This window comes from Lactuca serriola, chromosome 8, assembly GCF_051521515.1.
Source record: "Lactuca serriola cultivar US96UC23 chromosome 8, Lser_US96UC23_V15, whole genome shotgun sequence".
Classification (NCBI taxonomy): Eukaryota; Viridiplantae; Streptophyta; class Magnoliopsida; order Asterales; family Asteraceae; genus Lactuca; species Lactuca serriola.
The window spans coordinates 140,739,722-140,799,369 of record NC_136415.1 but is presented as its reverse complement, the minus strand read 5'-3'; the positions used below and the strand labels follow the sequence as shown (position 1 = coordinate 140,799,369).

General features: G+C 38.0%; 3 protein-coding genes and 1 pseudogene across 4 annotated transcripts; all 4 read left to right on the top strand.

Annotated features, from left to right (window-relative positions):
* The first annotated feature begins 8,419 nt into the window (after positions 1-8,419).
* Positions 8,420-9,689, top strand: LOC145069215 (remorin-like; annotated as a pseudogene). The gene is made up of 5 exons (XR_013689368.1): positions 8,420-8,645; positions 8,851-8,892; positions 8,975-9,061; positions 9,140-9,218; positions 9,302-9,689. The product of XR_013689368.1 is annotated as a remorin-like (transcript).
* Positions 9,690-12,236: 2,547 nt separating this feature from the next.
* Positions 12,237-14,159, top strand: LOC145071334 (uncharacterized). The gene is made up of 6 exons (XM_079018230.1): positions 12,237-12,377; positions 12,480-12,577; positions 13,177-13,277; positions 13,526-13,595; positions 13,808-13,851; positions 13,965-14,159. The coding sequence occupies exons 1-6, from the start codon at positions 12,365-12,367 to the stop codon at positions 14,065-14,067; spliced, it is 429 nt and encodes a 142-aa protein (XP_078874356.1). The 5' UTR covers positions 12,237-12,364; the 3' UTR covers positions 14,068-14,159.
* Positions 14,160-16,716: 2,557 nt separating this feature from the next.
* On the top strand, positions 16,717-19,316 carry LOC145070651 (protein root UVB sensitive 2, chloroplastic-like). The gene is made up of 9 exons (XM_079017605.1): positions 16,717-17,115; positions 17,288-17,376; positions 17,467-17,551; positions 17,639-17,698; positions 17,788-17,881; positions 17,962-18,059; positions 18,153-18,332; positions 18,410-18,532; positions 18,627-19,316. Exons 1-9 carry the CDS (start codon positions 16,996-16,998, stop codon positions 19,062-19,064), a joined length of 1,287 nt encoding a protein of 428 aa, XP_078873731.1. The 5' UTR covers positions 16,717-16,995; the 3' UTR covers positions 19,065-19,316.
* Positions 19,317-21,500: 2,184 nt separating this feature from the next.
* On the top strand, positions 21,501-45,902 carry LOC145067456 (uncharacterized). The gene is made up of 2 exons (XM_079014595.1): positions 21,501-22,384; positions 45,824-45,902. The coding sequence occupies exons 1-2, from the start codon at positions 21,501-21,503 to the stop codon at positions 45,900-45,902; spliced, it is 963 nt and encodes a 320-aa protein (XP_078870721.1).
* The last annotated feature ends 13,746 nt before the right edge of the window (positions 45,903-59,648 follow it).

Here is a 59,648-nt window from a genome sequence, read left to right as displayed (position 1 = left end):
GTTAAGATTTTAATTCTTGCTTGAAATGGAACTAAAGATATAAACTTTGAAGTAAAATAGGGAGTCCAACTAAACTCGATGCCTAGGTGATGAGAATACAAGGTTGGAAAGGAAAATAGTAAAATCCAAACACATCCTTTTGACACTTGTATTTCATGATTTACCTTTTTATATGGTAAAATCAAACTGATCTAACTGAACTAACATACCAAAACATACTAATATTTATTTTTTTAATAAAAAAAATTATTAAAAATACTCATTTATCCCCAAATAGTTCATGAAACAGTAGACAATTATGATCGTCTATAGTCAAACACAGTTTGATTACAGCCAGCGGAAATTTTTTTAAAGTTTGACTACTGTTTCAAGCAATTGACTACTCTTCCGTGACCCGTCTATTCTTTCAAGGCTCATCGACCCATAATATATAATAGTTTATTTTCCATATTAGGTTATTTACCTATTTTTTTTTCTTGGTTTTGACCTACTTTTTTCTCTCAATGGAACCTTCAAAAAACAACGATGTATGTGTTGTTTTTTGCCGAAATTTTACCGTATTTGATTATGAGTAGTTTTTATATGTATAGTTTCTTTTTGATTTTTTTTTCATAAAAACCGAAAAAAAAAATATGAAATCGTAGGCTTCATACGAAACCTATAATGTACAAATAGACAATGCACAAATTGTGCATTGTGCACTTGTACACCAACCGACTGAATACTGTAGGTAAAATAATACCTTCGGGTTTTAGTCCAAAAAATGATTTTTTTAGTAAAACCGAAACAGTAGACGAAAAGGCGAAACAATAGGCGAAAAAGCAAAACAGTAGACAAACCAAAAAGTCTACGGTTTCAGAGGCTATTTTGGGACAATTGCTAATTTTTGGTTAAAATATATAAGTAATTAGTATTTTTGGCTAGTTTAATAATTTTCTCACTAATAGCTATATCTTTTTAAATTAGAATAATCAATAAGCTTGCATATTTCTATTGCAGCCATATTTTTAATAATTGATCCACTTAGGTGTGTTTAGATAACAATAAAAAAAAAGAGGATGCTTATTGGTTATTGCTTATTCCAACCACAATAAGTAAGTTAAAGTGTTTTGACAAAATCCTTAAAAATCAGCTTATTGTGTTAAGAATAAGTTAAATAAGTTAATTTTAATAAGCATCTCCCTTATTACTTATTCTCACCACAAATAAGCTAATAAGCTGATCCAAACACCCCCTTAAAAATGGTGTGGCCAATTCGAAATAAATTTTTGCTCGTATTCAATATAGTTTTTTACATTTTGCAATCCTCACTTGAAGTATGTTCCTCACTTCAAGTATGGTGCAACCATGCAAATTGAGTGTTGATTAATCAAAACCGAGAACGAAGAATTGGATAATAACCAGTGGCGGACCTTCTAATACATCTGTATATGAATATTGCTAGAATGTCAAATTAGTCCCCACTTTCCAATCTTTTGTTCACGTACTACATTATCTAATTTATGTAATTAGTTAATAACTAAAACAATAAATAAACGACAAAGGTTTCGGAAAATCACATAGAATAACAAATCAAAACTAACTTTCTATTTTTTAGGAATCTGTAAATAGGGTAACTATATCCCCTATTAAAATCTATAAAAATCCAAAGCTTCAATTCAATTAATTTTACAACGATTTAACTTTGAAGTAAAGAAAATTATAAAATGTAAAGCCAAAATTTTATTCTGACCGCTTGTAGCTCACTGGAAGAACAACCTCATCCACTGCACTGATGCCACCTTCATACGATTTTCCGATCGTAAGATTGTTTGTCACCTCCGTTACTGTTTGCTCTATCTGACGTCTTCGCCTATCATCAGAGCCCTTCGCTTCCTTATTGAATTAAACAATTATTTTTTATTAATTACTTTATTGTATATAGTATAAATCAATTTTGGCGTTTGAAATATTTAGATGTTTAATACTTGTTAGCTGTTCACTTAGTTGTAAAATGTAAATAAGTATAGGAACACTAAAATAATCCCTAAGATTTGTACATGTATCTTATTAATATCAAATGGAAGTAAGTTAGTATGACTAAAAAATTAAGTAGTGGTCATTTTTTAATAGCATTAAGTATTAAACAAACACCTATATATTACTTTGTAAATTAGTCTTTCAGTCAAATAGCCATAGCAGATATGTAGGAATTTATATCTCCACTTTAGTTTAGCCATAGCAGATATGTAGGAGTTTATATCTCCACTTTAGTTATAATTTCCTATATGTGTATTTAAACTGATGTACCCCTCGTATCTCAAATACAGAAATTGAAGATATACAATTTCATTCAATATCTCTATTCTTTATGGTATCAGAGCTTATAATACTTTGATTTTTCTTCGCTATGACATCTGCATCTCCAAGCATTCTCAATCTGGCTACTACCACAGCCCCCACCTTGAATTTTCAAATACCACAAATCACTATGAAACTTGATCGCACCAACTACCCACTTTGGCGCACAAATATTATCGCAGCCCTTGAAGCCTTCGATCTGGAAGATTATGTTCTGAATCCTCAACCACCGACTGAAACAATAACTGTTCCTGCTGTTGCAGCCATTCCATTTACTGATTCTACTCCGGCGGTTGTTGCTGTTCCTACCACCACAACACCAAACCCCGATTATGTTGTCTGGAAGAAACGTGATAGGTTTGTTTTGTTATGGCTCAAATCCATAATGACGGATCAAGATCATGCTCTGGTTGCCCGCTCAAACTCTTCTTACACAGTGTGGCAAACTATTGAGACCTTGTATCAAGCTCAAACTAGGGCTTGTCGTATGCAAATAAGAAATCAACTTCATACTCTTACAAAAAGGTCAATGACCATGATGGAATACATTGAAAGGAAAATGTCATTGGCTGATTCTTTAGCAGAGAACTTACGCCCAGTCCATGAAGAAGACCTAATCAACTACATTCTTGCTGGCCTGGACTCATCTTATGGCAGTTTCATTACTGCTTTTATGATGAAATCTGAAATTCTAACAGTTGATGATCTCATAGGTCTTTTGTTACAGGAAGAAGCTAGACTTGAACAAGATCATGCTCGCCTTGCGTCCGTCTCACAAGCCCCCGCTGCTGCCCTAACTGTAAATCGATCAAATCATCGCTCATCTCACTCCTATGTTGGTCACGGATCAAGTACTCCATCAAATGCTGCTCAAAGGGCAAATTCTTCTAATGCAAATCGCAACTCTGACCAGAGGAGACGACGCCCAATTTGTCAAATATGTACTAAACCTGGTCACGAAGCTATTGACTGCTGGCAAAGGGGAAACCAAACAGATTTTCCATCTAGAAGGCCCAATCCTAAAGCAAACCAGCACCAAGCTTTTTTAGCCCATCAACACAGTCCATCATCTATTGATCCAGCTTGGTATTTTGATACCGGTGCTACTGATCATGTTTCTCCAGATATTACCAAGCTGAACATAGTTGATTCATACACAGGGGATGAAAAGCTTCAAGTAGGAAATGGTAATCACTTGTCTATTTCTCATGTTGGCTCATCTTCCATATCTCATCTAAAATTGCCAAATGTGTTAATTGTTCCTAACCTTACTAAAAATCTTCTTAGTGTTTCAAAATTGACAGAAGATAATGATGTTTGTATGGAATTTTGGCCTAAATCATGTTCTGTTAAGACATTTCAGGGACAAACAATCCTTCAAGGGGATAAACATGAAGGCCTTTATCGACTACCTCCCTCTCATACTCACAAAGCTTTTACTGGTAGTCGCACCTCACTTCATGGACGGCACAAGCGACTTGCACATCCACATGAACCGCTTCTTCGACGTTTAGTTTCTACATTTCATCTTCCCGTGTCTACAAATAAATTTCCTACTGTTTGTGAGTCGTGTCAACTAGAAAAAAGTCATAGACTTCATCTCCCTAGTTCTCATGTAACATCCGCAAAACCGTTTGAAATAGTTTATTCTGATGTTTGGGGACCTTCCCCCATTTTTTCTTTTAATGGAAGTCGCTATTTTGTCTTATTTATCGATGATTGCACTAAATTTGTATGGGTTTATTTCTTATCACAAAAATCTCAAGTTTTTGAAACTTTCTTACAGTTTCGAACAATGATAAAAACCCAATTTCAATGTGAAATCAAAAGTTTACAGACCGACTGGGGGGGAGAATATCGAAATGTTTCTCAGTTTCTTCATCAGCATGGTATTTCACATCGTCTCTCTTGTCCTCATACTCCTGAACAAAATGGAGCTGTCGAACGTCGAAATCGAGTTATTGTTGAAAAAGGTCTCACCCTTCTAGCTCAATCCTCACTTCCTCAAATTTTTTGGGAGCATGCTTTCAAAACTGCTACCTATCTACATAACCGAACCATCACTCCTAGTCTAGCTTATGAGTCACCATATCAACGTTTATATCACAAGATACCCGATTATGATTTTTTAAAAACCTTTGGTTGTCTTTGTTATCCATATTTGAGACCATATAATCCTCATAAATTTGACTTTCGTTCCAAACCTTGTATTTTTCTTGGCTATAGCGCCTCTCATAAAGGTTATATATGTCTTCATCCACACACCTCTCGTCTATATATTTCACGTCATGTCATATTCAATGAGGATTTCTTTCCTTATCAACATTTAAACAAACCTCAACAATCAAGTAATGATCCCAACACATCTGCTGATGCGTACAGTCGACTACAAAAGGCTGGTGATCCGTTTAGTGATCCAAAGCTATACAGGCAAGTAGTAGGGTCACTTCAGTATGCAACAATCACTAGACCTGACATTGCCTACTCAGTAAATCGTGTGTGTCAGTTTATGCATTCACCAACAAATCGACATTGGCAAGCTGTCAAACGTATTCTTAGATATCTCAAGGGAACGATTACTCATTGTTTACACTTCACACCTACTAAAGCCAAAGGATTACATGCCTTTTTTGATTCTGGGTGGATTTCCGACACTGATGACAGTCGATCACAATATGGTTTTGTCATTTTTCATGGTTCAAACCTCATTAGCTGGACTTGTAGAAAACAAAAAGTTGTTGCAAGATCTAGTACAGAAGCTGAGTATCGATCTCTAGCCTATACCACTGCTGAACTTATGTGGCTAAAACAGTTGATTATTGATCTTCAAGCTCCAATTCACACTCCACCACTATTACTTTGTGATAATGTAGGAGCCATTTTTATGTCCAAGAACCCTGTTATCAGTACTAGATCAAAGCACATTGCTTTAGATTTTCATTTTATTCGAGAGCAAGTAGAAGCTGGTGAGCTAAACATCTGTCATGTGTCATCTGTTGATCAATTGGCAGATTTATTCACCAAACCCTTAGGCAAAGATCGTGTTTCATTTCTTCGTTCCAAGCTTCAAGTTCTTCCCGCTCTTGAGCTTGCTGGGGGGGGGGGGTAATAGCATTAAGTATTAAACAAACACGTGTATATTACTTTGTAAATTAGTCTTTCAGTCAAATAGCCATAGCAGATATGTAGGAGTTTATATCTCCACTTTAGTTTAGCCATAGCAGATATGTAGGAGTTTATATCTCCACTTTAGTTATAATGTCCTATATGTGTATTTAAACTGATGTACCCCTCGTATCTCAAATACAGAAATTGAAGATATACAATTTCATTCAATATCTCTATTCTTTATTTTTAGAGATAAGATGCTTTAAAAAAAATGTTACAGAAAGAAAATGGAATATAAGTTCTTACTAACTCGTTTGTTTTGGACTTTGAAAGATCTTGTCATTTATATTTGTTTTCTTATTCAGATTTTTGATATGTCATAATTTTGAACACATAAAACTTGTTTATATAGTCTGAATTCGGTCCCTTAATTCTAGTGTTCGTGTTCCGCCCCTGATAATAACTAATAAGCAATGAGTAACATTTTTGCATTGGTCGCAATGATAAATGGTGTGGCCAATATGAAATTGTATTTTTGTTAGTATAAGATGTTATTTATCCGTTACAATGTCTTCTTTTATGTTCCGCAATCCCATCAAAATATGAGGATTGGGAACTAAGAAATAAATATGGTGAAATGAGGATCATATGTCGTTTTTATGTTTCAAAAACCCCACTGCAAAATAAGTGTTGAGTAGTAAGAAATTAGTATTGCAAAATGAAGTTGAGAATGAGGAGAGAACAACTATTACCGAGATATTTTATCCCATATATGATGTCATTTTTAGTATTTTGAGATTTTATCGTGTATGAAGTTATTTCTTTTTATTCTTTGCATTGTGAAACTGTTTATATAATTCATGAAAATAATGATTTTTATTAACAATATATTTTTTTTAATTGTAAAGATATTCAACGACCATTTTTATAGCACAAAGTAGCTTCATACTATTAAGAAAATAAAGTTCTTAAATTGAAAAGTACTTTTGTAAATGAAATAGTGTGAAAAAAACCCTTTAGAAAAGACCAATTTGGTAGTAAAGGTATTTCTAGGAGGCACATCCTAAAATATTGATAATAATGGGAAATTCATGAAATCTTTATTTTATTATTATTATTTTTTTGACATATGATCATTTTATACATTTAATGATGAGATGTTTAATGATTAAACAAGTATAGCTCTTTGTAAAAAGCACAAAACAAGTAAAACAAAATTTGAGCTCAAACTCCTTGAATATAAATGAGTTGAACTCGAATTAAGCACTCTCTTGATTTTTTAAATTCAAAGCATATGGTAACCTTTTAACTGTTCATCAACTTTTCAATTTAAAAAAAAATGAGTTATATCTAATTAAGCAAAAAAAATTTAAAAAATGTTCTAATTTTTTGGCTGGATGGAGTGGTGTCACCGAAACTGCACTTCTTTCATTGTCATATGTGCGTCACATCATTTTTTACCACACAAGTGTGGTTTCTTGCCACACCCAAGAAGTGGTGCCACACTTTTTTTTTTGATAATTTAATTAAATAAAACTTCATTTTTAATAAAAAAAATATAATTTTTCAATACTTCAAAATAAAAAAACATTACATTGTATTGCTTGGGTTTATTTTATTATTTTTTTAATGGATAAAATCTTTATTTTTTGAAAAAGATAATATTTCATTAATTAAAAATAAAAATGTCATACATTGCTTAACTTAAAAAAAAACCCTAAAAATTTAGAAAAGCAAATTAAAAAGATAAAACCTACAACTTAAAAAAAAACACTAAACGGTTAAAAAAAAACAGAGATTAGCTACGATTTGTACAACATATTTTGTAAAAAAAAATGGTAAGTATATAGAGGGTAAGCAAATAAAAATGTCATACATTGCTTAACTTTAAAAAAAAAAAAAAAAAAAAAAAAAAAAAAAAAAAAAAAACTAACTGAAATTTTAGAAAAGCAAATTAAAAAGATAAAACCTACAATTTATAAAATAAAAAAACACACATCAAACGGTTAAAAACTTGAAAAAAAACAAGAAATTAGTCATGATTTGCGCAACGTATTTTGTAAAAAATGGTAAGCATATATAGGGTAAGTTTATTTATTTTTTAAATAATAATAATAATTTCAGACGCAAGGACAGTTAAAGAGCACTAACCAATCAGAATTTACGACAGTTTTTAGCCACACTGCGGCCTAAACCGCAGTAGACCGCACCCAGGGGGTGGTGTTCCATGTCCGTATGGCAAAACCACAGTTTTAAACCGCGACCACTCCCTATAGCCTTAGACCTTTTTTTCTCGTTCTTTTTCTAATTTACACGATCGCCTCTCTTTACCTTTCCACTTTCTCCGGCCCCTTAAAAATAATGAATCTCTCAAAAATTTAGATTAAAGGCACGTTTGGTACAGCGAAAGAGAACTACACCGGAGAATATGAATGCAGAAAAAGAGAACTAAACTGGGGATAGAGAATTAATTTCATTGCTTGGTATAACTGAGAATCCACAAGAGAAATGTTTCTGATAATTATTTCTCTTGTTTGGTTCTATTAAATAATGAAATGGAAATGAATTTTTTTTAAACTTTTTTATTTATTTTCAAGCAACATTTTTTTTATAAAAATGCATTATCATGTACGTCTTAATTTGTCAGAATATACATCCTTTATGTTTATAATTTTTTATTTTAACATTACTTGTTAACGAATAGTTTATTGACAAAATTGCAAAAATAGTCCCTGTGGTATGCATTTTTTGGGGTTTTTAGTACAAACCATAACTTTTTTGGATTGGTGGTCCTTTTAAGCTAGTTTCGTCGCATTTTTGGTCTCTCAGTAAACTTAAATGACTGTAATGCCCTTCTAATATATTTTCTTTTGTTTTTTTTATTTAATTTAATATTTTATTAATTAAAAATATGGGACACCTCTCTCTCTCTCTCTCTCTCTCTCTCTCTCTCTCTCTCTCTCTCTCTCTCTCTCTCTCTCTCTCATCACCAATCCTCCATTTTTTTCATTTCTGCTTTCTTTAATCTCGACTCAATATGGCAACTGAAGAGGTTAAGAAGGTAGAGGTTGAACCTGAGTGCCCGGTGGAGCCATCACCTGTCGCCGAGGTGGAGGAGAAAGCTATCGTTCCAGTTGAAAATCCTGTTACAGAAGAAAAGCCCGTCGATGATACCAATTCCTTTGCCATCATTGAAAGTAATTCTTCTTCATACTTCTCACAAATTTCAACTGAATTAAGAAATTCCATACTTTTTGTTACAATTAAAAAGATTTTTGCCCTCTTTTTTTTATTTACACCGATTTCATGAACCAATTATAGTTAGAAAACGAAAACTCCTCGATTTTCAGTGAGTATGTTCATTAAGAAATATTGTAGTCTAACTGATTGTTAATTTGTCAGAGCCTATCGAGGATAAAACGGAAGAGGGTTCTGTCCATAGGGGTTGTATTAGCAATCTAAAAATCTGATTTTGGTTTTGATTTTGAAAAGTTCAAAGCGATTAATTAATCGATTACTTCTTCAGAAGTTGTTCTTGCGAGAGTTTCAATAGAGAAGAAAGACGCACAAATCAAGCATGGGAAGAAAGCGAGAAATCAAAAGCAGAGAACAAGTAAGAACACGACCACAAAAAAAAATACAAACTTTGATCTTAATTGATTTCATTTTCAACTTGTGATCTTGAACAGAGCTCAAAAAAAGCATCTTCGATTGGAGCATGGGAGAACAGCAAGAAAGCAGACTTAGAAGCTGAACAGAAGAAGATTAAGGTAACATTTACATCATATCATCCATCATCGATCAGGAAATATGTTGAAAGAAAATCATTTAACTGAAAAATAATGTTTTGCAGGAGAATTTGGAGAAGAAAAAGTCTTAGTATATTGAGAAGATGAAGAACCAGATAGCTCTTCTTCATAAAAACGCAGAGGAGAAAAGGGCGATGACGAAAGCCAAAGTGGAGAAGCTCTTTTGAAAGCAGAGGAGACGGTGAATAAGTGCAAAGCCACCGTAGAAACCCCAAAGAAAGGGTGGTTTTCGAGCTAGATGTTCATGTTTCTCATCGGAATTCAGGTATGTTGAAGAAGATGAACGAAGAGAAGTATTCTGGTGGCTGAGGTTTGAAGATGGGGATGTGGGTTTTGATAGATTTTTTCCAGGTTCATTTTGTGTTCTTCAATTTGTGTACATGATCACCTTCAACCTCCACCTTTATTAACCCAAAAACTATGTGCCCAAGTGATTCAACAACCTGCAAGGTTTTATTTGGTGTGTGGAGAGAGAGAGGGTCACATATTTTTAATTAATAAAACATTAAATTAAATAGAAAAACAAAAGAAAATATATAGAAGGGCATTACAGTCATTTTAGTTTACCGAGGGACCAAAAACGCAACCAAACTAGCTCAAAAAGACCAACAATCCAAAAAAGTCATGATTTTGACTAAAACCCCAAAATGCATATCACAGGGACTATTTTTGCAATTTTGTTTAGTTTATTTTATTATCAGGTAATATTATTTTATATACATCTTCTATTGGAAACATATTTCTAATATAAAAATAAGCTCAAATAGATCTAGACATAAAGAAATATGAAAATCATACTACTTAAAAATTATGCCCAAAAATGAATGTGCAATAAGTCAAATTTAGTATTCGTAACAACTAAAAAAGCAGAACTTAAAATAGTCTAATCATGCTATTGAGCCATCCGCAATTATTTTCACGTAACAACTCCGTCATCTTAAAAAATGATCGGGTGTGGAATTGATATTTGCTAAATATATCAATCGCCTTAACTTCAGCATTAGCAGTAATGCATCATTTAGTTGTATCCCAACCGAATCTACTCGTATTTTGCCCACTGTCTAAGTTAAGAACTTCAACTTCTGCACCAAAAAAATAAAAAAACAAAACACAAAAAACCGAATAGCTCTAACAAACCCTGTTTAGGACTACGTAAGTTCGTCAGTTCTTAACCAATTAAGATGTTTTTAATCATAAAATGAAGCCAAGATATAGGACTACAATCTGAGATAAATATCGGCTCGTTCCGAGGTCGTATGAGAAATTTATGGTTGTTTAAAGTTGGGCTAAAATTTTACAAAATGTTGATACAAAAAACAACTCTAACAGCCCATGTTTAGGGTTGTGTAAGTCAATCAATTCTTACCCAGTTAAGATGGTTTTTTAGCATAAAATAAAGTCAATACAGAGGACTACAATCCGGGAAAAAAGTCAGATATTTTGAGGTTGTATGAGGAATTTATGACTTTTCAAAGTTGGGCTAAATTTTACAAAATGCCGAACAAAAACTAACACCTCTAGCACCACCTGTTTATGGCTATGAGCGAATCAATTCTTAACCAATTAATCTGTTTTTTTATCCTATAATGAAGCCAATACAAATGACAACAATCTGGGAAAAAACTCAACTTATTCCAAGATCATATGAGGTTATGACTTCAAAGCAACGGCAAATAATTTACAAAATAATGAAACAAAAATCAATAATAATCCTTATTTTCTCCACAATATTAATACTTGGAAATCTAAAAAGTTAAATAGCAGATTCATATGTTCCTTACGGTTAGACTCTGATCAAAATACATTCACAAATCACTTTATTACAATTTCAATTTGAGAGGTTAAATGGGATGTTAAAATTCTTATTTTATTTATATATAAATCAACCAAATAATCAAAATAATAAATTGATTAAGAATCATACATCGTTTAAAGTAGAAATCCAATAATTACCTATGACTTGAATTAGTTTTGCAAAATCGAAACACAAAGAAATCGGGGATAAGGAGATCGACACCAAAGCCGTCGATATTTGTTGAAGCTAGAAATCGAGAAGTAGTATCGGATATTTGTTGAAGCTTGAAATCCGAACCAGAAGCTATGGAGAAATCGATTTCTTCGGTAGATGAAGATTATCATTGACCAAAAATAGAGAGTACAAGGAAGAGGTTCGAAGTCACGACGTCTTTTATTTCTCTGCCTTTTTATTTTGTTTTCTCGGTTGCTTTTTCTTACCATTTCTTTATAAAAAAAAGGAGAATTAATAGGATGTAAATGAAATTAAGGGTGTGTTTGGGATTGTTTTCTAGATATAAAAGGACTTTTTGTAAAATAATCTTTTTTTAAAAGATGGTGTTTAAAATGTGTTTGACTTGCTTTTTATGATTTTTAAGTGATAAAAGCTAGGCGTTACAAAAAGATAGAAATTCTTATATTTTCTCCTGCCAATTTTTCCTTCTTGACTAAAAGTTGATTTTAAAAGATCTTTTCAATTTGTCAAACAATTTTGCGTAATTTTTAACTTTTTGAAAAAATCTAAAGTCAAAAAAATGATTAAAAAAGAATCCCAAACACCCTCTTAATTTATTTCATTTTCTCTCCTTTTTTAACACTAACCAAACAAAAGAAGTGAAATACATTTTATTTTTGTACTCTAAATTCTCTATACCAAACACCCCTAAGGGAGGGAGGAAGGAGTGGTTTCCCTCCTCCCGCTGAAACCGCTAAACCCTAGGTAGAGGGTATCAAACCGTCCAACCCCAAAACCGCCGACTCCATCTTCTTCAACTTTTCTCTTTGATTTGTCTCTCAAGCGGGTTTTTCAAACCGCTAAATCCCTCTTTCTCTCTTGCTTTCATCCCTTTCCTCCTCCAACCCGCTAGGACTCCTTCCTCTCTAAGAGTCTATGCCAAACAACCATGAGTTTAAAAAAAATAAATAAATAAATCTTTTTGATGAGGCATTAACACGTTTGAACAATTTGAAGGGGGGAGAAAATGCAATTACTGTTTGTAACCTCTACCAACTTTGGGGACTCCGAAGAGAACCAAAAGGGTTTTCTACAAAAACAAACCCAAGATCTCACACTGTAAATCGCAGTAAAAAACATGGAATCTGAAGGTATTCTTCATTTTGGGGTCACTCTCCTCTTCTGCTTTTCATATTAAAAAATTTACAATTCCTATCCGATTTCTCTATTATAATATTCAATTTCGTGTTTAGGGCAACAACAAAACTCATCCAACCCATCAGCCGTGATCGCAGCTCTTCTATGCAAAAGAGCCAAACAACATGAAGAACTTCGAAGCATCGAAAAACAGGTTTCATTTCGGCCTAACGTTTCCTTGATCTTGTAATTTCATTAGTTTCTTGGTTTCCGTTAACAGTCGTCACAATCTGTTTCCTTAAATTCGTTTATTAGGTCTTTTGTTGTTTTTGATGGGTCCGTAGGTTTCTTCAGTATTTAAATTTGAGTTTCTGCTTTGGGTTTGAAGAAATTCACTGATAACAAAAGAGAGTTTCAAGATTTTCAATCAATTACCGATTTGCAAACAGTTCACATATATAATTGTGTTTTGGCATCCTCTAGAAAAGGAAAGTTTCAAGGTTCTTGGATCAATGGAGATAAAAGAAACAAAGATTCACAATTTCAGTTCTAGTGTGTGTTTTCAGTATCTTTCTAAATAACGAAAGTTTCAAAAAATTTCTAGGGTTACGAAAATCTTTAGGTTAAGAGACAGTAGTCTGGATGCCCTCCCTGCATTTCACAAGTAGGGTTCCCTTCCTGAAAGTTCGAACATCTAGAGAAGTCATGAATTCTCAATTCTCTACTATCTGTATCTGTATCTGATTGTGATGTTCTGTAAATTTCATGACAACTAAAAACCCAACTGTTTTTTTCTTTAATGTTTTGTTCAAGGTTTATGACATGGAAACTGCTTATCTACAAGATCCAAGCCAAAGTGGAAACGTATTAAAAGGCTACGAAGGGTTTCTATCAGCATCTAAGAGCACTGCATTGTAATTCCAAACACTACTCCCTTAACTTTCTTTAATCCATATCTTTATTCTTTACAATACACAATTAATATCCCATCGGCCCCATTAAAATTGCATCGAAAAACTGTTTGTTAAATGTCTAAATTACCCTTTGACAAATGCAAAATAAAGACATCTTGTGGACCCATGTCGATGCTATATATATATTTGATATTGGTAATGGGCAAATCGGTCATTTAATTGACTCAAGTTACTTGTTTCAATTTCAGCTACAAGCGGTCTAGGAAATTTCAGGTGGAAGATAGGCTTTTTTCACTATCTTCGGTCACCTCACAAGCGGTATTCTCCATTCTATATTGTTTGTTAATATTTTGGGTCCATCCAATCCGTTTTCACATGGTTTAGAATTTACCCTTTTGACCTTAACCCGTGTAGTGTGTTACGCCATTAAGAGAGAGTATATTGCCATGTGTGGGCAATTTGGTCTTTTCCAACTTGTGCATGACTAATCATAATCTTTTTTTTTTTTTTACTTTTATGTGGCTTCTCAGACCGAAGAACATGCTGCAATGGGAGCTGCATCTGCGATGGGACCGTAAGCACCTTCTTTTACCCTACTGACATATTGTGTTTGACATTCATTGGACTGAGACTAATATATCAGTGTTGGGACAAAATTGTAATTTTGGGAATGTTTTATTTGGTCAGGGGAAAGCCGAAAAAGGGGAGACCGGGACCTAGGGATGTGAGAAGAATCAGGCAGTACAGTGAACCTGACTTTGACTATGAGGATGATCCTGATTTGATTTGAGATTATTTGGTTTTATGGAGGCTTACAACTAGGTATGCTACAAGAGAAGGGATAAAGATATATAATAACAAAAGTTTGCTTTTTGACGTTAATGGTGGATGAAAGATTGTTGCTCTTATGTATATAATATATATGCATATAAACATTGGAAAAAAAAAACAAATGAGGCCCTTCGAAACATAAAAAAAAATTATTTAAGTTATTGGAATTTTAAAGGAAAAAAAAACACGGAAGCTGGACACCAAATGAAAATTAAAAAAATCATTAAAATCAACAAGCAAAACTTGTAAACATCCAAGATGTAGATGGCGTCATGGCACCCTATCTTTTTCAATCAGCAAAATTTATAGCAACATAAAAAAAAACTACTATATTATACGATATGAAATCCACCTCCATAACATCTAAATAAAGAATGACCATGGGAATCAACTTCTTTCATAGGGACAAAATCTCTACGGGCAAAATTGACCATCAAGTTATAACTTTGAATTGCATTGAAACCCGACACCAACCGATTATGTGATCTAAGCGTCAAAATCAAGGCTGAAAAGTCCTAGGTGTAAAGGGCAACACCAATTAATGTCAAATCAAGGGTTGAATCATCAAGACCAAAATCGACCAATTTAGTGCCAAAAATGAGAATACATTCTATTTCCACACAAAATCTTCCCATAGCATCTCCTTAGAATAGTTTCAATTTAACTACACAAATTGTCAAAACACAGTCAAGCAGATAGATTTTTTGAATTATTAGCTAAGACCTAAGACAATAGATAGATAAGATACAACTATACAAAGAAACAAACTTTTAGGAATATTTCAAAATATGAAGTTTAGCAAAATCATAAGGGTAAATAGTACAAAAAACACTTAATTTATACTAAAATTCTAATTTGACACCGTGTTTTTTTTTGTCTTAAATTTGACACCGTGTTTTCCAATTTGTTACAATTCTGACCACTTGACCGGTCAACTAGGTTACATGTTGACGTGACATGTTGACATGATATGCTGACGTGTCAAAATCAATTTTTTTTTCCACAAAAAACACTAAGTTTTTATTTTATTTTTTTGATTTTGACACTAAATTTAATTTTTTCTTTCAATTTTGACACTGTGTTCTTTTGTTCCAAATGGAATATCATTTATCAAATTTTGTTCAGTTTTCACCATTTTCCATTTGAAACCATATAAATATTTTTTTTTCTATTACATTTTAAACCGTATAAATATATTTTTTTCGTTTAAAAACCACATTCTTATTTAAATACAACATGGTTTATATATATATATATATATATATATATATATATATATATATATATATATATATATATTCAAAGCATAATGTATAAATATGCATTAGTTATATCATGAGAATCAAACTAACCATAAACTTCTAATAAGATGTAAAAATTTCACGGGTTGCAAACTTGACATCCGGATTTTGATCGACTACACGTCTCCAACCTCCAAACTCATTTTAAAGCTGCGTATTTAATATAAAATATGGTTTTATATAACTAATACATATTTATACATAAAATTATAGTTTGATCGTAAAAAAAAAACCTTGCATTTATATAAAACTATGGTTTTTAACTGAAAAAAATTATATTTATATGGTTTAAATGTATTAAAAAAATATTTATATGGTTTCAAATACAAAATTGTCAAACATTGAACAAAATTGGAAAAAATGATGTTCGATTTTGAATAAAAAAATATAGTGTCAAAATTGAAAAAAAAAATTAAACTTAGTGTCAAAATAAAAAAAAAAGTGAAAACTTAGTGCTTTTTGTAGAAAAATAATTCAATTTTGACATGTCAACATATCATGCCAGCATGCCACATCATCAAAACTGACACGTCATTATGTCACGTCAGCATGTAACCTGGTTGACCGGTCAAGTTGTCAGAATTGTAACAAATTGGAAAACGAAGTGTCAAATTTAAGAAAAAAAAAACACTGTGTCAAATTAGAATATTTATGTAAATGGAATGTCTTTTGTGCCATTTACCCAAATCATAAATTCATTCGGTTAACAAAGAAACTGAAGTTCAGAATAAAAAATCAAAAGAACAATTCATCTGGTGTAAGAAAGAATTCAACTTCAACAACTTTAAATTAATCTTTAATTTCATTTAAAAAAAATTGTATTCATATTACATTGTAAGAAAGAAATCGAATTGCATAATTAGATTCAGAAAGAATAAGGAATTTCAAAAACGTTTCAACTTACATGGTATTGAAGATGATCTAGAACTTCAGATTCATTGCAAATACACAAAATCAAAAGGGAAAAAATTATTTTTTAAAAGTGCTAGTATGATCTTGTTTTAGAATAAACCAATTTTTTATTATTCAATTATGTTTGCGATGAACCAAGAAGGCTTGATCAATTTGTATCATAATACGATGTCATTGTAGTCAAACATACATCAATTGCCTACTTCTTTAGTCGTTTGAAACTTAATTTTTCGTCTTTTTAGTTGTTTTGAAAAACACAAAACGACAAAAATCCCAAAAACCAAAAAAAAACCTTAAAACAGATCAGACAAACATGAAAATGGAAAATTCAATAGAAACAAATAAAAAAAATCAATTTTGAATGTTAAAAACTTTTTTTTTTTTCGTTTGGTTTAACTTTGGGCAAAAACCGAACATCAACCCTTGCAGCATAGCATAGGTATGTAGGTGGGGTATGCGTATGCAAAGCCTCGTGATTTGCTCCTCCCTTATTCGCCGGCGTGAAAGTCCGATCACATAGTTAGCTGCGGGGATACTCTTTGCTCTTCTTTCTCTCGCGTAGTCGCAAGAATTTGCTCCCTGTTGTTTTTCGATCAACCTGTTTCTTATGCCAATTCTTATTTCCTTTCTCTATACGTTGATTATTTGAACTTTGGGGGCTGGAAAAGATAAAAATGCAGAAGACCATGGCGCAAAATCCGTTGTCGGAAGACGTTGGTGCGTCTATATCTTGGATTGAGACCTCCGACACCGTCTCCCGCCACTTCTTCTTTCAACCAGACGGCCAATTCTCCGTAAGTATTCAGCATACGACAACGCTAATCAAACTTTTACAATTAGGGTATTCAGAGTGCCACAATTTACAGTTCTAATAAATGTATCGTCTGTTGTTTATCGCAGAATCTAAAAAATTTCATAACGCTTAACATCATGAAAATTGAATCTTGTGGGATTTTTGTATTTTAGGTGAAGGTGCTTGACGATTCAAGACCAGTTGTCCACAAAATGGCTGAATCCTTCGTCAACAAATTCTTCCCCTCTGGTTTTCCATATAGGTGAGTTGATGGAACTTAATTTCACATAAAATTTGTTGAAAAGTTTCATTCCTCATATCATGTAAATTCTACCATCTCTTCTTACTCCAGCGTCAACGAAGGATACCTTAGATACACACAATTTCGGGCATTACAACACTTCTCAAGTGCAGCACTATCCGTTTTATCAACTCAGGTCCTCTTCCAATACGCTCCGTTTCTTAAATTCCATTTTTACATGTATCATTCCATTGTAGCAATACATAATCTTACCCCTTTGCAGTCACTTCTATATGCTGCAGGCTTAAGACCTACCCCTGCACAAGCGACTGCAGTTAGTTGGGTGAGAATTGAGAAACAACTTTCATCTCAAGAATTTGATCATATACCAATACTAAAAAACCTTAACCTCACATTCTTGATGTCAACCAGGTACTAAAAGATGGAATGCAGCATATGGGAAAACTAATATGTAGCAATTTAGGTGCACTCATGGATGCAGAACCAAAACGATGGAGAATATTGGGTTTGTATCATTCTTTTTGTTCTTTGTTCTATATAACTATGAAAGATATATAACTTGAAGAAACTCTTTTTGATATGTAGCTGATGTGCTATACGACTTGGGCACTGGTCTCGAAATTGTTTCCCCATTATGCCCTCAACTGTTTCTTGAAACAGCTGGGCTTGGGAATTTTGCAAAGGTTAGTTGGTGGTGAATCAATATATCAATATTCAATAATATATAATAACCCAAATTAACCAATTTTAAAAAATTGGTTGTGATTATTGAACAGGGAATGGCTGTAGTAGCTGCAAGAGCAACAAGATTACCAATTTATTCTTCATTTGCAAAAGAAGGAAATCTTAGTGACTTATTTGCAAAAGGAGAAGCCATCTCAACTGTGTTTAATGTGCTTGGGTTAGGTGCTGGGATCCAGTTGGTTTCAACAGTTTGTTCATCTATGCAAGGAAAGGTATGGTTAAGTTTTTGTTGCCCCTTTACTATATATGGGAAACAAATCTAATATTAGTTCTTTTTGTTTTTGTGCAGATGATTGTTGGGTCTCTGCTTTCTGTAATACATGTATACAGTGTATCTGAAGAAATGCGAGCTGCTCCTGTTAACACATTAAATCCACAAAGAACTGCAATGATTATAGAAGATTTCATTAAGGTTGATAAACAAATGCTAAAAACTCTTTATCATTATTTCCATTTTTGTCCTGTCTAGTTTGATAATGTTTTATACATTTGTTATTAAAATTTAGACAGGAAAGGTGTCGAGCCCAGTAGACATGAGGTACAAAGAAGATCTGTTGTTTCCAGGGAAGTTAATAAAAGATGCTGGAAATGTGAAAGTGGGTGGTGATTTGCATAAGGCAATTAAGCCCTCAAGATTAAAGGAGCTTAAACAAATGTTTCCAAATGAGAAATTTCTATTAAGTTGTGGAGGTGGAAAAAGATGGACAGATATGGTGTTGGAGCATAATGCCACTGGTGAAGATGCTTTGAGAGGGTGGCTGGTGGCGGCATACGCATATGCTTCAAATATTGAAAAAAATGGGTCTGAATCTGAATGGGATCATTTACAAGAGGCTTATCAGAAGATGAAGGTGGTGATGATTACATTGCTTCCTCAAATACAAGCTAAAGGCTGGCATACAGATCGTTTTCTTGATGGAAAAGGTATGCGGTTTGGTTTTTAGTTAGAGATTTTACAACAAGTGTGTTTTTCCTGAAATACCCTTTTCTGTGTTTGTAACTTTGGGTTCGTTTATGGATTCGTTCAAACTCACTGATCAACTCAGCGAGGCTTAGGTGTGTGAAAATATGGTTCATGTTCTTGCAAAATTTGGATTGTTTATGATTGTATAGCGTTATTTTATATCTTGTTGAGGCCAATGGATTTATGGTTATTGTATTATATCAGTTTAATTTGTGATATTTTTCTTGTTGAATGATGATGCCTTTATTTTCAAAAAATATATTAGTGCATGTGTAATGGTGAAATTGATGGTATTATAAAGGCGATTTAGTTAATTATTTGAGGAAATAAGGAATTTAAGGTAAGGCCGGATGGAATGGACTGCGGGGAACCCGTGGGAACGGTTCCCGCACTTAAGCACACCGCAAAGTGGGTGCAGGAAAGGAACGGCGGGAAGAGGCTGGGGGGGGGGGGGGGGGGGAGAGAGTCCCGCTCTCTCTCTCTCTCTCTCTCTCTCTCTCTCTCTCTCTTCTAACGATTGGGTGACGCGTTTTTTTTTTTTTTTTTTTTTTTTTTTTTTTTTTTTTTTTACTCCAAACGGCTATATAGCCGTCACACACACACACACACACACACACATATATATATATATATATATATATATATATATATATTCTTTTTTCCTTCCCTTTTCATAATCTATAAATACTTAATTATTTTATCATTTTTTTGCACTCATAATCTATATTTCTCTCTAAAAAATATTACTCAAAATGTCATCATCTTCATCATCCGATTCGACGGCGGTAGAGGAGGCTAAGGCCCCGTTTGATAGATGCTGACTGAGAAAGTGTTGACTGAGAAATGTCTGTCTGGATAAGAACTTCTGACAGGGTAAGAAATCATGTTGTTTGATTGTACATCTGATTGAATGTGCTGACTAATGAAAAATGTCCATTTTACCCTCACGACCATTAGTGGTTAGTTTATGGATACATGCCTCAAGAAAGGTTTTGTCCTCACACTCGTTCCAAACCAACATCCTAAAATTATAAAATTATAAAACTTGTATGAATCAATAACAATCAAGAATCAAAATCCTCAAACTCATCACTAGAACAACAAACAGTCAGGTATGTATGAACTCTCAAATTCATCAATAGAACAACAAAAATTCAATTTAAATCCAATATTTTCCTAATATGAATAGAACAAAAACATAAACATCAAACATGAACAGAAACAAAAACAACAAACTCATGAGTAGAAGGCATCTAATTTAAGCAAATCTTTTGCAATCCAAAGTCAAATATGGACTTATTTTCTTGGATGGATTCCCCTGCATTGTTGTATACTTTCTAGACAAAAGACTAATCTGCCCCCATAAAAAAATATGAAACCTGGTAGTAGAAATTGCTATTTATCAAAAATATGTTTTGCACTTAACAACTAAAAAATATGTGTTGCAATTGAACAACAAAATTCTGCAGCAAACATGGACAAAAACAAATAAAAATCAGAACTTTTAAACAACTTCAAACATGAATAAACAAAATTTCGTTGAACATAAATTTAAAACAAAATCAGAATCCTAGATTTAAAAATCAAAAATTCGGAACAAGAAACAAATCAAATCCAGAATTCAAAGTTTATATTTATAGTATGATCAGTTGAAGAAATCGTACAAAACATATATCAAAATCCAAAAGAGAGGATGCAAATCGTCGATGAAAAGGGAAGGGATCGTACCTGATGAAGAGGCAGGAGACCGTCGATGGAGGTTGGCTATGGAGGAGATCGTCGGTGGTGGGAAGATGCAGAATCGACGAGAAGGAGGCATCGTACAATGGAGAATGATGGAGGCGCTGAAAGAAAACGTAGGGCAAGGGTAAAGTGGAAGTTTTCTCAGTCAGTTGTCTTCCCGTATCTATCCCATTCAGATTCCTTCTTACCGAGTCAGATGCCCACAATTCGATTAACAAACGCCTTTTGCCAACCGAGTCAGCCAAAAACGTCTGACTCGACTCGGTCAGACGTTTATCAAACAAGCCCTAAGTTTATCGGTTCCGTCATGGTGAAAACGATTGCATACTATCAAAACCGACTAGGTGAAACATCACGTGCACGACCTAACCTAAGAAAGCCGCCGTTACATAGAAATCACGAAGCCGGACACGATCGTCTTATAGAAGATTATATTGTAGATGACACCGTCTACGCTGTAAAGTTTCGACGTCGGTTCCGGATGAGGAAGGAACTATTCTTATGTATTGTTGGCGATTTGGAAGGTCGCTTTCCATATTCCAATGGAAAATGGATGTCAGGGGAAAAAATGTTTCTCTCCCATTAAAAAATGCACGACTTCAACTCATCAGCTAGCATACGGCAAGGTTTGTTGTTCAAATGGGACGAGTATTTTAGGATGTCAGAGCGTACCATGCGGAAGTCTGTGTACAAGTTCTGTAAAGCGATCTGTTTGGTTTATGGGCAACGATATTTGCGCAAACCAACTATCAACGATATCCACAAATTATATACGGTGCATGAAGGCAAACATGGATTCCCTAGAATGCTAGGTAGTATCGATTGCATGCATTGGAGTTGGTCATTATGCCCCAACGCATGGCGTGGTCAGTACATGAGAAGCGACCACAAAGAGCCGACGATCATTCTAGAGGCTATCGCATCACATGATCTTTGGATATGGCATGCATTCTTTGGTCTAGGTGGTGCAAACAATGACATCAACATGCTAGACCAGTCGCCTGTATTCAACGATACCTACCTTGGAAAGTCACACGATATACCTTTTCAAGCAAATGGGGTAGCATATAAGCGTGGATACTATCTTACTGATGGTATATATCCTCCCTTGTCTGTTTTTGTGAAATCGTTTACATGTCCTAACGACCTGAAAAAGAAAAATTTTAAAGAGGCGCAAGAGTCAGCTAGGAAGGATGTGAAGCGAGCATTTGGTGTACTTAAGAGACGTTGGCAAGTACTAACGGTCGGGGCAAGGTCATATGAGGTGAAAAGGTTACAACACGTAATGTATGCATGTATCATATTGCATAATAAGATTCTTGAAGACGAAGGAAGAGCGATATGCCGATACAACGAAAATGAACTTTTTCCAAATGTCGAAGGAGTAGCCGTTGGTACACAAGAGTATAGGGTGAATAGAAGAGAAGTACACAATCACGACATTCATCAGGCCCTTCGTGCTGCTTTCGTGGATCACATTTATAGGGCTCATATTCAGCCCCCGCACGAGTTATCTCATAATGATTTGTTTGACGAATCAGACGAGGATTTTGATATGTTCGTCGAGAGTGAATGTCACACCCCAAAACCAGGAACGGCGGAAACGTTCTGGGGCGGAGGACGTCATGTACAGTATCACAACAATGAATAGTAGTAAACAAGCAACAACATCATCCATTGCATTAATAATATAATTTTAATACAAGTGTTCTGATATGTCTAATAGACACTATAGTATAAATCAAAATGAAATATGAGTCTTGAACGAGCTCCATCTTCTCTAAACCTTGCATCGGTACCTATCTACTGTTGACCCGAGGATACAAGTTATTTTGAAAGAGAGTATCAACTTTAAAGCTGATGAGATCATAAGTATTTTAGTGTCTTAATTTGTAAGAAAGTATTTGTAAGTATGTGAAGTATATGTATGTAAAAGTTTTGAACTTCCTATGTTTCCTACTAAAAGTAGCCTTCTACCAAGACATCTAGTATCTGAGTGTGTCTCTTATAAGAGTGTGTATTTTCCCAAATCCGACTATCATTAACCAAAAATATAGCTTTTACATTACCGTGCATCGTGTGAATGTTCACGAAGTGAATGTAATGGGAAAATGAAATAGTACTATAGTGTAGTATCAAATAACTACAACCGTACTAACTACCTTAAATCTATTAGAATTTAAAGTACCATGTGATCGGCCTGTATCCTGCTACCGACTCTAGTAAAACGACGATGTAAGACGCCGTAAGAAATGACATTTGGCACCCGTAGACTTGCAACTACCACTGTAGCGAGCAGCAAGGTGTAGGATAGTCAATCCAGTATAGATCTATACGCAAACTCATATGCTCCCCAATTAAGAAGATTCTGAATACAAAAACGGCCATGGCAGGAAGTGCCATGCCCCGTTTAGTGGCTCACATAACTGCATTATGTATATGTAATGAATGTACTAGCTGTATTGTATGTTCTCCCTCTGTCTAGCCTGTATGTATTGTAATGTCCTGCGTGTACTAGCTGTAATGTGTGTTCTCTCTCTCTCTCTCTCTCTCTATCTAGCAAGTATTGAAATGTATTGTGTACTAGCTGTAATGTGTGTTCCCACTCTATCTATGTAACGACCATAAAATTCCAACCAATTTAAACTTTTCAAAAACAACCCGATTTCATAAAATTATTACAAAAAGGTTTTCAATACAATTATTTCAGAGTATTCCCAGAATCACATCACAAAACATAATCATGAGGAGCGGTACGATCACACCTTTGCCTTGCCACGGTCTCCTGAAGAACCTGAAAAACATTAAACCACAACTGTAAGCCCGAACGCTTAGTGAGATATCCCCAAAATACCAACCACATATATCATACACGCATAACATGTCATATCATAACAAAACACAGAACAGCCATGCACTTACTGTGTGACTGGTCCGCCGCACCGACCAACAGCCCACCTGGTCCACCCTTCGAGTCTATCCATATACATCGAGTCTACAGTGTGATTGGTCCGCCCTCACCGGGCCTTCAATCCACCTGGTCCACTCTCTGAGTCTATGTAACACCGTAAATTTCAAAACAATTTTTCGCATTTATGAAAACACAAATCATTTAACATTCATAAAAACATTAATGTTTGAAACTTAATCCATGCCATATAAAAATCCCAAGATCTGATAACATAAAAATCCCGTGTGTGTGTACTGATCAAGTCGGCGCCTTCCCACGGTCATCACTAGTACCTGAAACAAATAACACCAACACTGTAAGCACAAAGCTTAGTGAGTTCCCCAAAATACCACACATAACACATATTAGCCACTCGAGGCTATAACTCTGTGGGTCCGTGGACCCTACTCTGTGAACCCTCTGGTTCTAACTCTGTGAACCTTCCGGTTCCAACTCTATAAACATGCACAACATAAATCACATAGAAATAATGCAGTACAACACATAACATACATATAGCATACAAATACTCTGTCACATAACTCTGATTACCTACTCAAGGTAAAGTATAGTGAGAAGACTCACCTCGCGTATCTCGATAACTCGCAAATCCCGGAAATCACTCGCGCTCGATCCCCCGAGCTATAATCCTCCTATAACACAATATATCTCTAATTAACACTTTCACAACTAAGGTTGACTACCCCTATCAAGTCAACACTGGTCAACTCTGGTCAACGGTCAACGGTCAACTTTGACCGGACTCGGCGAGTGCACTAGAGCGACTCGGCGAGTCTATACGTGTTCACTGACTCCCTAGGATCCTCTCTTGACACGTCGAGTACTTCCCTAACTCGACGAGTTCCACCTGGCATGAATCGCGGGGCCACCACGACTCAACTCGCCGAGTCTCAAGAACAACTCGGCGAGTTCCAACTTGACTCAGTCCACCCGTTAACCCTCTCTGACTTTCCCTGACTCACTGAGTCAACCCCTTAACTCGGCAAGACCACTCGCTGAGTGGTTATGGACAATCTTCATGCTACTCGCCGAGTCTGTTCTTCGGACTCGGCGAGTCTATGCCATGCATAAACTCAAACTCGCTCCTGAGGTCAGATCCGTTCCAATAACTCATAGATACAGACCTTCCAAGCACATACATCATGTAAAGTTACTATCTTGGTGCTCATGCAAAGGTTCAAAGGCCCTTTTTGATGATATGGTCTCTAGAATGCTATTCTAAGCTCATGGCCTCCATTAACACTCATAAAGCTTGAGGGAAAAGAGTCTCTGGACCTCTTTGGGTCCAGATCTAAAGCACCAACACGAGAAGAGGCCAATTACTCCATGGATCATTCCACAAAGAAACCCTAACTCTAAGATTTACACCAAGGACTGAGAAAGGAATGAATGGTTACCTCAAATGAAGTCTCTGAGCTCAGGAATCACTGGATTAGCACCTTCTTTGGTCTCTTCTTGCCTTGATCCTCTTCTATATGCAAAAACACCCACAAATAGTCAAGGATCTTCCTATTCTCTCTCACAAAACGCTCAAAGACTCTTTAGGGTTCTCTTTGGGGTTGGTGGCCGCAAATGACGGCCATAAGCCCCTTTAAATAGGTCTCATACCCTGGAAATTAGGGTTTCATTAAACAGCGTGGACTCGCCGAGTCCGGACGCGAACCCGTGCCCAAACCGCGATCATACTCGGCGAGTTTGAGCTCCAACTCGCCGAGTCTCCTCACAAATCACCAAAATTATAAGAATAAATAATACTTGGGAATCCGGGTTGTTACAGTCTACAGTATGATTGGTCCGCCCGCACTGGGCCTTCAGTCGGCCTGGTCCACTCTCCGAGCCTCGGCACGTCTGGTCCATCCTCTTGGGGCCTACAGCCTATCCGGACCGCTCGCTGGGCCTTCGGGATAACCGATCCGCCCTGGGTATGTTGGCCTACAGCACAAAGCAGGTCCCGCCTCAACCCAACCCTAGTCCAACAACCATGTGCACATAAACATTCAATCATATAACATATCACATCCAATCAAACCGATCTAACAGATCACATAGCATAACATCATCCTAACCAGGATACCGACCTAACCGGTCATTAGCATAGCATCATCCTATATACCAAGATACCGACCTTAATCGGGTCTCTAACATATACCATCCTAACTACCAGGATGCAACATAGCAAAGCAATAACATAACAACGATACCCGAATCACAATCCGATAAAGGGCCGGCCTTGGTGTCGTAGACCCTATCGATATAGTGAGGATAACTCACCTCGCAACTGCCGACTGAACAGATAAACCCAAGCTGCTTCGACCACTGATATGATCTCCAACACTGGCCAACACCAGCCAACACCAAAACTCTGAACTCAAAACAAAAGCCAACAATTACCAAAATGCTCCTGGAAATCAACTGGTCAACCCTTGGTGTCAAAGTCAACCCCTGACTGACTCTACTCGTCGAGTCAACCCGATGACTCGCCGAGTCCCCATGCACAGAACTTCCCCAATCCGCGACTCAACTCGCCGAGTCACCCCGAGACTCGCCGAGTCCAACAACTTTGAGTCCTTTCACACTCGACTCACCGAGTCATCCCTTGACTCACCGATTCACAGCTCAACCAGAAGATAGGTTAGGTACTCACGACCAGACTCGTCGAGTCCAAGAACAGACTCGCCGAGTCCAAGGCTATCTGCAACCAACTCGCTGAGTTGTTCTTCCAACTCGCCGAGTTCCTGCCCATATTCAACCAACTCGCCGAGTTGTTCTTCCAACTCGTCGAGTTCCAACCTATCTTCAAGCAACTCGCCGAGTACACCCTTGTGACTCGCCGAGTACCCCTAGATCTGAAACCATATAGAGGCTTTCCAAGCCATGCAGAAGATCTAAACCATAGATCTACTCTTTTACAAGCCATCCATCACGTAAAGTGGCAAACTTTACGTGGATCCAAAGAGATCTAGGCATTTTACACTCTAGGGCTAGGGTTTGGGACAAAAGAGCTTCACCAAACACTCAAGAATCGGAACTTTATGACATATAGGACCATCACAAGCTTAGATATGAAGTAGCATCCTCAGATCCAAGCTTCTATCTCAATTTAGACGTCATATCATCAACCACCATACATGAACCCATGAAGAAAATAGCTTAAGGAAATGGTTCCTTACCCATGGAATGAGCCCAACCCACTGTAGATTCCTGATCTCCCCAAGCTTCCTGATACAAGCCTCCAATCTTCAAGCTTAAAGCACCAAAGATCCTTCTCCAAGCTCTAATACACTCAACAATGGGGCCTCCTCACGAATTTAGGGCTTCTGGAACTCAAGGAATGGTAAAGAGGCTGGGGATAAGATATGATGTTCTTTATATAGGGCTCAACCCTTGAAATTAGGGTTTTCTCCACTCAACATCAACTCGCCGAGTCTATCCATGCTACTCACCGAGTTGGTCACTTAACACGCGACTAGAGTCGCGACCCTACTCACCGAGTCCACTCGTGGACTCGCCGAGTTGCCCTTTCCCATTTACACTTTTAGCCCTTCAACTCTACTCTTGATATTCCGGGATGTTACAATTCTCCCCTACTTAAATTAGGCTTCGTCCTCGAAGCCTGCGGCAACACGACTCCAGAACTACTCTCGCAATGCACCACCTGGCATTAATCAGACCATGTTCCTCAAAGCACAACCACCGAAACCCAAACCCAATTTTCCTTCCCGCGGTGTTCTGACCACCGCTTCAAGCCGGCCACTGGCCTCGCCCTTTGACAACCACACTTACCAACTTATCAATTGAGTATCATTCCATGATACTTCACCCGCTCCAAATAACAACAATCACTCGAATCAACGAGCTAGAAATAACCATGAACCACCGGAATTCCCGGTCTGAGCCCAACTTTATCCATTCCGTGCTAACAGGATGACACATCCTTCAGCCTCAGAGCAACTCCCATGAGTTTCTCTACCGCAATCTCATACCTATGCTGAACTGGCTCTAGCATCTTCGGGTTGGGAAAACCTGATACACTGACAACACCTCCAAACATCCCCCAGGATGAATTTCCACCATATACATAAATGCTTGATCGAAATCAAACTGGAAATCCAAGATACCATTCCTGCATTCCTTCCGAGCCTCAGCAAACATTCAACCTGGATGTGATTCCATACCACAGCCGCAGACACACTGCTCATCAACCATGATTGGAACACCCCAATCATAACTCTGCACTACTGCTTTCCCTTCCGTGAACTTACACTCCCTATCGGAGCTACATTCCCTTCCCTTTCCTTACCAAGGAAATCCACTTGGCCGCCTTGTCACTATGACAAGTGCCACGGTGTTCACTCTATACTACACCATTCTCTTATAGCATAACCGCTATCCCATGCACCACACATGCTCTGGATCCACTCGCAAGGACTCTCAAGTCCATGCTCTACCTTCCTGTAGCACCCGGTTCCTGGTACGTAAATGTTATTTGAGTATTTCCTTTCTTTTAGCCTTGGACTCGGCGAGTCATAGGTCCGACTCGCCGAGTGGATGCGGGACCCGGGACACGTTTAAGTTGACGACTCGGTGAGTCATAGCTGTTGGATGAAACCCTAAGTTTCAGGGGTTTGCACCCTATTTAAAGGACTTATCAGCCCCAAGCCGGCCCCCATTGACCCTTAAAGCCCTGTATCTCTCGTTCTAAGCTATTCTTTGAGAGTTTTAGGTTAGTGTGTGTGTTTTTGAAGGTTTGGAAGGAGGAAGGAAGTAGATCCAGAAGAAGGGAATCCATCCAGGCATTATTTGTGTTCTTCCAGCAGTTCCTTTGAGGTATGACCCGTTTTCCCCATGATTCTATGCTTAATACTTCATTTGGGTCCTTCTTGGTCAAATCCCCAAGCTTGTATGTGCATTATGTGTCATAATAAGATGTTTGGCCTCTGGATCTAGGCAAGATTGAGCTCCAGGAGCTCAGATCTGTTAGCTTTATAGCCCCATGTTGCTTGTTAGCCCTAGATCTACCATTTTGAGACATTTTGAGCCCTAAAATCCATATTGGTGAATATCCACACGTAAAGTTGGAAACTTTACGTGTGATTAGTGTCCTGGAAGTCCGGATCTATGAATGGCATGGACTAGAATCGAGCAAATCCGTGTATTCAGTAGGTGCATGGCAACGACTCGGCGAGTCGTTCATATGACTCTGCGAGTCTGTTCGCGAGTCTCCGAGTTTGTCCCCTTTTCGTAGTGTCGAGTGAGCAGTGAGTCACGGGGTGTGACTCAGTGAGTCGGAAGCTTAACTCATCTATGGAGGTACTCGGCGAGTCAATTCCCTGACTCGACGAGTTCTAGGCAATCTCTTTAGATCAAGAACAGACTCGACGAGTTGTTCATACAACTCGGCGGGTCGCTGCATGAGTGTTTTTCGGATGAAGATGGACTCGACGAGTTGTTCATACAACTCGGCGAGTCTTAGCATAAGTGTTCATCGGATGAAGATGAACTCGGCGAGTTGTTCATACAACTCGGCGAGTAGGATGAAGGACTTGAATATTGGTTAAGAAGGTGAACCCGTCGAGTCGTCGCCTAACTCGACGGGTAGGATCGGGATTCAGGGCAGTCGTTTGGGTAGGGGCTCAGCGAGTCGGGTCAACTGAAAGTTGAATCTGGCTTTGGCTTAGGGCAAGGTCAGGGGTAAAATGGTCATTTTACCCAAAGGTCAGCGAGCAGTGTTTGATTGAGTATATTGTGGGAATTGCAGCCGGAGGGTTTCCGGAGCAGCAGCAGCAGTAGTAGGTGATCAATTCCCACACAGACCAACAACTATTTCGAGGTGAGTTTCCTTTCCAGTAGGAACGGGTCTAAGGCACCAAGGCCGATCCGCGTAGACTAAATGCTAGTACTAGAGTGTGGGCCGAGCCCGTATCTCTGGGTTCAGTCAAGTATGGTATATGTGTTAATATGATAGAGTTGCTTATACTTGTTGTCTGCGTGATACTTGTATGATATGTGTTAGCGGTTGAGTGTGGGCAGGGCCCGTATCTCTCCGAGGTTGGAGTGTGGGCCAGGCCCGTATCTCCCAGGTAGCGAAGTGTGGGCAGGGCCCGTATCTTCACAAGTATGGGCGAGGCACGTATCTCCCGGCTAGCGAAGTGTGGGCAGAGCCCGTATCTTCCCGAGTGTGGGCATGGCCCGTAACTCCTAGCGGAACATTGGTTGTTATATGTATGCATGGTATGGGGTATTATGGGGGAACTCACTAAGCTTCGTGCTTACAGTTTTCAGTTTTGGTTTCAGGTACCTCCTCAGCGAGGGGAAAGGAGTCGGCGTGGTAGCAGCATGTCACACACACATACACGCTCCGGTTTCCGCATTTACGAGCTTCATTGGGACTGATACTCTGATATTCTGATTAGTTGTATGTTTTGATTTTCAGACATGGTTCACTTTATGTTATGGTTGATCAAACGATGTTTTTGGTTATTAATATTTTCTAAAGTAACATTTTTAAACAAAAATTTTTGGTCATGAAAATTGGGTCGTTACAAGTTGGTATCAGAGCCCTGGTTTGAGGGATTCGGACACATCTTCGGGAGTGTCTGAACTCAAATCGAGGGATTAAAAGATTTTCTAAAAGAAAATGTTTTCTAAAATTGAGAAAAGAGTTTTGAGAAAGAACGAAGTGTGTGATGTGCGCGACCGGCCGAGCTCAAGTAAGTATCCCCAAAGTACCCATACAAGTTTATGTTATGTTTATCAGCTTTTGTAGAACAGCATGCTAGAATAGGACTAAGGATCTAGGAGTGATGCCTTATGTGCCTGCTTAATGTGTTTCAGTTGTGTGAGAACTTGCATGCTAGTTATTGAGTAGACAGTAAGTAGGATAGCCTGATTAGGTTATGCCTGGTAGTATGAGTTAGTACTTTATGCTAGCTCAGTTCCTGAAAGTAGATAGAGTTAATTGAGATTGTTACCCTTATCTGAATGCTGCTTGCTTCGTGCTTCGTGGGACTCTGAATAATGGGAGTTAGCCATTAGGTGAATGCGTCACGTCATGTGTGACCAGGGTTGAATAATCTTAGAGTTCCCGATACTGAAAACCCCGACCAGCTCCTCCCCCTGCCGCTGCTACAGCCGCTGTAGCCGCCGCGGCAGCCGTCTCTGTAAGGGCCGCATAGCGCTCATCAAAATACTTAACCATGGCGGTCTTGATCGACCCAAACAGTTCCGGCAACTCAGCCCGGAACAACGCAACAACCTCATCATGCAGGATCTCACGAATCCTCGCATCCAACTCGCACATGCTCATCTGACCAATAACCTCGGGCGGTACTGACCCGCCCTGAACTTTCTCTCCTGCTCCCGATCCTGACCCTGATCCACTCCCATCATGCCTCGGAACCTCCATACTGAAAAACACCACAAGATCTCAGATACTTCCCACAAACCCGGGAACCAACTCCCAGCCCAACCCTAGAGGTCATGGTTTCTTTGATACGCGTATGGGTCCTGTGCTTTCAGTAGTACGGGCCCATACTACCTTCCATACCTACCCATATTTGTATCAATTATACCACAACACCCTAGTGAAGAACATACATAACAAGCACTCAACCCTCACTCCTAGAAGAACACTAGAAATCTCCCACAAAGGAAACCCTAGGCTAACAGGCATCATAAATCAGGCAACATTATCATGAAATCGTGAAGATCCCTAGCCTAGTACTAGCATGTTTTTCTATCAAAGCTCAAAACAAATGTCATGTATGGTATTTTGGGGTTACTTACTGGCTCCGGCTGATCGTACCTCCGCGTCCTCCTTTACTCATTTTGAAAACCATTTTAAATTATCTTTTGAAAACCCTCCTCTATTTGAGACTGGATTCACACGAATGTTCCTCCAATTCACTCAAACCAAGGCTCTGATACCAACTTGTAACGACCATAAAATTCCAACCAATTTAAACTTTTCAAAAACAACCCGATTTCATAAAATTATTACAAAAAGGTTTTCAATACAATTATTTCAGAGTATTCCCAGAATCACATCACAAAACATAATCATGAGGAGGGGTACGATCACGCCTTTGCCTTGCCACGGTCTCCTGAAGAACCTGAAAAACATTAAACCACAACTGTAAGCCCGAACGCTTAGTGAGATATCCCCAAAATACCAACCACATATACCATACACGCATAACATGCCATGTCATAACAGAACACAGAACATCCATGCACTTCGGGTCTACTGTGTGACTGGTCCGCCGCACCGGCCAACAGCCCACCTGGTCCACCCTTCGAGTCTATCCATATACATCGAGTCTACAGTGTGATTGGTCCGCCCTCACCGGGCCTTCAATCCACCTGGTCCATTCTCTGACTCTACAATATGACTGGTCCGCCCGCACTGGGCCTTCAGTCGGCCTGGTCCACTCTCTGAGCCTCGGCACGTCTAGTCCGCCCTCTTGGGGCCTACAGCCTATCCGGACCGCTTGCTGGGCCTTCGGGATAACCGGTCCGCCCTGGGTATGTTGGCCTACAACACAAAGCAGGTCCCGCCTCAACCCAACCCCAGTCCAACAACCATGTTCACATAAAGATTCAATCATATAACATATCACATCCAATCAAACCGATCTAACAGATCACATAGCATAACATCATCCTAACCAGGATACCGACCTAACCGGTCACTAGCATAGCATCATCCTATATACCAGGATACCGACCTTAACCAGGTCTCTAACATATACCATCCTAACTACCAGGATGCAACATAGCAAAGCAATAACATAACAACGATACCCAGATCACAATCCAATAAAGGGTCGGCCTTGGTGCCGTAGACCCTGTCGATATAGTGAGGATAACTCACCTCGCAACTGCCGACTGAACAGATAAACCCAAGTTGCTCCGACCACTGATACGATCTCCAACACTGGCCAACACCAAAACTCTAAACTCAAAACAAAAACCAACAATTACCAAAATGCTCCTGGAAATCAACTGGTCAACCCTTGGTCAAAGTCAAAGTCAAAGTCAACCCCTGACTGAGTCTACTCACCGAGTCAACCCGATGACTCGCCGAGTCCCCATGCACAGAACTTCCCCAATCTGCGACTCAACTTGCCGAGTCACCCCGAGACTCGCCGAGTCCAACAACTCTGAGTCCTTTCACACTCGACTCACCGAGTCATCCCTTGACTCACCGATTCACAGCTCAACCAGAAGAAAGTTTAGGTCCTCACGACCACACTCGCCGAGTCCAAGAACAGACTTGCCGAGTCCAAGGCTATCTGCAACCAACTCGCCGAGTTGTTCTTCCAACTCGTCGAGTTCCATCCTATCTTCAAGCAACTCGCCGAGTACACCCTTGTGACTCACCGAGTAACCCTAGATCTGAAACAATACAGAGGCTTTCCAAGCCATGCAGAAGCTCTAAACCATAGATCTACTCTTTTACAAGCCATCCATCACGTAAAGTGGCAAACTTTACGTGGATCCAAAAAGATCTAGGCATTTTACACTCTAGGGCTAGGGTTTGGGACAAAAGAGCTTCACCAAACACTCAAGAATCGGGACTTTATGACATATAGGACCATCACAAGCTTAGATCTGAAGTAGCATCCTCAGATCCAAGCTTCTATCTCAATTTAGACGTCATATCATCAACCACCATACATGAACCCATGAAGAAAATAGCTTAAGGAAATGGTTCCTTACCCATGCAATGAGCCCAACCAACTGTAGATTCCTGATCTCCCCAAGCTTCCTGATACAAGCCTCCAATCTTCAAGCTTAAAGCACCAAAGATCCTTCTCCAAGCTCTAATACACTCAACAATGGGGCCTCCTCACGAATTTAGGGCTTCTGGAACTCAAGGAATGGTAAAGAGGCTGAGGAGAAGATATGATGTTCTTTATATAGGGCTCAACCCTCGAAATTAGGGTTTTCTCCACTCAGCACCAACTCGCCGAGTCTATCCATGCTACTCACCGAGTTGGTCACTTAACACGCGAATAGAGTCGCGACCCTACTCGCCGAGTCCACTCGTGGACTCGCCGAGTTGCCCTTTCCCATTTACATTTTTAGCCCTTCAACTCTACTCTTGATATTCCGGGATGTTACAATCTAGCAAGTATTGACTCATGAATGAACTAACTCATTGTATTATTCTTCGTTCTAGTAATAGTATTAGTAACATACTAGACTACTGTGACATCCCCAAATTCACGGCTGGAAAAGACCGATTTGTTTATGCTTGGTTTATATAAAATCAGAGTAATCTTTTGATTAAAAGAGTTGCGGAATTTGTTCCCAAAATAAAATATGATAAAATTTATCAAAACGTTTCTCAAAGAGAATGTATTTTCATTAAATAATAAAACCTCGGGATGTTATGTTCATTACAGACCAAAAGCATAAACAATATAAAATAGACCTTACAATAGTTATTCAACTACTGATCTATAATCCAAAATCCCTCGTCAAGTCCGCCGACTTATATTCTTGTGTCATTACCTGTAATGAAAAGAAAACTGAGTGGGTCAGGCTTGGGAGCCTGGTGAGCATATAGGGTTTTCAACCCACAATAATACATTTATTATATTCAATTATCAAACAATCAACCCAAATACCCATCCCCATTATCTTCTTAAGGTTTCACCCTAAGAACCAACTATCCTTCATTCACTTATTCCTAAGGAATCGGCACGAAATCCATTGCTACCAAAGTTTATCTATCGAGTACTAAATCCATAGTTATCAGACGCTAACTCCATAGTCGTCGGGGTTCACTCAAGCGGCGCTAACTCCATAGTCACCAAGGTTCACTTAACAAGCACTAACTCCATAGTCGCCAAGGTTCACTTAACAAGCGCTAACTCCATAGTCGCCAAGGTTCATCAAATAGGCACGAAGTCACATCGTCGCCAAGGTTTATACAATGGGCGCTAACTCCATAGTCACCAAGGTTTATCTAATAATAGGCGCTAACTCCATAGTCACCAAGGTTTATCTAACAGCAGGCGCTAACTCCATAGTCACCAACTATCCCATCTACCCATGTTCTACCCAACAATTTTGTAGATATAAATACTTACACAGTTTAAATCATTTAACACCTGTATAAAACTCCAAATTCCATGCCCATCTCAAATAGACAAATAACATATAAACACATAGCACGTATTTCATAGCAAATACTTCATATTTATGTGTTAGAAGAAAGTAACTACACACTCGCGCATATAAACAACAATATACTTAATACACTCAAACCATACTTGTATTATTATCGTGTTTATGAAAGGTAGTATACACTCACTTGATCAGAAGATGATCGGAAAGCACTACGACTTGCAGAAGTAGTAATCCACCGCAGATCTGGAAGATCTCCACAAAAATCGAACTTCTCGCGGGCAGAGCTTCGGCTCGGGAACCGCACTTCTCGGGATCTTCGGGATCTCGGGACTTGCCTCGGGGCTAGAGAATAATACCGGGGCGTCGGGGTATTTCTGGCACGCAAAACGATGCAAAACGGGAGAGAGAGAAGAGAAGAATTTGGCAATTGGGTCGGCTGCTTTCGCATCCTATTTATAGGAGGCTGGAGCCTCGGAGTACGCGGGGCGTATTGGTCCGAAAAACGTCACTGCATTCGTCATCTGAAGCCACTTGCTGCGAATGTCGACACTTCGGAGTACGCGGGGCGTACTCGAGTACGCGGCGCGTACCTCGGATCAGACTGGTGACTCCTTCGGATAATGCTTCCGAATTTCCTTTTAAATTTAAATACAAAATGATTAATAAACTTTGGAAATTCATATCTTCTTCATACGAACTCCGTTTTCGACGTTCTTTATATCCACGTGAAGGTGAGACTACGCTCTACAACTTTCGTTTAGACTCCGTCGGCTAATTTTGACTTTTATTTTTATTATTTATTTTTAATAGGCCGCGACAGAAAACTTCGTTATAAATTCATAACTTCTTCGTTTGACGTCCGTTCTTGCCTAACTTTTTATCGCTTCGATACCAACAACGAGATCTTCGATTCTCGTTTAGATTGCTAAGGCTAAATATCGCTCTAACGTAAATTCACTTTTTACGTCGCGCTGTGTCGTGCCGGTTCTGTCGCGAAACTTCGACAGGTCATAACTTCTTTGTTATAACTCGGATTTTGGCATTCTTTATATGCACGGAAACCTTGTAACATATACTAAAACTTAGTTAGGATCATTCATCCTAAACAATCTTCTATCAAAAAGTCATTTTTGACTCTTATTGTCTCTAAATTGACTAGCCCTGATCTACGGGCGTTACAACTACGCCTATCGTAGTTTACTAGCAATATAACCTATACGTATGAACATGAGCGCATACCCTTGCTACCCAAAGGTATTGAATTGACTGATAGAACTTTTATGTCTATATACGTATACATAATATATAACTAGTATTTAGACGACCTTCGGACGGATAACCGATGCCCTAAAGCCACATCCCAAGGAGGAAAAGGAGATAAAGCGAGCTAGCCTTCCTAAGTCCTTTAAACATTACTTATATAACTATACATATATAGGCATGCAATTGACAATATAAAAGTATAAAAGAAGTTTTGTAAAACCATTGAAACATTTAGTAACTAAGAAAAGAGGACTTGATGTTAGTTTGTAAAATGATTTGAAATCAGTTTGTTTGATAAGAACAGTCAAAGTATAAGGAAAACCTTTGTTTTTGAAACACAATTGTAACAGGGTTTGAAAAGAAACATTCAATATGTAAGATAGTTTCATAAAGAGTCTTAAACAAATAAAAACGTTTTGGAAAGCCATTTGAAGTATTCTGTCTGGTAAAACAGCTAAAAGAGTATCCATTTGTATGCTACTTATTAACCACATGTTATTGATATAATAACTAGCATGATTCAACTTGTATCCCCCCATAAAAGCTTTTAAAAACATTTAAATCATTGATTTAGGGGTATGAACTCACCCGCAGTGAGCGGATCGGAAAGAAGTGTCGGATAAGTGCTTGGCGTCAAGTGAAGACTTGTACACTCTCAATGACCCTAATAACATAGGAAGACATATGTATTTATATAATTAGTGATTATAACGCTAATTAAACATGTATAAACATCCTAATGTGAGGAAAACACTTTGGTAAAAGTGTTAGGAGGCTATCGGGTTGCAACAAAGGAGTGCAAGGCCTTATATGGGAGTGTATGGTCAATGGACCATCTTTGTTGGAGTTTACGGCCCAGGGGAGTTTACTCCTGGCCGTAAACTCTCAATTGGTCACCAAAAGAGACTTAAAACTACAAAGGCTTAAGTGGTTAGGTGCTTCAAATCTTAAACAAGTGTGTGGGTGAGTTTAAGGTCCAAAAATGGCCCTAACTTGAGTTTACGGTCTAGGGACCACTTCCCCATGAGTTTACGGTTGTAAACTCATGGTAAGAAGTACCATTTCGCGAATTGGGGTCCTTAGATCAATGGTGCAAGGTTCTAGGCTACTAACCAAGGCTTAATAAGGTGATTAGGGTATCAAAACACACTTTGGGGGAGTTTACGGTTTTGGGAGATTCCCAAACCGTAAACTCATAAAAGGGGGGGGGGGGGGGTTTGGTGCTTTTCATGTGCTAAAATCATCAAGGAAGGGATCCATGCTAGGTTCTAAGCATAAGGAAGGAGTTAGGAACACTTTGGCACCCAAATTAGGGTTTGCGGCCTAAGAAGATCTTGGGCCGTAAACACCTTGTTCTTGTGATTCTTGAAGGATTTATTGATATATAGAAGTGTAACAAGCCTTAAGATACTCTAGGATAGAAGTACTTACAAGATAGAGGCTTGAAAAGGTGCCAAAAGGCCAAGAACACTAGTGTGTGTTCTTGGTGAAACTTGAAGATCTACACTTTTGGAATGATTTCACGGATAGAAGTGTGTTAGATCACTAGATTAAGTAATATATCAACTTAATAGGGCTAGAAACACTTACAACTTGAAGATCTAGGAGGAAAAGTCGGATGCTACTTGAGAGGATTTGAGTTCTAACATAGAAATGGTGAAAAAGTGATTTAAATGGCTAAGTGCCATATATATATATATATATATATATATATATATATATATATATATATATATATATATATATATATATATATATATATATATATATAGTCACTAGGGTTTACGGTCCAAATGCCATTTGGGCTGTAAACTTCAAACTCTTGAAGTTTTTGGAACTTTATTGTTGCACAATAAACCCTAGGGCATCCTCTCTCCTGATATCTTCTAAGGGTTAATCCTAACATACTCAAACTTATTCCAAAAAGCTTGAAAGTTTGCAAAAACTGTTCTGACTTCTATTGAAGTGAAGGGTTGTACAGAATAGAAATTTCGGGTTGTCACATCATCCCCCCGTTAGAAGGAATTTCGTCCCGAAATTAGAATTTAGGTAAAGGAAGTAAGCATGAATAATCGAGCCAAAAAGTGGGGATACTTCCTGATCGATTTATTCTTGCGCTCCCAAGTGAATTCGGGTCCTTGGTTGGCATTCCAACAAACCTTCACTAAAGGGAAACGGCTATGAATCGTTCGCATGACCTCTCGGTCCATGGTCACTACGGTTCTTTGACGCAGGTGAGGATCTTGTGGAACTCAATCTCTTTGAGTGGGATTTCAAGAGTCTCGTTGGATTGATACTTTTTCAATTTCGAGACGTGGAGGGTAGAATGCACGTAACTAAGCTCGCGAAGTAGGTTTAGTTTGTGAGATACAGGGCCGATTCTGGCAAGAATCTCGGAGGTCCTAACTCTCTTGAATATAGCTTTTCACGCTTTTCGAAGCATATTAAGCCTACTCAGAGTGAGACTTCCAAAGGAATTTGGTTTCTCACCTGGAGTTCCAAGGGTTTCTCCCTTTTGCTTCTTTTCCCAGTCAAGGTTCGCTCCCTTCTGGGTCAAAGTCGTAAGAGGTTCCGAAATTTACGAGGAGTTCTAAATGAACTACGACAGTAGGTCTGCGAGACCTAGAATTTGGCGAATTTCCGTCGGCGTCTTCAGTGCCGACAAATTCTCAACGGGTTTGATAAATTGAAAGAGTCCTCAAGAATTTCCACATCACTAATAGTGGGTCTTAGGAATTTGACTCTTCAATTCCAAAACTCGTATTTAGAGAACTTCGCGCAACGCTTCTCTAATCGTATTGGTTCCATGGTTTGTTGTAGATGCTCTTTATGATTTCCTTCTTACTATGAGGGTAGATAAGTAAGTCATTTACAAGGTTAATGACGAAATAATCCAAGTAAGAATGGCGTACCCTATCCATTAAGTTCCTGAATACTACGGGCGTATTGGTCCTATCTGAGGGGTATCACTACGGACTCGTAGTGTCCGCATCGAGTTCGGAAGGTCGCATTTAGGACAACCTTCGCTAACACTCGAAACTGGTGATATTCGGGTTTCATGTCCATTTCTTAAAGGTAATTCGTTCCTCACGTTTTCTTAGCCCACACATTCATGCGAGGCAGAGATAATGATTTCCAATTGAAATGTTGACGAGGTCTCCGATAGTCGATGTACTTATGATACTATTCGTCCACCTTTCTGAAGGATAAGACCGGAGTTCTCCAGGGCGAGGAGCTTGGGCTTCCTATTCTTTTGCCAAGTAGTTTGCTAAGTTGTCCGGACTGTTCTTGTATCTCTGTAGGTGTTTAGACTGTAGGGCGATCTGGTTGCAGGAGTCGTACTGGGTTCTAAGTTTGTTCACATGACGATGCGATTACTCGTAGTCTTGGGCAGTCTCCGTCCTGAAGTTCATATTGGAATTCATACATGGTTCATCGATCACCATTTCGTGTATACGATTCGTATATAATTAATATTGAAAAGATAGTCGAATAAATGATTCTTCTTTAAGCTCGCATCCCAACGAGGAAAAGAGGTTAAAGGGGAATCATCAATTCTAAACCTGTTGAACCTTGATTGTATACCACCCTTGTGTATACATTAGTCCGCGATAGATCAACCGTACTGATCTTTGGATTGAACTTGACGTACTGTACGAGTGGTACTTCGGGGAGGTTTGCCGAGGTTTCTTCGGAAAGGATAAGAAACATGAGGTACTCTAAGCATGAATACTTCCGAGTTCTAAAATGACGGCTTCGTTAAAAAGACGTTTACGGAGAAAGAGATGTACGTACGGAACTGGTATTGCGAATCGAATTGAATCTATTTGTATGATAATGTCAGAATCATATGGGAACTAAAGACATTAGATTTGAAACATAAGGCGTTACCAACAAAACACAACCGTGCAACCTTCAACAGAGTTACAGTACTTTAGATTTACTACAAGACTATTGCTGCGAACAAGGTATATTACAAAAGACAAGTATACGCAGCACGAGCATCCCTTTACTGACGAGATCTCGCAAAAGATAAGACTCTAGTTGCACTAGTTTTGGATAGTTTTGAAGTATGTTACAACGAAACGCCTTAATTACGTTAACGTGGAGCCGGAGTAGACTCTCCTGCGGCAGTGATCCTTAGTATTTTTCCGTCTGCGTCAGAGTTCTTCGCTATCGGGGCAATCCTTCTTGAGGTGCCCAATTTCACCGCATTGGTGACATATCTGGATAGCACCAACATTGGTGGTGGAAGTGATGTGTCGAGTTAGAGTTATCTGGACACGAGTGTTCTCCTTGTTCATCCACTTTGAAACTTTCCTTTCATAGGGTCTAGTTTTAACACCACCATCGCAAACCTGGTTGACTATGATGTCAGGGGCTTGAGTGATAGGTCGTGTTGGTGCCCCACAGCTATGAGCATGGTGCCCTATTTTTAGGCAATTGCAACATTGCATTTCGTGGAAAGCTCCATGATGATGAAAACTACACTTATCACACTTCGGGAGTTTTCCCTCGTACGGTCTGCTCGGTACTGGGATGGCAGGGGTTTCCACTTGTTGCTGTTGCATGGCGAGTTTTTGGGATCGCTTGCATTCTTTCTTGGCTTGGCGCTTTCGTTTCTTGTTCTCTGTTTTTCGGTTTTGCGAGTCTGCAACTATTATCATTTGATGACTTCCTGGATTGATACTACGATCGGGATTTTCAACCCCTTCGTCAGCATTGCTTGTGTTGGTAACGCTACAATTTGCAAGGACAACTGTCACGGCAGCCATCACGGCAGCTGTAACTGCGGCTTGGAAAGTAGAGGTGTCCATAGGAAAGGCAGGGGTTTCGTCGCTTGCCTGATTGTTTCCGGACGACGACATGATTCTGTAACACGAAGGATAAGGACTTTGTGAGCGATTTTGGTTGACCCTAGATGTGATTCGATCGCTCAAGTAAAGAGTAAGAGTATGTTCTCGAAGGTTGACCTACATCCCTATGATGCAGTCCTAGTACGGATTGGAAGTATGTTTGCGAAGGTTTGACCTACATCCCTATGATGCAGTCCTAGTAAAGAGTGGAAGTAAGTTCGTAGAATGGTCACAACCCTTGAAAAAGAATTGGGAATGGTTCCTGAGCTAAATTACCCTAGTTCAATAATTGGACTAGGGTGGGTTTCAAATAGACTCCCATGATAGCACGATGAAGGTCTTTGAATAAAGAATGACACAAAAGTTAGCCGACTGCCAATATCTTTGATATTCATGACGCAAAAGTTCGGGAAAATTGACCTTGTAGAAAGTCCTTGACAGCATAAAGACCTAACTAAAAGTACTTACAGTACAAGATAGTTTCATAGAAAAATGCCACATAGGACATAGATAGGAAAAACGACTTCCTTTCAACAGGGAAAGAAAGTAAGGCATCTACTACTGGAGACGGTCATCCCTCTGGTGAACCCTTAGTTTAGCCAGTTGACGTTCCACATCAAGCAGGTGTCTTTCATACACCCTCTGGCGTACTCGGAGTTCTATGACTTTGGCTCGTGATTCAGCCAGTGCTTGAAGCAGGGTTTCATGGTCTCTCTTGGATCTCTCACGAGCATCTTCCAGGAGAATGGTGTGGAGGGTATGCATTCTCACATTGGCGACAACTTTTGTGATCTGATGTAGGGCTGTCCTTCCTTGAATCTCATTTCGGGCCACTCTGCAGACCAGGATTGGCAAGACTCTGTTTGCTGAGCCCCCATCACTCAGGTCATAAAAGCTTCGGTCTCCATTAAATGGCATGGGCTGATCCTGTCCTTGGCTCCATGTTTCCAAGTTTTCCACCCACGGGGGCGTCGGGCCTTGAAAAGCCGAATGAGGGTTAGGATTTGGAACAAGAGCCATCGGGGGTAGATTCTCTACTTCAGGGTTGGAGTCGGAACCATCTCCTAAGCCTTCAGCCTGGTGACCATCCTCAGGGATTGGGTGGTCATTTCCTGGATCAACTTCAAACCCGCCTTCATTACCTTGGTTAGGGAAGTACAAGTTGTCGTAGGGATGGAATCTAGCCATATTATATACGCGAGAAAAGGGATATAAGAATCTAGTACATAAGTAGCTTATAGTAACACAAAATACCCCTATAGTATTTTAGGTTTATGTTCTATTGTTCTCATTGTGGTATTGTTGGTAAGATTTTAGACTTGTTGCAACCTCACAACTACACTTAGGCACATGCTAGTCAACCCTCGGATAATATAGTTGATTAGGCTATATCTTCCCAGTTTTGACTATATGTCTCTAAGTCTACTTGTGCTGCCCAACAATCGTAATTCTTTTGTACTGTCCTAGCGATATTGATTTTAGTATGAATGCAGGCACGTATACTTAATTAAATATCTTATTATTTAAAGTATAAACTCTTGGTCAGAGTATTTTAATCCCATTGTATTTATAGTCTGTATATATTTTATGGGTTGATATACTCAATTCACTATAAACAATGCTCTGATACCAATCTGTCACATCCGAAGACTAGGAACTACGGAAACGTTCTGGGGCGGATGACGTCAAGTACAATATCACAACAATGAATAGTAGTAAACAAGCAACAACATCATTCATTGCATTAATAATGTAATTTTAATACAAGTGTTCTGATATGTCTAACAGACACTATAGTATAAATCAAAATGAAAGATGAGTCTTGAACGGGCTCCATCTTCTCTAAACCTTGCATCGGTACCTGTCTACTGTTGACCTGAGGATACAAGTTATTTTGAAAGAGAGTATCAGCTTTAAAGCTGATGAGATCATAAGTATTTTAGTGTCTTAATTTGTAAGAAAGTATTTGTAAGTATGTGAAGTATATGTATGTAAAAGTTTTGAACTTCCTAGAAACCCTATGTTTCCTACTAAAAGTAGCCTTCTACCAAGGCATCTAGTATCTGAGTGTGTCTCTTATAAGAGTGTGTATTTTCCCAAATCCGACTATCATTAACCAAAAATATAGCTTTTACATTACTCGGCATCGTGTGAATGTTCACGAAGTGAATGTATTGGGAAAATGAAATAGTACTATAGTGTAGTATCAAATAACTACAATCGTACTAACTACCTTAAATCTATTAGAATTTAAAGTACCATGTGATCGGCTTGTATCCTGCTACCGACTCTAGTAAAACGACGATGTAAGACGCCGTAAGAAATGACATTTGGCACCCGTAGACTTGCAAGTCCCACTGTAGCGAGCAACAAGGTGTAGGATAGTCAATCCAGTATAGATCTATACGCAAACTCATACGCTCCCCAATTAAGAAGATTATGAATACAAAACGGCCATGGCAGGAAGTTCCATGCCCTGTTTAGTGGCTCACATAACTGCATGAATGTATATGTAATGAATGTGCTAGCTGTATTGTATGTTCTCCCTCTGTCTAGCCTGTATGTATTGTAATGTCCTGCGTGTAGTAGCTGTAATGTGTGTTCTCTCTCTCTCTCTAGCAAGTATTTGAAATGTACTGTGTGTACTAGCTGTAATATGTGTTCCCACTCTATCTAGAAAGTATTGACTCATGAATGAACTGACTCATTGTATGATTCTTCGTTCTAGTAATAGTATTAGTAACATCCTAGACTACGCCTATCGTAGTTTACTAGCAATATGACCTGTACGTATGAACATGAGCGTATACCCTTGCTACCCAAAGGTATTGAATTGACTGATAGAACTTTTATGTCTATATATGTATACATAATATATAACTAGTATTTAGAAGACCTTCGGACGGATAACCGATGCCCTAAAGCCACATCCCAAGGAGGAAAAGGAGATAAAGCGAGCTAGCCTTCCTAAGTCCTTTAAACATTACTTATATAACTATACATATATAGGCATGCAATTGACAATATAAAAGTATAAAAGAAGTTTTGTAAAACCATTGAAACATTTAGCAACTAAGAAAGGAGGACTTGATGTCAGTTTGTAAAATGATTTGAAAGCAGTTTGTTTGATAAGAATAGTTCAAAGTATAAGGAAAACCTTTGTTTTTGAAACACAATTGTAACAGGGTTTGAAAAGAAACATTCAGTATGTACGACAGTTTGATAAAGAGTTTTAAATAAGTAAAAACATTTTGGAAAGCCATTTGAAGTATTCTGTCTGGTAGAACAGCTAAAAGAGTAGTAAGTCCATTTGTATGCTACTTATTAATCACGTGTGATTCATATAATAACTAGCATGATTCAACTTGTATCCCCCCATAAAAGCATTTCAAACCATTTAAACCATTGATTTAGGGGTATGAACTCACCTGCAGTGAGCGGATCGGAAAGAAGTGTCGGATAAGTGCTTGGTGTCAAGTGAAGACTTGTACACTCTCAATGACCCTAATAACATAGGAAGACATATGTATTTATATAATTAGTGATTATAACGCTAATTAAACATGTATAAACATCCTAATGTGAGGAAAACACTTTGGTAAAAGTGTTAGGAGGCTATCGGGTTGCAACAAAGGAGTGCAAGGCCTTATATGGGAGTGTATGGTCAATGGACCATATTTGTTGGAGTTTACGGCCCAGGGGAGTTTACTCCTGGCCGTAAACTCTCAATTGGTCACCAAAAGAGACTTAAAACTACAAAGGCTTAAGTGGTTAGGTGCTCCAAAGCTTAAACAAGTGTTTGGGTGAGTTTAAGGTCCAAAAATGGCCCTAACTTGAGTTTACGGTCTAGGGACCACTTCCCCATGAGTTTACGGCTGTAAACTCATGGTAAGAAGTACCATTTCGTGAATTGGGGTCCTTAGATCAATTGTGTAAGGTTCTAGGCTACTAACCAAGGCTTAATAAGGTGATTAGGGCATCAAAACACACTTTGGGGGAGTTTACGGTTTTGGGAGATTCCCAAACCGTAAAATCATAAAAAGGGGGGGGGGGGTTGGTGTTTTTCATGTGCTAAAATCATCAAGGAAGGGATCCATGCTAGGTTCTAAGCATAAGGTAGGAGTTAGGAACACTTTGGCACCCAAATTAGGGTTTGCGGCCTAAGAAGATCTTGGGCCGTAAACACCTTGTTCTTGTGATTCTTGAGGGATTTCTTGATATATGGAAGTGTAACAAGCCTTAAGATACTCTAGGATAGAAGTACTTACAAGATAGAGGCTTGAAAAGGTGCCAAAAGGCCAAGAACACTAGTGTGTGTTCTTGGTGAAACTTGAAGATCTACCCTTTTGGAATGATTTCACGGATAGAAGTGTGTTAGATCACTAGATTAAGTAATATATCAACTTAATAGGGCTAGAAACACTTACAACTTGAAGATCTAGGAGGAAAAGTCGGATGCTACTTGAGAGGATTTGAGTTCTAACATAGAAATGGTGAAAAAGTGATTTAAATGGCTAAGTGCCATATATATACTCACTAGGGTTTACAGTCCAAATACCATTTGGGCCGTAAACTTCAAACTCTTGAAGTTTTTGGAACTTTATTGTTGCACAATAAACCCTAGGGCATCGTCTCTCCTGATATCTTCTAATGGGTTAATCCTAACATACTCAAACTTATTCCAAAAAGCTTGAAAGTTTGCAGAAACTGTTCTGACTTCTGTTGAAGTGAAGGGTTGTACAGAATTGAAATTTCGGGTTGTCACAGTGAAGATTTCGACGACGAGAGTGACGCTGGGGAGAATGATGCAGATGATCAAGGCGATAACGAAAACGATGATTCTTAGTGATGTATCTAGGTTTAAAGAAAATTAGGATATTAATTAATAATTTTTACTATTTAGTAGGTTGTTTGATTTTTTTTTCTTCTACTTATTTAAATATTAGGGTTGATGTAATTTTTATTTTACTTAATGAAATGCTTTTTATTTTTAATTAAATTTTATGTTTGATATTAATTTAAAAATTATAAATAAAAAAAAATTATTTTATTTAAAATAAAAAAAGAGTGAGGGAAGGGCTTCCCACGCATTCCTTAGCTTTTAGGTGAAGGAAAGGAGAGTGAGGAAAAAAGGGGTATGGCCCACCTAAAGTGAGGGAAGCTTCCCTCCCACCAATGTTTTAAAAACTGGTTTGAACCGGCCGGTTGAACCAGGAACCGGGAGAGGGAACGGTTCAGCTATCACCGGTTTTACATTGATTTCTAAACCGGATTGAACCGGCCGGTTTTTAGAAAAAACCGGTTGAACCGGTGAAAATAAACTGGTTGAACCGGGTAAACCGAATAAAAACATAAAAAAAAGAACCATTTACTTAATAAACTTTGGTGATTTTTTTTCAAATCTATTTAGTTTTATATAAGTAAAAACATATTATAAATTCTTTTGATGTGTTTGTATTCATCAAAAACTATATTTCGCTTCCATATTAAACTTTATTTTCTTTTTAACGTATATGGATTGATGTAAAACACTAAAACTTATGGTTATTTGTTATTTTAATGTATTTGGATTCATCTACAACTTATTTTTATGTGTATTTTTAATGTTTGAACTTGTAAGCATTAAATTCATAATTTCTATATGTATCTATGTGTAGGAAAATAGAAAAAAACATGAAAAATATAGAAACCGGTTCACTCGGCGGTCAAACCGGTTGAACCGAGAACCGGTCACCATACCGGTTCAACTAAAAAACCGGTTTTTAAAACATTGCCTCCCACTCCTTCCAGTCTAATAAATGTAAACGATAAAAAAGTTGGAATAAGTAGATGATATTTGCATAACTAATTATTATTCACACTTGTAAATTAGGAGAGATTCTCCTCTAGTCTTGAATGTGAAAATGAAATAAAATTAAAAGTAAAATCTATCATCTTCATTGATTAGTTCCAGCTGAAGGTTTTGCAACATCATCTTGAAGAAGCTGTGTGATAATGTGTTCAAGGTGATGGAATTTGGCATACTCTGTTGCAGATGCTTTGTGATTGTTGTTGCATAGTATTAGCCTAGCTTATATTTATGTAAACTATTGGATTTATTGTATACTTGAGGGGTGTATACTGTATCATTTTTCTAGTATTTATATAAGATAGCCCCCATGCCTATTGGTATGGCATTCCATTCATTTCATGGTATCAAGAGCCCTTCAACCCCTCCCTTCCTCTCCCTCCTCATAACCGACTCCTCCATTGTTTCCGACGATCTCACCATGGCCGACTCCTCTAATGACTCCACCCTCCCGATGAACACCCTCATTCATCTCATCACCATTCGTCTCTCTTCTTCCAATTATCTTTTGTGGGTAAATCAAATGGTTCCTCTCCTAAATTATCAACATCTCCTTGCACATGTCGATGGCTCCTCGAAAGCTCCACCCACTCATCATACCGTGGACGCCAAGCAAGTTGTGAATCCGGCCTTTGAAGAATGGAAAGCTGCCGATCAACGCATGGTTCTTCTCCTCTAAGCCTCCCTCACAGAGGAAGCCTTTTCTGAAATCGTGGGTCTTTCCTCCGCCCGTGCCATCTGGACTGCTCTCGAATCCGCCTATGGAAACTCGTCCATGGAACGGGTTCAAAATCTACGCGACCAACTTCGGCTTCTCTCCAAGGGTGACTCTCCCATTTCTGATTATGGTCGCAAGTTCAAGGCCATTTGTGACCAACTAGCGGCTATTGGTCAAGCCGTTGATGAATCCGACAAATGTCATTGGTTTTTATGTGGCCTCGGCGGCAGTTTTGAAGCTTTTTCCATTGGGGTTCGCACCTCGCGTATCACTCACTCATTTCGGGATCTCCTTGCGCAAGCCGAAAGCCATGAATTGTTCATCAAATCGATCCATGGGCAGCCCACCCATGCTGTCGCCTTTTCCGCTGTTTTAGCGCCTAGCGGGGCTGCTCCCGCATTTTTTGTTGGCCGGGGTCGCGGTGGTGGCTCCGGTGGTCGTGGTGCTTTTCGTGGCGGTCGTGGTCGCGGCCGTCGGCCTCCTCATTGCCAACTATGTAGACTAAATGGGCATTTTGCTAGTGCTTGCCCTCGACTTTCCACTTTTGCATCTAACTCTATTCCAAATGAAAGGGACTTGACGAAGGCGTTTTTAGCGAATTGTCACGTCACTCCACCCGCTCCGGATTGGTATGTTGATTCCGGGGCCTCGGACCATATGGTCTCCTCCTCGGGCTCGGTCACTCAATCCGAGCCTTTCCATGGCGACAGTTCGGTTCATTTTAGTAATGGTACAACTCTTCCAATTACCTCTATTGGGACTTCTACTCTCACAAATCGTATTAAATTGCGAGATGTTTTAGTTGTCCCAAAACTTACTAAAAATTTATTATCTGTTAGCAAGTTGACTTCTGATAATGATGTCGATGTCCTTTTCTCGAAAAATTCATGTTCTATTCAGGATCCGGTCACGAAGAAAATTCTAGCACAAGGAAGGCATGACCACGGGCTCTATGTTCTCCCCAATAAACCGGTGGCTTGTTCGTTGTTTGCTACTAAACGTCCCACCGCATCTTTTGAATTATGGCACTCCCGTTTAGGGAACGTGAATTTTGATGTTATTTCTAAATTGAATAAAGATGGTCATGTAATGGTTTCTTCTATTTTACCAAAACCCGTTGTATGTTCTCCTTGTCAACTTGCCAAGTCTCATCGTATGCCCTTTGAGATTAATGACCAACGTGCCTCAAAGGTCTTGGATTTAATTCATTATGACCTTTGGGGTCCATCTCCCGTTGTTTCGGTTGCCTCCTATCGATATTATGTTACATTTGTGGATGAATTTTCGCGTTTCACGTGGTTCTATCCACTTAAAAATAAATCCGATTTTTATGGAGTTTTTGCGACATTTATGGCCTTTGTTGAGACACAATTTTCTACAAAAATCAAGACTTTTCAAACTGATGGGGGTACGGAATTTTTAAACAATAAAGTAAAGGCTTTGTTAAAAAGCCATGGCATTTTTCACCGTATCTCTTGCCCTTACAGGGCTCAACAAAACGGGTGGGTCGAACGTAAACATCGCCATATTGTGGAAACGGGCCTTGCTATGATGTTTCATGCCTATCTTCCGGTCTCTTATTGGACGCATGCTTTTAGTACCGCGGTGCACATAATTAATCGTCTTCCCACTAAGGTGTTGGCTATGCACTCTCCATTTGAGGTTTTATTTGATCGCGCCCCCATTTATGCCAATTTTCGTATTCTTGGTTGTCGGGTTTATCCATATTTGCGAGACTATGCGGATCATAAACTATCACCACAGAGCATTCCGTGTGTTTTTATTGGGTATCACTCGCAATACAAGGGGTTTCTTTGTCTCGATCCGGTTTCTAATCGTGTGTTTGTCACCCGCCATGCCCGGTTTGATGAATCCTGTTTTCCGTTTCGAGACACACATACTACCGCCCACATTGGGTCTCTTCCGCTGCAGTCCTTTGTCGCTAGTTCCGAGCCCGTCGACCCCGTGGTTCCTCCTGCCGCTGTTCCTGCTCCTCCTCCCAAGGTCTCCAGCCCGACTACTTCGCGCCCCTGCGCCATGTGCACTGATCCGGTACCGCCCCAGACGCCGGCAGTTTCCCCGTCTGATTCCGACTCGTCGCAGGGTGCCGCCTCTGATCCATCATCCGCCTCCGATGCTTCGTCGTCCGGGTCTGACTCCGATCCTGATACTGGTGCTGAATTGGGCCCTGATTCCGAGTCGGATTCTCCTCCGTCGCCTCGCATGCCGCCTCCCTCTCATCCGATGACCACACGGGCGAAATCTGGGATCTTCAAGCCGCGTTACCGGGTTGATTTGGCACACTTACATTCTCACTCTTTGTTTACACAGGTTTTTTCTGCCCCGGTGCCTTCGTCTTATGCGGATGCCTTGTGTATTTCTCATTGGCGTGATGCCATGCATGCTGAGGTTGCGGCTCTTCATCAAAATAAAACGTGGACTCTCGTTCCTTGTCCGTCTCATGCCAATATTTTCGGTTGCCGGTGGTTGTTTCGCACCAAGTATTGTGCGGATGGGACGGTTGAGCGTCACAAAGCTCGCCTTGTTGCGCAAGGATTTAGTCAAGTTCCGGGTCTTGATTTCTCTCATACGTTTAGTCCGGTGGTCAAGGCGGCTACCGTTCATGTTGTTATCACTCTTGACGTTGTTAATGGTTGGCGGTTGCGCCAACTCAATGTGAACAATGCCTTCCTTCACGGCACCTTGGATGACACGGTGTTCATGCACCAACCCCCAGGCTTTGCGGATGCTCGCCATCCCGACTATGTGTGCAAACTTAATAAAGCTTATTTATGGTCTAAAACAGGCACCGCGTGCATGGTTTCATCGTCTCACTTTGTTTTTAGTTCAGCATGGTTTTACTTGTAGCCGTGCTGATCCGTCTCTTTTTGTGTTTCGCCGAGACGCCTACATTATTTATTTGTTGGTCTATGTTGATGACTTGATTGTCACCGGCTCAGATGATGCTATCATATCCTCGTTTATTTCTCGTCTTTATGCTGAGTTTCGTATTAAAGATCTTGGGCGGCTAAATTACTTTCTTGGCCTCGAAGTTGTGCATCACTCTAGTGGCCTGTTTCTGTGTCAGGCCAAGTATGCTCATGACATTGTCTCACGTGCCGGTCTTCTTCATGCCAAACCGGTGCCTACTCCTCTTGCTGCCAATACCGTTTTGGTTCGTGACGGTCCTGCCTTTGTCGATCCCACCCTCTTCCGCTCGTTGGTTGGCGCTCTGCAATATTTGACCATTACTCGCCCCGACATTTCCTATGCGGTTAACCAACTTAGCCAGTTTCTTGCTGCTCCGACCGAGGCTCATTTTCAGGCGGTCAAACGCCTTATTCGCTATGTCAAGGGTACTCTATCGTTTGGCCTCGCCTTCACACGCCCTCGGTCTGTTGCCATTGTTGGTTATTCTGATGCCGATTGGGCCCGGTGTCTTGAAACTCGCCACTCTACTTATGGGTACTCGATATTCCTGGGGGTAATCTTGTATCATGGAGTGCTAAGAAACAGCCCACAGTTTCCCGCTCCAGTTGTGAGTCTGAATATCGAGCCATGGCAAACACGGCAGCTGAAATTATTTGGATTACTCATCTGTTACAAGAGTTATATGTTTTGCCCACCGGTCGTCCTACACTTCTTTGTGATAATCAGAGTGCATTATTTCTCACTCAAAATCCATGTTATGACATGACTACGAAGCCTACAAACAAAAAAATAAAAAATTAGTGGATAGTATTTTTAGACAAAATAAGAAAAAACAAAATGTACAACTAACCATTGTTCGTCAACCGGTGTTGGAAGACGTGCTTCCACTGCGAAACAATTTGCTGCCCTATCGCAGCCTTCAGCACGCAGAAATAAATACATTATTGCTTTCAATCTACATTCACGTAAAATAAATTTATTAAAAACTGATTTCGAAATACAACTTAATTACAAATATAGTGCTAGTACTCGTAGTAACTAATTACCCCAAGTCCAAGTCCATTTTCAATGTTTGCGGGATTGTATTTGTATGAACAACCTGTAATAATCCAAATAATCCAATCAATAAAAACAATAAACTGGTTCTTCAAGTGGATCAAAAAATAATAATAACAATAAACATCGAACATATTCATATACGTATGTATGAAGACATGAAAAGCAAGAGATGAACAATCACTCGTTAAAAACTGTTTTATCTAAAAGTCTAAAACACAATCTGATGCATATAACACTTCAATACATATATGTTTTCGTACATTATATCTACACGAAGAACATATTGCATACCCGACTAAGCAATATCAACGAACCAAGCCCTAGGATTTTGTGCCGCGATATTTTAAAGAAAGAAAGGGTTAAGACTAAGAAAGAACTTGTTACTGCACTTGCGGTAAAATCGCCTTGGGCCACAGCCCACAACATATTTTTTTTTTAAAACATGATTGGCTTTAAAACCTATTCGGTTTGGGATAACAAAAGTCAAAACTGGATCGGTTTTAAACTAGTTTTTGAACAAAAAATATCCAAATCTATATGAACCGATTTTGATTGGTTTAAAACCGGTTTTCTTAAATCGGATCAAATCGATTTGAAAACTAGTTTCAGATCATGAACCGTTTTTTTTGTGCACCTTTACCTTACAGATTTCATGTGGTTATTACCATTGTAATCATTTTTTCTGGGTTATTATGCTCATAGATATCGTCACATTAAATTATTACCAAAAAATTTGTAATATCAATGAATATAGAGTAAATTACAAATAACCATTGTAATCATTTTTTCTGGGTTATTATGCTCATAGATATCGTTACATTAAACTATTACCAAAAAATTTGTAATATCAATGAATATAGAGTAAATTACGAAAATATGGTTCATGTGGTTAGGTGCATTTTTAAATTATATCTAGTTATTTCAATTAAGATGCGAGCTTCCTTGAATTTTTTTTGTCATGCGTTTAATGTCATTTGTCTTACCCCTAAGGCCGAGTGATATACATTGCACGAGAGGGTCCGTGGTATGTGTGGCAATAGACCACGACTGTGCACACCATCCCGTCCGGTTGTGGTTTGAACATTTCGTGCTCCATCGTGTTCCCGACGATGAACGTAAACGGCCAATCATTATTTTTCTTTTTCTTTCTTGACCGTTCAACGGTCAAATTTTCAAGTTTTTCATTTTCTTTTTACAAACTCAATACCTATAAATAAAACCCTCATTTTTCATCAAATTTTACACTCTCATTCTCTAAACCAAAAAACACATGGATTTCTTTAAAAATTTTGACTCGGATGATGACGGAGAATTTATCTCGACCTTCTTCAACGCTGTGCAACACCTTCACGATGAAGAAAGTTCGAATGTTGCTCGTACAAGGGTGGTCATCAATTGTAATCGCCAAGCCGCACACAACTTATTGGTATGTGATTGCTTTGTCGATAATTGTCTTTACAATGACAGGTTGTTCGAACGTCATTTCCGTCTAAATAAGACTATATTTTTATGTATTAATAATGTTTTAGAAGTCCGTTATGATTTTTTTCAAAAAAAAACCTGATGCTAGAGGAAGAATGAGTTTTAGTAGTATACAAAAGTATGCGGCTGTGCTTAGGTATTTGGGATACGATATAACATTAGATGCATCCGAAGAATACTTGAAAATATCCGAGAGGACCGCAATTGATTGTGTAGATTGGTTTTGTGCATGTGTGTGTAAGGTTTTTCACCAACAATATTTGTGTTAACCTACTCCACGTGATATTGAGAGATTATATTCGACTCATGAAGAGAGACATGTTTTTTCAGGTATGCTTGTCAGTCTAGATTGTACACATATGGCTTGGGAAACATGTCCAACTGCATGGCGTGGTCAATTCACTCGATGAGATATAGGTGAACCAAGTATAATCCTAGAAGATGTTTCATCTCAAGATTTGTGGATATGACATTCGTTTTTTGGAGTTGCGGGGTCTAACAACAACATTAACGTTCTTGTCCAGTCTCCTATTTTCAACAATCTTTGGACCGAAAAAGCACTTGATATAACGTTCATGGTGAACGAACATTCGTACAAATATAGTTACAACATTTGTGATGGGATATACCCGAATTATTCTACACTTATAAAGGCATACTTGGTTCCTCGAAGTGAAAAGGCAAAGTTGTTCACAAAGAGGCAGGAATTAGCGATGAAGGATATCGAGAAGACATTTGGAGTCCTCAAGCAGACATGACATGTAGTGAAATACGCTACACGATTTTGGGATAATGATAGAATTAAGACTAAACTGCACAAATGGTCCTTGTGGTTTGCTCAAAATTGTCACTTTGGTCCAAAAATATTTGGACTAGCACCAGAGGTCCAAACTTTTCATTTTGTTGCGAGTTTGGTCCAATTTGCTATGAACTTTTTCATAATGACGAATTTGCCCTTGCTTTTTCCTTTTTCAGTTTTTTTTTTATTATTTAAAGATTTTTTCTGATTAAAAGAAAAATAAAAAAAATTTCCTTTTTTATTTTATTTTTATAATTTTTTATAACAGAAAAAAGAAAATAAAATGCAAACTCTCTCTCTCTCTCTCTCTCTCTCTCTCTCTCTCTCTCTCTCTCGTTTCACACAAAAAGTTGCTCATCTCCTTCACCACCAGCCACCACCACCGGCGATGGAGGCTTCCGACGAAGCGGGTTTCGATGTTTGAGGCTAGGGTTTCTGGTGCCATAGATCTGAGAAAGGGGCGAAGGGCGAAGGACGAACTGAGAAGATAGATGAACTGAGTCGGATTTTCCAGAAATCGAGAAATCAATTGCAAAATCTGAGATATCATTTTTCCGGCGAACAAGAAACCCTCCTAAGGACGACGTAGATCTGTCGGGAACCGGACTTAATCTCTCCCTCTTTCTATTTGCTTTTCGTCGGAACCATCATCGCCTTTGTCTTTTATCTTCTCATCTGAAGACGCCTTCGATCTGTTTGTCATCGGCGATGACGATGATGTCTGTGGCTCGATAAAACTCTAGCTTTAGACGTCGGAACCATTAAACCGCTCGTCTCTCTTCTTCTCCGACGAGGTGTCTACATAGCAAAATCCCTAGCGCCGCCACCCTTCTAGTTTTACAAAACCCTAAGTTTTCATATCTGTTTTCACCCTCTTTCTCTCTCTTTTTCTTGTCGAACAACCAGCAGATCCAGATCTCCGTCGTGGCGGCGAGATGTTCAGATCTTCGTCATCGGTGGTGATTTGGATGGTCCGACAGGCGGTTCATAACAGTAGAAGGGAGAGAAAGAGAGAGAGATGACCATCGTAGCAGCAGGAAGAAAGAAGAATGATGGTCTCTGGAGGTTCAGATCTTAGTTTTTTTTTTCTCCAGCGAAGTCGGCGCCGGATAGTTCTAGGGTTCCGACGTCGGCGGTGGTTTTAGTGGTCGGACGACGGTGCTCCGGCAGCCACCAGAATCTGGTGGCGTTTCCTTTTTCTAAATGGGAGAGAGAAAAATATGGGGTGGGGTGATAATACAAATAGATTTTTTTTTCATTTTTTAGTTTTTGTAATTTAAAAAATAAATAAAAAATGAAAATACAAAGGGCAAAATCGTCATTTTATAAAAATTCAAAACAGATTAGACCAAACTCGCAACAAAATGAAAACTTTGGACCTGTGGTGCTAGTCCAAACCTTTTTGGACCAAAGTGGCAATTTTCGACATAGCACAGGGACCATTTGTGCAGTTTTGTCTAGAATTAAACAAATGGTCCAAGTATATACTATAATGCATAATATGATCATTGAAGATCTAGGTCGAGTGATTTGCATGTATAATCCGGACGACGGAGTCATCCCACTTGAAGAGTTCGTACCTGGAACGAATGAATTTTTATCACGAGTTGTTGAAATTCATAACAGTGAAACGTGTTTCAATCTTCGAGAAGATGTCGCGGAACATTTGTACGAACTCAACATGAATGAAGATTAGTGTTTTTTTTACTTATTTTTGTTTGTTTGTTTTTTAAATTTAAATTTTAGGTTTTTTTAGTAATGTAGTTTGAAGTTGTATTTTTATTTTTATAAAATGAAAAACTAGTTAAAAAAATCAATGTTTTTTTTTAAATGTAATTTTATTGTATTTTTAAATTAAAAATAATAAAAAATGATGTGGAATGGAGTGGTTAGTGGTGGGTATCCCATAAGTTTAGTGGTAGTTAGTGATGATGACGTGACACCCACCATTATAATGATTAGTGATGAATACAATAGACGGTCTAATAAATTAGATCACATGTCTGAAGCAAATCAATGATTTTATAGAACTTTTTGAATCTAATGAAGATATAAGCATACCCCTACTACTTCCCTTTCAAACCTCACACACCCAGTGGCGGACCTTAGTGGAGCCCGGGGGGTCCCAGGCCACTGCTCCGATTCCGGCACGTAGTGTAAAAAAATTTCATTTTTTATATTTTTTAATGTTTTTTCTATTAGGTGCGCCGACTTAAAATACAAGTGCCACTGCTAATTTAGATTTATTCGGAATTTTTATTAGTGTCACCCCTACTAAAACATTCTGTGTCCGCTACCACACACCCTCTTATCGGAAAATTTATACCTACCTCTATGCAGGCCAAAGTACAATGTTTAATAAGAAAAATACTAAAAGTACACATTTTAAATTGATAGATCTTCCAAGTTACGATATCTTAATAATAGAAAAATTAAAATTTGCAATATTGTAATAAAAAAAATAGTGAAATGACTGTTTTGCAAAACTAGATGAAAGTTGTCGTTTTTATTTGTGTATGAGTGTTCAGAAAAAAGTAACATAAAGCTTTTGATGTGGTGGTCTTTTTTATTTGTTTAAATGGATTGTACATAAGAGGGATCGTAATATTTCTTAGACCGCATGACTTAAAAATCACTTAGAGGCTATCAGACTTAAGTAAAATTTTCGGTTTTCCCCTTTCTAGCTTCTCACTAGTTAGGAGTTAACTGAATTTTTGTTATTCAACAAAAAAGTTGTAACATGTGGAAATGGAAACGTGACAATTAGTTATAAACTTATATAAGATTAATGATCATTTGACCAAATGAGATTACAAACTAGAGAGCAATTGCATAATGAGTTGAAATTAAAAGTTAAATGATGTCACAAGTCTAATTGTCATTCAATGAATGAAACTTTATTATTGCGAAATGTCACGTTGACCTTCAGTGAATTTAAAGTTCAATGAGAAAAATAGAAGTTTTCTAATTATTAAGTAAATATTTTTTGCAATATTCTATTGAGCTTTGTAGAGTCCAATGCATTATAAGAACAAACTGATAGAGTTTTATAGAATATGAAACGTAGAATAACATGGCATCCGGGTTTGAAAATCAAAGTTTCATTTTTACACAAGATAAAATGATTTAAAATGCTTATCGTAAGGAATGAACGTGCCAAATATAATATTGATCTCTTTTATATATTACACTAGGTGTGAGACCCGTGTATTACACGGGTTTATAAAAAAATTAGTATAAAGTTATAAGCGTTACATATTTTTTAAAATAATAATTTTACATAAATACAAAGAATATAATAAATAAAGTAAGTAATAAAGATTGTAAAATATTTATTATGAAATTTAATAGAATAATCTACTTTACATATAAATGTCATTAAAATGTGGATTTTAAATTTAAAAAAAAAATGAAAAATTTAAGAAAATGACAAGTAGAAAAGAAATAATTCAAAAACTCTTAAAAATGACATGTGTCAAATTCAATGAGAACATGACATTTGGCAAAACTTTTCATATTTAAAACTCCAAAACTTTTCATATTTAATTATAATATATTTATTTTATTATTTAAATGTTTTTTTAATGTGAAATATCATCATATTAATGATACTTTTTTATTATTATCAATATAATATACTTAAAATGTTTAATTTAAATATCATGTTAAATCTAAAATATAAAATTAAAATACCATATAAACTTAAAAATATTCCAAAACTATTTATTTAAAATATTTTAAAACGTTTAATTGTTTTACATGTAAATCTAAATTGACATGTCGATTTAACTACAAATATCCAAAACCAATCTTTTTTATAATAATTGTAAATTTTCCAAATAAATGGTTTCTAAATTAATTAACAATAATAATAGTTTAAGACATGTTGAAGATATTGTGGATAATCTATTGAATTATGTTCAAATTCTGACACTACTCAGCCCTTATGGGCATGCCAGGGCATGAGGCATAGACAATTTTTGTACTTATTTAACATTATTAACTAATTTATAATTATTATTATAAAAAAATTGAAAAGTCATGGGAGATTCACTAAGAGGATACTTGGGGAATCTCTCTAAGTGTAGTCAGCCAGGCCTATGCATATTTTTTTCTACCATCACTGTAACCGAATAGGACACAAAGGCCATCAATGCTAAAGTAGGGTGAATGCTAAAATAAGGACATATAAAGAGAAATGAGGTTCGATGTACAGAAAGCAAGGCCACACAAAAAGAATTTGTCTTGAAGCAAGTAAGGCCAGTAAAGAAATGCTTGAAGCAAAGCATTCAGGATCGACATGAAGTATGTAACCTAGAAATTGCTAGAAATGCTAGAATGCCCTATGTAAAACATCTATGTATTAACTATGTTGTAGAATAAAAGAACTTAGAATCCTTAAGAGTTTAAATACTCATAAGATCGATAGGATACATGATGTGCTCATCTACCCTTATCATAAGACGACTGTAAGTGATTATTCCATAAATAGAAACTCCAAAACGAGAACAACGATGTAAAAATAAATGCTTACATCCAGTAACCAAATCATAGGAATCTATCAAGAAAAATAACATAAATTATAAATGGAATAAAGACAATACTGAGTTTCCTATTGGTGTAAAATTGAATACACTAAATCTAAAAAGGAAAAACAAAAAAATAACAACATAAAGGATTAATACCACTTACTTCCTTACTTCTCATGAAGTTAAAGGATTAGAAGTAGAAACAATAAAACCGAACATAAAAAAGAAATATGATCAATAAGGGATACGTTCTCCCAACCATACCAAAGGAAAACGATATAATAGAATCAAGTATGGGTTAAGAAACAGTCCTCCCCTAACCAATATCTTAAGTGATAAGCATTATGGTTTGAATTTCGTGACGAAATTCTTTCAACAGGGGGTGGTGGTTGTCGAGGCCAACAAAATTAATACCCTAAATATTATACACTAAAATAGTGTATAGTGGTAAAGGGATCGTATCCACGAAGATTGGTTCAATTTAAATCTCTATGTAAATCACTTGTTCAAGTACTTGTAAAACTAAAGTAAAAGTAAAATGGAGGGGGGTTTAATTCTTTTTGATTGTTTGACAAAATTAAAACTAGCTAAAATGTAAATATGACAAATAGGCAAGTAAAAGATTTGATTAAATTCAATGAAGTGAAATTGGTTGATTTTGGGATACACCACATGGATTACATAGTTGACTTATCATTAGACTAAAAGGAACCATACTTGTGAATTGGTTTAACTTGGCTATAGCAATTCATAAGCACAAATTACCTCAACTCTTCTTAGATATTAAAATGGTTAGAGGAGCTCTAACACATTCCCTTATTTAAAGTTACAAAATCAATGAAGCATATAATCTTGTGAAAATCAATTAGATTTGAGTTCTAAGAGTTACCAAGTCCATAAGATAATCAAATGCTTACATTATCATTATGGAGGAAACATTCCCATGGTTTAAATGAAATGAAAACAAACATAGAAACCATTTGTTGCTTACCAATCTCAAAGTCCATTACTTAACCAAGAAATTTATCAACATAAATATATGTTTATTCATCCAAGCTCATGATCAAAGATAAAAAAACATAACAAGATGTTTAACTAGAGAACATTTCCATAAACTTCAAACACAAGGTAACAATAGTCTTCAAAACAACCAATCATCCATGGGATTAAACCCTAATCAACCAAATGAAAATCTAGCCAAGCATGGCCAAAATAAAAGAAATACA

Excerpts from the sequence above, each read along its gene's own strand:
- LOC145071334 (XM_079018230.1), top strand. Across the intron at positions 12,578-13,176 it reads TTCGAAGCATCGAAAAACAG|GTTTATGACATGGAAACTGC; the intron begins GTTTCATTTCGG and ends GTTTTGTTCAAG. Across the intron at positions 13,278-13,525 it reads GCATCTAAGAGCACTGCATT|CTACAAGCGGTCTAGGAAAT; the intron begins GTAATTCCAAAC and ends TTTCAATTTCAG.
- LOC145067456 (XM_079014595.1), top strand. The coding sequence starts at position 21,501 with ATGCGGAAGTCTGTGTACAAGTTCTGTAAAGCGATCTGTTTGGTTTAT. Across the intron at positions 22,385-45,823 it reads TCAGACGAGGATTTTGATAT|TGAAGATTTCGACGACGAGA; the intron begins GTTCGTCGAGAG and ends GGGTTGTCACAG.
- LOC145070651 (XM_079017605.1), top strand. The coding sequence starts at position 16,996 with ATGCAGAAGACCATGGCGCAAAATCCGTTGTCGGAAGACGTTGGTGCG. Across the intron at positions 18,060-18,152 it reads GGCTTGGGAATTTTGCAAAG|GGAATGGCTGTAGTAGCTGC; the intron begins GTTAGTTGGTGG and ends ATTATTGAACAG. Across the intron at positions 18,333-18,409 it reads GTTCATCTATGCAAGGAAAG|ATGATTGTTGGGTCTCTGCT; the intron begins GTATGGTTAAGT and ends GTTTTTGTGCAG.